The sequence below is a fragment of the Haemaphysalis longicornis genome, unplaced genomic scaffold, assembly GCF_048455015.1.
Source record: "Haemaphysalis longicornis isolate Haplotype H1 unplaced genomic scaffold, Haemaphysalis longicornis Haplotype H1 scaffold_37, whole genome shotgun sequence".
NCBI lineage: Eukaryota > Metazoa > Arthropoda > Arachnida > Ixodida > Ixodidae > Haemaphysalis > Haemaphysalis longicornis.
In genome coordinates, this window is record NW_027526355.1 from 584197 (window position 1) to 656285 (window position 72089).

A 72089-nucleotide genomic window follows, 5' to 3' on the forward strand; every position below is an offset into this window, starting at 1 on the left:
CAGAGGTATGGTACTGAGGGCGATTTCCAATAAGGTACAAAGTTGAACGATGACTGAGAAGAGAGTGTACAAACCCGGAACAGCAATCATCACTAGCAAAAAAGAGCTAGTTGTGAGGAACAAGTTCGGGTAAAAGAGGAAAAGGACGCAGAATTGCGTCCTTAAAAGCGCGTAGACGCCCGTAATCAGAAACAGCAGTGAGAGTATTCTCGCGATTTGTACGTTGGGCACACGATTTTGGAAGACGAATGTGGAGCATTGTGGAAGCCTTGCGACATATTGTTGTTTGGATCCGACTTCGCAAAATCACAGTTAAACCCCCCAGAAGAGGTAGGTCAAGCAATGACAGATACTTTCGATTATAGTCAATGTCTAAAGGCTCCCCGGGGGGTAGCACAATTTCTCGCCTCTCTCACAGCAACTGGTTTCACTACCCACGGTGTCCTGCGCGCCCCCGCCCCCCCACGTCCCCCCCCCTATTGATCGAAATCGCCGAGAAAATCAGGTCTGCAGCAGAACGGAAAGTTGAATTACATTTCAGCATTCGTGCACGCGTGACCGTTTACCACTTTGTTTTGGTATAGGCCCATTTTGTGGAGACCTCGAGAACAACTGACTGGGGTAAAAAAATTACTCGGCGCTAAATGTTTTAGCATAATGTACCAACTCGCCACATCACGCATTTGTTACTTCAAATGACTGGGGAATTCATAGACGACTTACAAATTACAAAGAGGAGGGAAGGGTGCGTTAGCGCTCCCTCAATGTTTGTAACAGACGAACTGTACGCCCATTCGAGTCACACGCAGTACAAGTATTTTTTGCGTTTTTGTTTTCGTGGACTTTTTAATCCACACCCGTTTTGTTTGCTCTTGCGCCCCTAAACGCCTGCCTCACTTTTTATTAGTTGCTTTTCTTTGGCTTTTGAGAGCTTACGCATATCATTACAATATATAATTAGGCCCCATGTTATCAGATTCTTTCTTCGTTTGTGGTCTTGAGTGCTTTTACAGCCAGATGAACCGACTCTCCTCAGATATTCTTCAAGTATTTACCTCAAGTGAGGCAAGACACACAGTTGAGGATCGTGGGCCATAGGGAATGGAACATTCCCAGTCGAGACGTTCACTTCACTAGAGAAAAATTCTTGGACAACCAGAGCAGATACTTCCGCGTTGTGTAGAAAACTCCCAGAAGAGTTCCTTCGGGAGTTTTTATCGTGATAGTAAGGTATGTGAAAACAGAAAGGTAATTTGCAAAACTCCCAGGGACTTTTTGTTATCCTGATATTATGTTATTTTCAAACAGAAAGATATGTTTGGGTACACCCACGACTGCCAGAAATCCCAAATCCCGCACAATTGTTTTTTGGATGCATGAGTGAAACGAAATACCTTCGGCAACAATCATGATCAATGCAACTAAGAATACCCGTTAGTGCAACTATTCTACGCTCCAGACATAAAAATGTAATATACATTCTTTATTCAAGGCAAACTCTCTCAAGAAAGAAGTATTGAAAAAAATTTACGGAAACTAAAAAAGTCGGTTACCATGGATAAATTTGGACGGAACAAGTTCACGCGCAAGCGTGAAGCTATTTCCGCTTTTGCAAGCAGGGGAAGTATTTCTTTCAAAAGTAATAAACAACAGCAACTACACAAACTATAAACAAAATTTTCTTCTTTAAAGGAGAACCGATAACTATTTCGGTTGAACAAAAAAAAAACTTCAGTCTTTTACAGCAGTTTAAATTTAGTGGTGTTATATTCCGTTTTTATTACAATACGCAAGAACATTTCACACTCAATGCCTCCAATGAACAATGACAAATATATATTACACGCTGGCAGACACACTCGGAAAGCGGAACCTACGTCTTCGTAGTCACGTTATTGTCTTGCCCACTTCGAGTGTTTGTGCCTCAACATAAGCGTTCTGCAGCCTTCTATGTAACACTATGGCTGCGTTGTCGGCCATTTTGCTGAGAATTGGTCTGGTCATATTTCTGAGACCTCGCAAGCCTTGCCATGAAGTGCCTAATGGATGGAAGGTAGGTGACTGACCATTCAAGTTCAAGAGATTTCTTGTTCTTTGATTGAACGAAAACGAATTTCAGTCCATTTATTCTTACCGTAAGCGTTGGTACATGAAGCGTTCGTAAACGTAAACTTGTCTACTCAGAGCCGCACAAAATTGTGTGCAGCAACGTTTATTATTTATAGTTGTGAATCAACAGGAAAGGCTAGTAAAACTTGAAGTTTATGTGTAAGGCCACACCAGCGACGATAACAATATTGTAGTAGCATCAATCGTGGTGGCTGGGCTGCCTTTATGTTCGTAACGTTTATTCAGTGATGAAAATGTCTATAACTGTGCAGGAACTGGGCACACTAAATATTTTAACAGAAGTAAATCTGTATACAAGAAACTCCCGTTCTTATGGCTGACGCTAAAACATGCAATGCTATAAGTCATACTAGACTTGGAGCTTACAGGCCCGCAGGATGCGGTGTTTGCTTCGCGACTTACGACCATTAAATAAGGAACAACGTAAGGCACACACGGCAAGCGTTATCTTACCGGTGCTCTGGATGTGTGAATTTAATAGTAGTTTTTTTCGAGAATCAGTTCTAATACAAAGTATGTAAACATGGGTCAACCAGGGCCCGCTAAATGAATGAGACGGAGTTATTTTCAGAGCACGAGTAAGCGGGACACTATACTTAGACTATAAATTACGCGCCCTCTTCGGGAATTTCTCTTGGTGACTCGCCGATAAGGGACGGCATCTAACAGTTTTCGTGTGGTCAAAAAAGGCGGCGCACGTGACCGTGATGTTGAATGGCACGAGGTGGCTGCGCCGTGCCCCACACGTGTACGTGATGCTCAGTATGCACGCGCGTGCAATCTCGTGGCTACGATGTGGGATGTAGTTAATAAGCTGGGAATTTTACGTGGGTATGTCTCCTAACCGTTCTTCTTTGCCCCTAGTCCGATCTACATCTGCCCCCTCGAGGCTAGGGCAGCGGGTCAAAGCTGGGCACGGACTTTTGCAGAGTACAGCTCACACGGCAATATCGATGATGCCGCGAAGGCGTGCCGACGATCCCTATCAAATCCTCCAATCCTGCAATCCTCCTGCAATCCTGCAGTCTTGTGCCGGCAATCCTCCTACCAAGAAAGGCGTACTCTACTGTTTAGTACCTGGGCTCTTTTAGGAAATGGGCCCACTAAGAAACCAGTGCTGACAAACGGCATTGAAAGCTAACAATAGTGTCTATTTCATAACGGCAGCTCTCTGAAAACTTGAAATACGTGCAATATGCACAACCATCAAACCACCGGTTCGGCTGCGGTTCAGGTTTGGGAGAATGCATTTTGTTCCGGTCAGTTTAAGTTAGACTAAAACAACTACCGAACTGCTTCGCAAATACTTTCGCAAGCTCAGCGCCGGTAGGCGAACCGGTTAAATTTCGGGGTCTCTTTCGCTCTTTGTAGTGGGTGCGTTATTATCCCTGTGAATATTCATTTATAAATATATGGAGGAAAAAAGCAGCTGTTTTACACCTGTTTCGATCTGAACTGTTCGTTAAAAATCGAGTGCGTCCTGGTGTTAGAGAAGACACCCTGATTATTCCTGCGAAAGATTGTAGGAGTCTTTAAAAAACCAAGTGTCGACCCGCCGGTTTCTTCAAACCCTAAAATTTAAAAGCCAGAAGAAAATTGTTTTTTGGTTATTCACCCTCTATTTATAATTGATCCCAAAATATTTGCTCGACAAGGAGTATTGCATCAATTTGCTTACATGGTCCTACATTTTACGTATGCAACGCGGCTAGTGTCTTGCACTTCGTTTCCGTTTAAGTGCATGCTTAAACATTTTGGCGCAGCGTTTACATCTGGTGCAAGGCTGGAAAAATAGCAGAGCTGGTAGCTCTTTCCCTCCGTCGGAGACCGGGCTATTGCACCTCACATGGATTTCCGACCTTGTTGCTGAGACGTCTCTGTAACTGGCTGGTCGGGACCGTGTTGTCCGTACACAATAAACGTTTTTACACCCGTTTTGGCCAAAAGGCGTATAATAGAACTATAAAAAGGGCATTGGGAGGCCATTAAACCCTTTTTCTTGAAGCTAAACACCGTTTTCATAGCTGTACACCCTTTTTGTGTTGAATAAAGGGTGTTTACTAACTTGTACACCCTTGGTTTTTGTGGGGTGTTGAAAGGGTGTGGTAAACGTGTTCAGCTTTTGACTGATTACCGCCATGCATGCATGTATAATTACACTGTGAAGTCGAGAGATACCCTCATACCATACTCTCCACCTCGTAAAAAATGGTCAAAAGCAAAGAAACATTGTTCGCGGGCAATGATCGCTCGTATCATGTACAGGGGCGATTAAAAGAAATGCGAACAACGGAGCGCACAGCCTCCGCCACATGCTGCACCATCTGGCTGCAAAGTCAGTAAACTGCGCGCATGCGCACTTCTTCAAGAGCGTTTAAGAGTGTGGCCTACGTTTAATGGAAATGCTTCACCAAGAAGAGACGCCGGTAGTTTATATTGAGGCGCCTTTTCCCGCTGCGTCGCCACTGAGCAGGACGATCGTTGAAGGGCATCATGCTAGCTGCAATCGGTCTGCTGCGCGCTTGGCTGCCGAATGTAGTAGAAGACAGAACACTGAGTGGCGACAGAGAATAAAGGGACGCTTAAAAATAAATAACCCACGTCGCTTCTTTATCAAGCATTTCCCCTAACAGTAGGCAGCACTCTCAAACGCTCGGAAAGAACTACGCATGCGCGGACTTTACTAACAGTGCAGCTAGACGGTGCGGCATGCGACGGAGGCTGTGTGCTCCGTTGTTCGTATTTCTTTTAATCCCCCCTGTACGTTGAGCCTCATTGCCCAAGTTTAGCTCTGTCGAGTCAAACATCAATTTCAACTGTTAAAATTAAAAAGACTATATTTCTGCGACGAAAAGGGTGTTGCCCGACTGCAACACGCTTGGATTTCTGTACGGTGTTGAAAGGGTGTGAAATAAGTGTTCAGTTGCGAAAAAATTGTGGTTAATTCCTCTGTCGTAGGAATGGGTAAAAAGTCCCCCGCGTTTCCCCGAGGGGGAGAATGTGAAAGTGCGAATGCACGGTTGTCGGCCCGCTTGCGGCGCTTGCGCTCGGCACCCGCAGCCCACCGCCTCTTCCATCTCTTCCATCGGGTTTGTAGTATCAAGTGTACACCACGCAGTTATCAAGCCGCTATTACGCCGCTGAGTCGCCAAGGCAACGCCGCTGACGACGTAGTTTGAATGCGTTAAAGATATAAGGAGCGTTCCTAACTCTGAAATTAGCGTGGCTTCCGTGGCTTCCCCCCATAACAAGGTCACAGCAAATAAAACGCCTAGCATCATCTATACTACAGGAGAGACTGGAAAACTCAACTTTCTTGCTAATAACCAAAAAACATCCACCAGACAAGCCTGCAGAGGGACTAACACATACGTTGTAATGTTCTAAAAAGGGTTCTAATGCAGCCGCCGTGTCCTCATCACTGCAGAGCTTTGTCTCCTAGATGGCCGCAATGTCCACGCCCATCCGTTTAAGGAGGCGTAAAAGCTGGTATTGCCTTCTCCTGTTTCTTAGACCTCTCACGTTAAGTGTGGCCGCGTGAAATGCTATGACACTTGCCATTTTGTTGCCCGTCTTGACCGCATATACATTTCAGCAGAAGAGATGCCTAGCATTTCTGACTATATTGTACGCCCGATCTTCTTCACATACCACTGCATGGTATCTGTTTGCTTAGGACGTTCAAGACCGCGTAGCGTGCTGCCTCAATGGGATCTGTGGAAGCTTAATACCTCTTTATTGGCCGATGGAATATTTTGTAAACGTATATCCGATTGCTTGACTAGTATTCTTGAAATACACAGTCTTTCCTTATATCAGAAATGGGATTTATTCAAACAGGAGGTAAGGGATTGCGCAATAGAAGAGTCCGCACGCCTTTCGTTTTTAAAACGTTTTTATGTACGGGAACTAACTCGTACATTGGTAGGGCTTCATGAACTCGAAGCGGTCAGTCCGGGATCGGGTGTAGAGGAAATTGGCATTGTTAAGGCACAACTTCAGCAATATGTTACCAAAAAATACCATGGCGCTCTAATTCGGTCGAGAACTGAAAAATTCTTTGATAGTTACCCCACTCGTCGTTCAATAAATGATGAGCGGGAGTCAGCACTTGCGAAGGAGGTAATCGAAATTCAACATAACGGTATTAAGTACACTGAAGCAGCTGGAATTGCTAGTGCTTTCCATGACCACTACAGCACGCTATTTGCGGGGTCAAGTCTATTAGCTCGGGGGCAAGAATTTAGTTCTCTCATTGATTTACTGCCAAAGCTGACAGACGATGAGTGCGCTCTGGTTTCTGGGCCTATTACACTCGAAGAAGTTAAGGCTGCCATCTCTGACCTCAAGACAAACAAGACCCCGGGGCCCGATGGTTTGAGCGGAGAGTTTTATCAAAAGTTCTCTGCTATCCTTGCTCCCGTTCTGTTAGACATATTCACAGCAGCATACGACCATGATGTTTTGCCGCCAACCTTTTAATTAGGACACACAGTTTTAATTCCGAAAACGCAAGATGAACAAAAGCTGAAATCGGTTGACGGCTATCGGCCAATATCTCTCTGCAATGTAGATTATAAAATTTTCGCAAAAATTTTATCTAGGCGCCTTCAACTTGTCATCACTAGTTTAGTAGGACCTCATCAAACTTGCGGTATTAGAGGTAGGAGCATTCAAACAAACATACATGTTGCCCGTTCAATATTGGAGTGTGTGTCTGATTCGGCAGAGCAGGTGGCCCTTATCCAAATTGACCTTTCAAAGGCATTTGATCGCGTTTCTCATGATTTTCTATTCGCACTATTGGCAGCGGTAAATTTAGGGGATGTGTTGTTAAAAGGCATTCAGCTTTGTTACAAACAGTGCACCACACAACTGGTCGTCAACCGCGTTCTGTCTAAGCCAGTTTCGATTAAGTCGTCTGTTAGACAGGGCTGCCCCCTTTCACCCTTGTTGTTTGCCATATATCTCGAACCTCTGTGCCTTAGTATTCAGCAGAGTGAAAGAGTACGGGGCTTTTCATCGCTATCCTGTGAGGTTAAGGTCCTTGCTTACGCGGATGACATTGCCTATTTTTGTTCTGATAAAAAAAGCGTTCAAGAAGCCCTTAATCTCACCAGGCAGTTTTGTGACGTGTCTGGAGCAGCTGTGAATATGGAAAAAACAAAGGGATTTTGGCTTGGTGAATGGGGTGCCAAACCGTCCTTATTTGGTGGCATTACTTGGGATAAGGACGCACTTCAATACTTAGGTGTACCTTTGCACCAAATACGAAACACCGGGCCTCATTGGTCATTGGCACTCCAAAAAGTCAAGCGAGCCTCGCAGGCATGGATGGGGCGAGAACTTTCTGTGTTTGCGCGTGCGCACGTTTGTAATGTCTTCCTTGTCGCAAAGCTTGTTTATGTGCTGCAAGCACTCCACTGTGCGCGTTCTAAAGTACAAGCTCTACATAGAGTTTTTGCGACATTTGTGTGGGGGTCCCAATGGGAACCTATGCGTAGGGACAATTTGTTTCTTCCATTAGTGTCTGGGGGTGCTGGGCTGATACATTTGTTTGTACACCAGCTTGTATCTCGGTTTTTCTTCTATAAGGTGACGCATCATCCACTTCTGCTCAACGTTATTCAACAGCGCATAAGTTTTCATTTACCGTTTTTGCTTGTCTCCACTGGTGAAGTCAGTACGAAGCCGCCATAGGGGTTTTTAAAGGAGGTGGTCGACACCTTCAATTTCCTTACTGCGAGGTTTTCCCTGCAATATCTGTTTACCCTTTCCAGGAAGGCTTTGACAAACACTTTATTAGAGAGTCTGTTCCCAGTGCCGGTTTATCGCCAGCCTTACATTGGCCACCATAAGGACAGTGTTTTGAAGCGGGTCACACGTATGTGTCTTCCTCCAAATGCAAAAACGTTTTTCTTTAAGCTGCATACATCAACACTACCAGTGAAAACATGGTTGCGCGAGAAAGGAATGTCTATTCCTTGGTCTGACAATTGCCGTTTATGCAATCAACCTGAAACCATTGATCATTGTTTTGTTTTGTGCCGGGATGCGGTGTTTTTCTGGGATGTGTTGCAACGAACTCTTAAAAAGGACATAGACATTACCCCTTATACAATTCGGTTCTTGCCTTTTAGAGATGTTACTGGAGTGCCCTATGATATATTTGTTGTGATCGGATTGTATAGCTTGTGGAAGTGCCGCATGACGGACAGGCACGCGGAACCCCCTCGCCCAACGAAGTCCATTTTTCGGGAGCAAACTGCGTTGGTGCGGAGCATTTATGCGGCGCAAAGTGACCCACCAGAATGGCTGCATCTGTTGGACGCGTGCGTCTGCCTGCCAGAGTTTTAACGAACGGCTAATTTTAGCTGCTGTGATATGCATCTTCTTGGATGACTCATAACTTTTGTAGGCTGTATTAAGGGTAGTTTTCCATGCAGTAAAGAAAAAAAAAAGTGGCTTCCGTGGCTTAGTCGGTAGAGCGTCGCGCTGCGGCCGCTACGTCCTCGGTTCGAAACCGGGCGCCGGATGCTGTTATTTTTTTATATGGTGTAGTGGCCTGGCTGGCGCGCCGAGAGAGGGTGTTGCGAGCTGGAGAGTAGGCGAGGGGGGAGAGGAGGCGCTACGCGAGCGCCCTCACGCGTCGGAAATCCGGCGCCGCTGCTAGGCACGCTAGCTAGCTCCGTTGCTAGGCTGCGGACGGACGGTGGACGCGTGATTCAGGGTCGCTTAAGAAGTGCATTCGCACTTAAGAATTACACCATCTTCCCGTGGGGAACCCTGATGAGGATGCGAAGCATCATGGGGGTTCCGTGTGATTCCATTGTGTTGCCGTTATGTTGAGTGACTTAGTAGCGCCAGATGGAACTCCGCGTCCGGGTCCACACCGGTGGCAAAGGCACGCAAGTACTGTTGTGTTACGGTGAGTAGGTGGTGGTTGTCGGGGCGCCGAAACTCGTACATCATGGTCTTGTCGATGTTGTTGTCTCTGCGGTAGAATCGGTAATCTTCGTCAGCGTTGGTGAGGTAAAGGTTGTTGACATTGGTGCACCGGCTGAGAGCAACATACACGCCCTCCTCTTCACAGCTTTGTGTTCTTCTCATTCTTCTTCTTCAGCGGTTCCCCTACGGGACGATGATGACGGTGGTTGAGCGCGTAGCTATCTCGTGATGGGTTCTTTGGTTGGCCAATCCCTAGGGGAATTTTGCCGCAATGATCAGAAGCGCTGCGGACGGGGCGAGAGCAACGTACACGCCCTCCTCTTCGCAGATTTGTCTTCTTCTCCTTCTTCTTCTTCAGCGGTTCCCCTACGGAAAGAAGACGACGGTGCTTGAACGCTAAGCTATCTCGTGATGGATTTTTTTGGTTGGCCAATCCCTAGGGGCATCCTGCCAAAATCATTATCAGAGGCGCTGCGGACGGGGCACGGACGCGGGACATCCCCTCGAGCAAGAGATGTTTCGCATCTAAAACACGAAAGTGAAATGTGCAGTGAAATCTCCAGCTGAGCTTGATTTGCGGGTCGGCGGCTTTCTTGTGGGTGTGCTTAGAGAGCGACGTCCTGCTCGTAGGTCGCTTCGGCAAAGGTGTACTGGCGTCATTTCCGTGATGGATATGACGTCAGTAAATTCTCGGTGTATCCCGGCATAAAATGCTTTCGTGTTTCATTCAGTCATTCATTCATTAACTGTGTTAATTAACCTGTGTTAACCGTAATCGAAATTGTTGCCTAATTGAAGAGTGGGAAGGGTTTCCTCGTTATGAAAATCCTTCTTTTGTCACATCATCCGGTGTAGTTGTAAAGAAAAAATAGGCTTCACCATTATTACAAAAGTTTTTGTGGGTGGTATTTCAAGAATTCTCTCGGACGTCATATAAAGAAAAAATTATTTTTTTGTCAAGTTTATAAGCTCACAATCACGCTCTCGACTAGTCAACTGTGACGCCAGAAAAAATGTTTCTTGAAAACATGACACAAAAATGTAATAGTAATATAAGAAATGTAAATTGTGGTTTATGAGCAACCTCTAGCTCAGTTCATTCGAAGCGGGTCGGGTCCGCTTTTTTCGCACCAATAACAGATGACGCGAAAGTAGCATACAAGACCAGGGCTGGGTCGGCCGATACGCCTCTACTAATTTCACCAGAACGTGCTACACGATTCGTCCACAGCCACCTGGTTCATAATTGTTCTCTGATCGAGCTGGCTGCCGTTGAGGGGCGGTTCTTTGGGAGAGCCGCTCTGCCAAAGAACCGCCGGTAGGCGAGGACCACCGCAGTACTGAGTGGCTGAGAAGATCCGGCTAGTTTCTGACTCGGACTATAGCTGAGCGCTCAGATGTAACTGTGGTGAATCATATAGGTGACATGAGTCCATTTTCTTATTACTTTCAAAATGCAGACGAGCTTCGTTCACTGCTGCTATTGCGGCCTCCCGATTTGTCATTTACCGCCGCCGCCGCCGCTGCGGTCTCTCAACCGCCGTTGGCAAAAAGGGGCTCAGAAGATCCGGCTCCGAGAAGAACGGCTCTCGAAAAGAGCGGGTCAGGGGATCCGAAGAATGGCTAAAAAGATCCGGCTCTCCTTACTCGCACTGTCTGCTCACACGACAGGAGGCGCTGGAGGAATTTGGAAAATTAGACCCACCTAGCCCGGCAGGGCAGTTCCTTTCTCGCGCCCATAATAGATGGCGCGAAAGTCGCCCAAAAGACCCGGCTCACGTGACCCGGCTCTTCGGCTCTTCCGCTAAGTTACTGAGCGGAAGATCCGAAGAACGGCTCAAAAGATCCGACTTTCCTGACTCGGATTGTTGCTCCCACGACGGAAGGCGCTGGAGGAATTTGGAAAATTAGCCCCACCTAGCTCGTCAGGGCAGGTGGCGCGAATTCTCGCGCCGATGGTAAATGGCGCGAAACACGCACCAAAAAGCAGGCTTATTTGACACGGCTCTTCGGCTAAGTTGGCTCTTCTTCCTACATGGTTGGTTCTGCTGTGGCTCGCCCCCTTTGACACGGATCACTGAGCAAGCGAGAAGGTGATCCCTCTCTCCAAAAGAACCGCCCCTCACTTTTACTGAGACATGGCTCACCCGCACTTCAAAATGAGCGGCTCAAAAGATCCGGATCGCTCCTGATCGACGCATCTCTACATGTATTTCTTAGTGAGTATGCACTTGCTGTATCCATTTATCCTGTTGGTTTTCTTGCTCAATTAATTTATGTTATCAATGGTGACTTGTTCGTGTTGAATGTGCCTGTATGGCATGCTGCGCGCTCCACCGATCCCCATTTGCACGCATCGCTGCGCTGCCAACACCCTTACTTTAGGGTGTTAAGCAACCTTACACCATTTTTGGGTTGTTAACACGAATACCCTTTTTTCATGCTTGCACCCTTTTTTAGCGAAAACACCTCTGAAAGGTGTACGCCATGGCACAAGATTTGTACACCCTTTTCGACCAAAATGATGTAAGAAATTTTAGTGTGTAGACTTTCACATCTCTCCGAAGGTTGACCACGTTAGAGCGTGCTAGAACCCACAGCAACCGGCTTCGTGAACTCGGCGTCAATAGCGCGGACGCGGCGTCCGTGCTCGCCATTTCAGGCGCGAATGTACGAGAACTGGCGAGGAGAGCAGAATACGAGAGATCACGCCACGAACGCCGTGCAGGGTGTTCTGGAAGGTAGAGCTCGCCCACGCCGGGTGGTCCTCACAGGGCGCGGGCTCCCGTGCGGTCGGTATTTTTTCTTGGTACTTTTATTCGAGCTCCTCACGTGGTACAAGCTCACACGCAAGCCTGCATGACGCCGGGCGCTCCTCACGAGGCGCAAGCTCACGTGCGCTCGCCTGTGTTGATTTTTCTGGTAGCGCTCCACAACGGAACCAAAAGCTTAAAAAGCTCTGCTGTTAAAAGGCTGTTGCCCGCGGTGGCAAAAGTTCAGTCTTGGAAACAACATATAGCTGCAGGCCTACACATTTCACCCCTAACAATAGTCTGCGGGTACGTTTCAAACCAGTACAGGTAATTTTCATAGAACAAGGTAAAACAAATTTGCCGGTAAACGTACTAAAAAGATGCTCGAAGTTTATGTTGTATGGGTTTAGTAAAATATGCGTGTAATGATAATACTGCCTAGAATAACGCTCGTTAAAAACCAAAGGTGATATTTCCGTAATGCGTGTTATATAACAGTGTAGTAGATATTAAACTAGATATAGAAATAACGTACGAGGTTGTTTTTTCTCTTGAGAGTCACAAATATGCCGGGAGTGTGCATGGTGATTTCCAAATTGTAAGTGAAAGAAACAAACGATTTCTTTGCGCTGCTGAGCACGAGGTCACGGGTTCGATTCCCGCCCGCGGCAGCCGCTTTTCTGATGGAGGCAAAAAGCAGAAACGCCCGTGTGTACGAGATTTCGCCGTACGATAAAGATACCCAGAAACGACCGAAATTAATCCGGAGCCCTCCACTACGGCGCGCCTTATCGCCTGCGTTGCGTCGCTGCGTTAAACACTACAATCAATCAAGCAATCAACAAACGATTCCTTTGTATTACAGCTCTTTTGCGCGAAAAAATTTAAAAATTTGAAAAACATTGTGTATTTGCTTTGTTTCTACGTGGTTTTAGTATACAAATTTACTCGAGCATATTCGCCGATGGTTACCGTGATGTACAATGGCACAACAAATATCCAGAATTCTTTTTATCCCGTCAGAATGGTTTTGGTGTAAAACGTATTGGGTTTTTTGGTTTATACATACAGGAAGGATCCAGTGGTTGCTGCAACGACGCCACGTGTATTTTCAATTGAAGTCCTGCACGAAATCTACATGTGGCAATGGTGTTTACTCAAAAACGGGGATATTTTTTGTACGTGAACCAAAATGCCCTTCGGTTTTTCTATCATTGCTTTGAACTTCATTCTCCTTCGTTATACACGCGATTTAAAACAACCGCTGCCTTGCCTAACTACACCCTTCACATACAGCTAACATACAACGACATCCATTGTCTAGTTTTTGCAGGCTGGAAATACTATTCAGCAGCTAATTCGAAACTACGATATCAGCGAAAGGATTACTCCCTGCCTTAGCGCTACCACAATCGTCAAAAACAACGAGACCCATCAGGTGACGGAAGCAATGAAGTATTTTAATGGTACATCGAAGACGTGGTATGTTGCCTCATATTACTCGTTGTTTTCTTACCGTATTTTGAATGAAAATAATTTGAAATAAAGGTTCATGATTTCGGTACATCTGATAGCTGCTAACGTGAAAAAACTATTTTTGTTAGCTGGGTACCTTGGCGAAGGTAGAATTGAATTTTCACCCTGCAAAACAATTACGCGAAGACTCATCATGTTTATCAAGCGTGGGTATTTTGAATTGTTAGGTAATTTCGGTTTCCCTGGTATCAGCGCCCATTACTTGTATATACTGAGTTTGGTTGAGGAATTGAGTGCATTGCTAATAATTTGCGTCGTTTTCTTTCTAGGATGTCTTTTAACTGGACATTTCAGTTTTATGAAGAGACCAGGCGAGGACATTCAAGATACAATTTTATGAACAAGACTGCCGGAAGTGGTATGCATGCACAGAGATGCTCAGTATTGAACAATATGTAAATGGCAGGTACTTCAGTATGTAAAAGTAGCTGACAAATATTGATGGCAGGTTGCACGTAGTTTTAGTGGAGTGGCTGTCATTACCCTAACGGCAGTCTTTTGAACGTTCACATGAAAACAAACTCTTGAGATGGGAATGTGAATAAGGATATGACACAGAACTAAAAGTTTCTACTAAGAAATATTTATTGGAGCTTGCTTTCCTGTTTCAAGTTTTGTTGCGAGCTTTTGAAGCAGTGTCACGAGTGCAGATTTTTAGTTAAGAGGTTTACCCCATGGCTATTCGGGGGTACGCGTAATACATCATTATTCAGTGATACCTCCAACATCTTGCCAGGCCCCTTTTCACGTGCATCTTGGCGACAAGTTCACTAATTACAACTGCGTTATGCCGACCTTTAATTTATACGGTACGATACGATATACGATAATGATGTTCGCAGAAATGCGTGTTGCGGAATCACGAGAACAGCGAGCGCCAATTATTCGCTCCCACTGCCACACATTTAGGGCGCGGACCCATGTCGTTCGAATATTAGGATCGGACTCTTAAACATTCTAGTTACGTTACTTGTCCAAGTTTAGGAATAAACTAAAAAAAGGTGGCTTTACTCTCGTTACAGCTGCAAAACATTTGCCTAACATCAAAACATCATACTACCAAATCAAGTTTGAATCACTCTCACTCTAGAAGTGTTTTTGGCTGTGCAACGGAAAGCTAGAAACAAGGTTCGGAAGCTCTGGCCCACTCAATACACATTCAAAGACAGTTTGCAAGCTACAGATACGTCAATTTACTATTGCAGCACATATATTTACATTCTAGCAAAATGTAACTATATATCGGCGCCGGTTGTGGTTTGCAACAAGTGCGCCCGCATGCATAGTCACTCTTTACGGGCCCCTTAACGACACAGGGTGCGCGACGCTATAAAAAGCAGCCGACGATGCATTTGCATTTTTGGAGAGGCACCGTGCCTTCCACGCGCGATTCCATGCCAATGTAATAGTATACGTGACTCGGCGACATAACTAATTTGCATTGTTCTCCTTGGTGCTTTTTTTGTTTCGTGCTGGGTTTTTCAGCGCTGTGCTACACATGGCAAACTGTGATGTTTACCTGCAGAATAACCGTACTGCTAAACCCAGAAACTCCAGGCTGACCGTACTATGTTAACGTGCGGATCGAATTTAGTAAGCCAGGAACAGCAGCCACGCTAAGCCATTCCGCATGTCTCTGAGTAGTAATTAATCAAACCAACCTAATACTCACCTGAACGCAACACCAATTTCATGATCATGGTGTACATTTTATTCCCTGATTTAGTTCCTGGTTATAGTCCGGTAAAAGTTTGACCATTTGTTTACGACTTGCAGTTTTAATACGCATTCTAATTCTTTGCAGGAAGTCCCAAAGCGGCCTACCGTTTCCTTTACACTGATGATAACTGCACTGTCTTGCAACTAGTAAACCTTGTCTACAGTAAACCAGGTAACGGAGATGGCGCTGTTCGAGTGTCGTGTTCTTTTGAACCTGCGCTCCTAATGTTATAGTGGGTACTTTTTTTATTATTAGAGCATAAGCGGTCGTCTTTGTATCTCCAAGAGGAGCTGAGAGGCAACAATTGCCAGCTGTGTTGTCCTTAAACTATACTAATAATTCCTTCTTATCTCTAAAGAAAACTCACTCTTGGTACTCATGTCACCGCAGTAAAGTGCATAATCGACTTAGTCAAACCTTCAGCGGCGCAGTTCTAAATAGGGATTTTATACATGACGCATTCTGTCCTGCCCATCCCCGGGTCTGGTGGCTTCGCGGTAGTAAGTTCTTCCTTCATTCTATTCCTTCTTCCACACCCACCCCTCTTCCATCCGCATTTTATGCTTTTTCACAAACTTTTTCGACGCTGTGTATTATTCAGCACTCCTTTTCCCTTTCTCCTTTCTTTTGAAAATCCTGCCTTCTTTTTCTCTGTTGTCTTTTTTTCTCCTACGTTTTTAAGCTACTTAGTCAGGTGGTACCGGTGGGCGTCTATTGCCCTGTACTTAATGTCAATGCAGTGTGTATGACAATCTACACATCAGATTTAGAGCTTTGCTCATGGGTAAACCCAGTCTGTAGAAAGAAGAAGCAACGATGTGCGAGTGCAAAAATAGCAGAAAATAACATTTTCTTCACCATTGTTTCCTTTCCGACTTTATATTTTCTTACCTGGATGAGTATTATTTGTATAGTCTTACCTGACTTGTAAATGTCTTGGATATTTTGATAGTCTTTATTTAGGCATGAACTGTATGTAAAAGTATTTTAAAAAAGTGGTCAGCTCGGAAATAAATACTCGATATCAACGTATTAGTCAATTGATTGATTGTAGGGCTTCATGCGGCGACGCAACGCAGGCGATGAAGCGCGCCGTAGTGTAGAGCTCCGGATTAATTTTGCCCACCTAGGGATCTTTATCGTACGCCGAAATCTCATGCACGCGGGCGCTCTTCTTTCTAGCCTCCATCATAAAAGCGGCAGCCGCGGCCGGGAATCGAACCGGCGTCGTCAACGCCTTAGCCACTGAGCCACCCGGGCGGGTATGAACATATTCGTTTTCACAATAGGATAATAATCGGAGGAGAAGCATTTGAATTTGTATACACACATACATTGGTAAACTAACATTATCACTGTCAACAGCCTATTTAGGTCCACTGCAGGACGAAGGCCTTCCCCACTGAATTCCACCCACTTCTGTCCCGTGAATCCGGAGTCCATTATTTGCCTTCAAATTTTCTTATTTCGTTTCTCAATAGAGTTAATGGCCTTCGCCTTCTCCTGATTCCGTCTCACGGTGTCCATTCTGTTGCCGTTGTGGTCACCGGTTGTCAGTTAATTGCGCTACATGGCCAGCCCAAGTCTGTTTCCTTTTCTGAACTTGAACTATAATATCTTCTATTCGAGTTTGCTCACTGTTCCAGGTTACTCGTTTTCTGTCCTCAACCTTTACGCCTAACATTATGCGCTCTATGGCACGTTGGGCGGACTTAACTTTGCCTTGTGTTGTTTAATAAGGTGCAAAGTTTCCGCTCCGTATGTCATCACCGGCAGCATGCACTGGTTGGATACCTTTCTTGTTAGAGATAGAGGTAGCTTACTTTTCATTAGTTGCTAGTGCTTGCCGAAAGCACCCCAACCCATTCCTATTCGGTTCCGGATTTCTTTTTCGTGGTTCGGATGTGCATTGACCGTCTGGCCACGGTAGTTCTATTCTCCTACTTGTTCCAGTATATCGTCATCTATGCTGAAAAAGGCGCGTTCAACCGGTTTATTTGTCATTACCTTAGTTTTATTAATTTTTATCTTTAGCCTTACAGCGAAAAACCTTGATTGTAGTTCTTTAATCATTATTTGGAGTTCCTCTACAGATTCACTGAGCAAGAGTATGTGGTCTGCGAACCTCAAATGACGCAATTATTGACTGATTGATTGACTCATTTGTTTGTTGACTGATTGATTGATTGATTGATTGATTGTGGGGTTGAAGGCGCTCACGCTACACAGGTGATGAGGCGTGCCGTAGCGGAGATCTCCAGATTTATTTTGACCACCTCGGGATCTGTAACATGCGCAGAAATCTTAAACCTACGGCCGTTTCCGCTTTTCGCCTGCACCAGAAAAGCGGCCACCGTGACTGGAAATCTAACCCGGGTCGTTGGGCTGAGCAGCACAACTACTAGCCACTGTGCCACCGTTTGTTAAACCACAGCGCAAACGATTAGACAAAAGACAATAGCAAGAGAACACACAGCGCTTCGTGTGCCCTCTTGCTATCGTCCTTGCTATCGTCTAGTCGTTTGCGCTGTGGTTCAACACGCATCACCAACTCGCCCACGTTTTCACGCTGTTTAGTCACCGCAGCGGGGTAATAGTTTCTGCAGGCTTCTTGTGTCATATGGTGATGTTTACAAGACGCGTTTAGTCAATGACACGGTTTACTACTTATAAGCCAATCGCCTTGCTCGCCGAGGATGCATAGCAGATGATAAATTTTTGCACGCGCTCATATATTTGTAGTAGGTGTATGCAAGAGTTTGAGCATGCAGTCACGTACGTGCTGTCCTGTGCTGGTCGTGTGCTGCTGTGCTCTGTGCTGATGGTACTACCGAGTTTGAAAGAACAACAGTAATCTTTAAGAGCAAAAACCAAACCACGAGGGGACTTGTTGAAGCTGCAAGGGTTGCAAGAGCTGGTGATAACTGTGTCAGCGTACCTTCCATAGCTATTACCAAAAGGAAATCGCAGTTTTGACGCCAGGGAGAAAACTGATGTGGTGATAACTTCGGTGATGTCATAATGGGTTGACAGGTTAGGCAATCTTCTCCTCTCTTCTGTACCCGCTTGTTGTTCTTTACATTAGGTGCTATTTATTTTCCGCAACTTGTAATGAAGATATAAATTGACAGCCAGCGCTCGTGGTATGTGTTTCTATCCGCCCTTCTTCAAAATGTGCACTGTTGCTTCCTTTGTATTTCACCACCAACTAGCCCAACATGTGCCATTTCTGATTACTCTCGTAGCCTAGCCGTGATTCCCCGTCGCCAGCATTTTGACCGTCATCTGACCGCAGCTGCGCCGTAGCCTTGTCAACGCAGCACGCCACGCGCAGCGCCACGCTCCGCCTCCGCCGCGTGCGCTAGCCGCCTCCGCTGGCTTGGAACATGACGTTTCCGCAGCTGGGTAGCCGCCTCACTACATGATCGCCGCGTGCATGACTAAGAGGAGCACCGCACTCGCGTAGTCAGTACTATCTTGGCCATGGATAAGAACGAGGCCGCACCGTCTTATATGAGCTCTGCACGTGAGCGAAAGACTGAGCCGTAGCCGTCCATCAGTGTCCGCAAACCCCGCGGATATCGCCTGGCGAAATGCTTCACAGAAAAAGGTCCGGAATGCCCATTTCGCGAAGCAAGCGTTAGAGACTGAGAAAGAGTGAGCTGTTCGGCTCGCAAACCACCATAAGCGGTGCAGGCTTAAATAAATTTTCGCTGTGCATACCCAGAGTTAGCTGATCTAAGCCGCGGGCGTTGTCTTGTTCGACGATACAGCGTTTATTATTCTGTGTGGTTTCTTTTCACATGCAAGCCATTCCGTCAGCCTCTCGCTGCAGTTGCGTGCTGATTGCATAGCTTCGGTTCGCGCATGCATCCACGCCGTCAAATTGTGGATTGAGTTCCTGGTTGTTGTTTTCCCGTGCCTGTCACTGAAACAGCTTTGCGTAACTGTAGAATACGATGACAGTGCCAAAGCGACATCGCAAAAAAAAAAAAACATGCTTTGTTTTGTTGTGCAAAAGAGCTTACCGGCCAAACCAGTAGGCTGCTTCCATGTTTGGTTTTTGCTGCACCTTGTGATGCTAGGGAGCTTGCAGGGAACGAAGCATCAAAAGAAAATACAGCGGGCTGATCCCGGCTACAGTGATTGGGAAAACAATTTTGAGAGCAGTTTTATCGAACGCATGTACGTTTATGCATATTCGGTATTACTGTGAAGGGTGCGCATTGCAACTTGCAAGTCCGCGCGATGCTATACCTACGTTATTGAAATATTATTTAGAACACATAGTGTCGGCAATGTCAGCAAAGAGGAAAACTAGAAATCTTCGTCAGGAAAAGCCTCCAGCAAAGCGTCCCAAGCGGAATGGTGAGCCTGGAAGGATTTGCTGCTGTCAGCCGAGCTCCTAGATTTGAAAAGTGCAGTACACATTCTGGATCTCAAGCAGCAAACGCTAGTGAATCGAAAACGGTGCTGCACAGCGACTCCCAACCGCCGGGCTCCTCAGAATAATAAACACGCCCACTATTTAGCAGCTTGGAATAAGTGAAATGCCGAATAAGCTTTTATTCTTATTTAGAAATAAACTTGAATCGACTGTCAGCTCCTGGTTGTCCTCCTTCCCGTGTACTCTTCTCTATAGCAATGTTCAAAATGCCATCTTACTAAACTAGCCCGGCTGTCCTTGCTCCTCTACAATAACAGAGCTAGTGTGAAGTGCAGCACACGCCGGATGACGGTGGTAGGGAAGGAAGTGTGAGGAGGACAGCGGGAGGAAATACAATAGAAGCAAAATTAAGGAAAGTAGAGGGGGCGATTAGTGACCCTGAGAAGAGAGCATTAAATGATCGGAGGTCGGTGGTGGGTAATGGCGCCCGAGTAGCGCACCTTTATTCGTTCGCTTAGTTGGGGTCTGCTTGTGGCGAGTGGTATACAGTGCACTCCAAATTATCCCAAAAAGCCCCTTTCTGTTACCCAGGCAACCGCGACACACTTAGCCGCTTGGGACATGGTGTAAAACACTGCTAGCGCCAGGCACGGGGCGACCGCGTTCGCAATGTTGCAAACAGTGATACATAAAAAAATAATATTCCGTCCTCTTTTTTGGGCCCCTCGTGCCCCTCATTGGGCCCCTCGAATTGTTTGCGTCGAGATATTCCGAAATAAACAAAAGTCGTATGTAGGAGGTCTGGGCCGTTGCATCAAGGTATTTTAATCGTAGGTGAGTGTTTATTCTTAATCCCTCATCGCTGCACGTTACAGTTGAAATAAAAAAGTCTAGGATATAAAATGTTCCTTGTTAAGCGATTTGTTTAAAACTTTTGCTTCATAAGAACCCAGCAGTGGTCACTTCTTGTGCACATTTATTGTAATATATGCGTACATTATTATGTTCCGCAATCACTCGTAGTCGAACTTGCGGGTGAAGAGATAAAGATTAAACAATCGGAGATATTGTATATCAATTGCACCTAAGCTTTAGCTCAGTCTAAGTATCTTTGAAAACGCTGACCGGAACAGAGCTTCCTGCTTTTTTGCGCCAGAGTATGCAGTGGTAGACTGTTTCTCGCCTTGTATGTTTATAATACATCGAGTTTGATGTTTTCTTGAAGACACAGATAATATTTCAGGTTTTTTCCAAAAATGCAATAGAGGAACTGTCCGTTTTGCCTCACAAAATATATGGCATGAATGGAGTTTTACGGAAGCATCACTTAATGGTGTTAACCATACATTTCACAATGCTGTCTTTGTTTTAGAAAGGGGAAAGCATATATTGCTAGTAAAAAACTGCGCGTTCGCTTTATTCCAGAGCGTCACTGCAAGTGGCACTTTTTCATGCAGTCCTCCCACCACACTAATTGCCGTACACAGTTAAAAAAACTTTCAAATGCACTTCGGGGAGTTACATTTGTAACATGAAAGCTGAAGTGCCAATATAGCTTCTGAGTGAAGCGTTTGATGACGCATCGACACTACTAGCTTTGGTTTTCCTCAATCGTGTGTGTGTGGAGCCCGCGGGATGAAATGATGTAACTTTGAGTATTTATAACTCAAAACCACACAAACGGACTGTAACGTACCTAAAGCAACAAGATGTCGTGTGTTCTAAGCAAGTGTTGATATGGTACAAAGCAAAATGTACCGCAGGAGTATATACTAGGGAGCGATGTAGGTGTTAGCTGTTCTACATGCGTGATTCACTGATGTTTCTTCGATTGTGTATAACAAATCATTGTTGTTTACCTTTCCAGCGCTGACTAAAGGTAAAGGAGTGGTTGCTGAAAGGTTGGACTCAGACACACTCCTATGTGGTGTGTGGGTAAGAGAGGAAGCTATTGGGACGGAATCTCCTAGGTGCAACAAGACTTTCTATGATAAGTGCCGCCCGACCAAAATATATAAAGTTTATTCAAGCGAAGAGTGCCAAACAAAGAAAAGCACCGGATGACTTTTTGTTTTTTTTTGTAGAAAACCTCAACCGTAATGAAATAAATGCAGATTCAGTTCCCTGCAGAAACAGAAATCCAGCAAATTGACATGGGTTGCATGGAACAGGCACAGCCTTCTAGGTAAATGCCGTCGTGTTGAATATACAAAAATGGTATGATGAAATAAATTGAGCCAACTACCATTTTTGCAGAAAAGTATTTAAATAGAATATTTCAGTCAGTCTGCAAGGCATTTGCACATTTTTCACTAGAGAGTGGATAGTTGGTAACATTTCAGTTGCCCTAAAACTGATCTCTCTCAAATGGCCGCGTTTACGTATTTGCAAATTAGCGCCAAGTAAAAGCGTGTTATTCAAAAATAAATTCAAAAATGAGATTAAATCTAAAATACAAAATGTCAGCATTACTGAAGCTGAACTTTTTCCCACAAAAAATTCTTTAAACATTTTGGAAACGCAACATGCGAAGCTAATTCACATCCCTTTAAACAAGACGAGTAGGTAGTGCTTCATTGCAAACCTGTCCCTAATAAAGTAAAGAGACATACGAAAGATCTCCTTAACGCTGCAATAAGGAAACTTCAATTTTAAAAATTTGCCCAATTTTGTGCCGGTTCACCCTGTGAATTAGGAGGACCAATAAAACTGGGCTCAGCCGAAGAATTTAATAAAAACGTTGGTTGTTTGTGAAAAAGTTACTTCGGAGTTAATTTGCTGAAGGAAACTTGGGGAACTTGAAATTTGTTATTATAAGCGAAGGTGGTGCTGTCGGTTTTTCTCCAATAGAAGCGTACGCGTACTCTGGACATGGGAATACCACAGTATTACAGCCTCACGGTAAAATGCGTAATTACATAAAATAGTTTAACTGCGGCGTAATGTTAAAGTCATCTCATTGCTAAAGGATGCTACGATTTTTTTTGATGTAGTATCAGTAAAATAGCAGTTACAGCCGTTCTCCCTAACCACATTTGCGCCGTAGACGGCTATTGATCGGCAGCAGCCGGGAATTCAGTAATGTTTATTACTTAACCGTGAACTAAGTAATTTTTGCAAGCAAATAGCTATTTTGGCCCTATTTTGTTCTAGGTAAACTTAAACTTATATTAACAACTGAGGCGAACTGGGCAAGTTCGTGAATCTTCATGAGCGCATAAAAGACGAAGACGCAAAGGGAAACACAAAGCAGCGCCCTATTGTTTGTTTTTTATTCTGTGTCTTCGTTTTTATGTGCTTTTTTCACCATCAAACTTGCATTAGATTAAACAATTTTCACCGTTTCTTTTTGGGTGCGCTCATATAAGATGTGGGTAGTCGACTCAAGCGAGCAAACAACCCCACCGAAACTACAGGGCACAGGCGACGAAGGGGGTGGCCATCTGATGTGCGGCTTTCGCCGACCAGAGCGGTATGAATGAGTCAGAGCCGTGAACGAACAACAACAGAGACTTACATTTGGACAGGGAAAACACGGTACAAGCACGAATACATGTAACATTAACGAAAGGTAACTTTGAACGAATACAAATGCGGGAAAGAGTTCAAATACAAAAGGTACAACAGGGAGCTTTGACCAGGAATATTAGGAGGTAGAAGTAGTAACTAAACGAAAGACAGTTCAATGCATATGAGAGACAGAGTCCCACAAAATTCACCGACCGGGCCGTACGATGCACCGCTGTCGGAGGCGATTCGGCTACCTGTGAAACGTGGCTTCGTCGTAGGCCAGGCTATCCGAGACGATCACGGTGATTCGAGACCCCGGAATACGTTAAAGTCCTCCAGGGTGCGGGTCGCCGATGGTGTGGCGCAAAAACTGGCAGAAGCCGTTGTCACATCACGACTTCCAAATGTAGCTAATTTGCTTCAACGCAGATTTTCTTTTTATAACTGCGCTGGCGGGGAGAGAGAGGGCACAACACACAATGCGCCCGCCGCCGTCGACGCACAACTTCCCTCTTTCAGTGTTCTGAAAGCATCGGCGCGCCTTACACTGGCAAAGCTACATTCGCCCCCTCGAAAGAACTCGAAGCTTCGTTGAAAGCTGAGCGGCGGAGCTTTTATTTTGGTATGTTCTTGACGGCGAGCTGGCGAGTGGTCGGAGTTACCGCTGCTTCGTTCGAGAGAGTTCCAGGGTTTTCCTGGGGCTAATAGAACTGAAACTGAATTAATCGGACGACTGTAACAAGAATTAGGCGCTGTTCAATAATATGAAAAAAACTTTACGGTACTTTTAGACGTCATAAGCTCGAGTTTGTGCGACAGCCCCTTAGTTTCAGAATATTATGCAATGATATTCCCAAAACTCACAAAGTCATGCGTACGCGTCCTTCCCACGTAGTGAACAAAATATGCAGTGCGTGTTAACACAAAATGAAGTACAGTACAATTGTTCTAAGTATTAAATAATGACGCGCACATATTTTGCATACAGCCCAAGCGTTTGGCACAGATTCCTCCTACATTCACAGCCTACGTACAAATGAGAAGTGCAAGAAGAATACGGTCTTTCTGAGACAACTGAAAACGCAGAACAAACTAGTCATCATGACCCAGTTACGGGCAAAAAGCACTGCAAGTGCGAAACGTGTGTAAAATACAAAGTGCAATGTAGTGCAAAAGTCTCGTAGGCTAACATACAAGGAGTGCGAGTGAGTACCTAGTAACACAAACAATGTACTGGTGCAATAAAACTAATAATGAACATAATATGCTGTTCACAACAATATAAAGAGTACAATAAGATGCAAGCGGAAAGTTCAAGAATGTCGCAACTAGTACGCCAATAATACACACTAAAGTTACTGTACCAAAGTAATGAAAAAGTTCACGCAATACGCAACTAGTACGTGAATACCCATCGTATACAATGTATAACGCAGCGCTCACGAACTCTTACCGCCGTCGCCTCGGTCTAGCTGCAAACCCCTATTGCGATAATTGTGGATTACCCGAAACAGTAGAGCACGTCCTTCTAGAGTGTCCGGCATACATCCAAGAAAGAATTCACCTCGCAGAAAAGATTGAGTGCCTCAATAACGCATCTATATCTTTGAAAGGTCTCCTTGGACCCTGACCCTCTCCATCGTCCCAGAGAAAAGTGTTGCTTGCTTTATTTGACTATTTACACGGAATCGGCCTCGCAGAGACAATTTAGAACTTTACGTGTGAGATCATGTGGACTTTTAAGTCACCACGCAAAGCTTCGTGTTCACTTTTTCCTTTAATCTCTCCTTTTCCCCTCGTTCTTCTGCCCTACTTCTTTTAGGGCCTTTGCTCCCTTCTCCCCATCCCCGCAGAGTAGCATGCAGGCGGGAACATGCCGGCAAACCTCTCTGCTTTCATCTAATAAAGAGCTCTCTCTCTCTCTCTCTCTCTCTCACAGCCAGAGTGATAAAATAAGTACAAGCTTCGTGTACAGTACGACAGAGACAAATAAAGAATTCAATGTTCGAGTATACAGCACACGACGTAAAGATACAATTCGGTAATAAAATTTTACTCCTACAACACATGGATACTTGAATTCGCATTCTTCATGTTTAGCTCGTGTCTATCGGGCGCTTGCGTAGCTGCACCTGCGGAATTCTCTTTCGAGAAGTTCCTTTCCAAATGTCGCGCGAAGCGGCAAACTCTTTCGTGTCTGCCGTGATACTGGGCCCACAAAATTTCTCCGGTGTCAGGGCCTTTATCTGGCGAACGACGAAGCGTCTGGCAACTTGGCCTTCCCTCACCTTCCCGTGTGTAGTAACTGACCGGTGTTTCTTTACACCTGTCTGATTTGGGCAATGTCGGCACACACGTTTGCTCTTGCGCTCGAGATCAACTGTGCGCTCATTCTTACGGCCGTTCATTTGCTTGCCGAACTTTGCATGGCCGGTTTTCCATGAATTATTCTTTACACACCCTTCGACACTCCTCTGCCTTCGAGGCGGCACCGTCGCAAGAGCCGCAGATTTTGAGTGCCGGAAACGTGCTGGCTTCGCTTTTGCCGGAGCTCGTGTTACTACGGGCACGGCTTCACCTCTATCCGAGGCATCGTAACGGGGTTCCTCAATAACCGGCTGCTCTTCTTTCGAAGCGGCGGCTGGTTTCTCTTCCAGCGCTGAAGTCAGTGGATCGTCGCAGGCGCAGATGTGCAGCGAGCCCTCTATGTGGAAGTGTGGCCCCGCTTCGCACGGAGATCTCAACTTTTACCGTAGTGTCGGTCTCTTTGATCCTCGAGCTGTCAGCTACGCACACGGCGCTAGTCTGCCCAGCGAGTTCGCAGTCCCGAACTGCACTTCCTGCACAATAAGCGTGCTTCTACCCATGTCTTTAGGAAAGAACACGGTTTCCTCAAGCACTCGCCCCGAAATATCGGGTCCACTCTCGTCTAGGGCGTTCGGCTCCAATGTCATGACGGTATTCACAACCGGGATGCTATCGCCATCCCCAAGCCCTGCGTCACGATCCGTAGGATCATCGTCCTTCGATATCTGAAGTGGTGCGCTTTCGCACAACTCTGGAGGTGTTTACTCCTTGCTGGTTGCGGATATTCACGCCTCTTCGTTTTTGGAGCTGTCCTGGCGTTTCTTTGCCTTCTCAAGTTTAGTACTTCGGCCACTGTTCTCTTCTCTCGCGTTTGCCTCATCTGATGAGGATTCTGCCTTCAACCATCGTATCTCGGGTCGCCTTTTTAGAATCTCGAGTTCAGCTCTGCGTGCTTTCTCCTCTCGTTCCGCTTTCGCTTGCTCCCTTTCAGCCTCTGCCTGGCGGGCTTTCTCTTCTCGCTCCGCTTTCTCTCGCTCCCTTTCGGCCTCTGTCTGGCGGGCTTTGTCTTCTCGCTCCTCTTTCTCTCGCTCCAACTGAAGTCGTATCTGAAATTCTTTCTCTCTTTCTCTTCCAGCCCTCTCAACCTCTTCTCGTGCTACCTGTCTTGCTTTCACAGCCTCTTCACGAGCTTTCTCAGCTTTCTCGTTTTCGTATCTTTCTTTCGGCGCCACCCACTTTCGTAGTTCGGCCCCTGACAAGCGCAGCTGGCAGCCCAACGATAGAATTTTCTCTAGATCCATGATTGAAAATTTACCGCAATTTAGACACAATACTCTAGCTTACAGTTAGGTATATATTCCTTGAGAAAGTTAGCCAGAACACCAACTTATAAAGGCAGTAGCAACCTATGCCGCAAAAGTTCCAGCCTCTTTCTTTCCTTACTGCTCACATCAGACGTCCTGTCGCGGACGCCAGAAATTGTCACCGTTTCCTTAATGAGTGCGCTGATAGAAGGTGTGGGGAGTTGACTCAAGCGAGTAAACAACCCCACCGAATCTACAGGGCACAGGTGACAAAGAGGGTGGTCGTCTGATGTGCGGCTTTCCCAGACCAGAGCGGTAAGAATGAATCACAGCTGTGAACGAACTACCAGAGAGACTTATATTTGGACAGGCAAAACCTGGTACAAGCACGAAGACATGTTACGTTAACGCGAGGTAACTTTGAATGAATACAAATGCGGGAAACAATTCAAATACAAAAGGTGCAACAGGGAGCTTTGACCAGGAATATTACGAGGTAAAAGAAGTAACTAAAAGAAAGACAGTTAGATGCATATGAGAGACAGAGTCTCAGAATATTCACCGACCGGGCCGGACGATGCACCGCTGTCGGAGGCGATTCGGCGACCTGTGAAGCGTGACTTCGTCGTAAGCCGGGCCATCCGAAACGATTACGGTGATTCGAGACTCGGGAGTAAGTTGAACTCCTCCAGGGCGCGGATCGCCGATGGTGTGGTGCACAAACTGGCAGAAGCCGTTGTTACATCACGACGTCCAAACGTAGCTAATTTGCCTCGGCGCGGATTCTCTTTTTATAACTGCGCCGGCGCGGAGAGCGAGGGCACAACACACAATGCGCCCGCCGCAGTCGAGCGCACAATTTCCCTCTCACTGCCTTCTGGAATCATTGGCACGCCTTAGCACTAGCAAAGCTACGGTCGCCCCCTCGAAAGAACTCGAAGGTTTGTTGAAAACTGAGCGGCGAAGATGTTATTTTGGTATTTTCTTTCCGCCGAGCCGGCGAGTGGTCGGAGTTACCGCCGCTTCGTTCGAGAGAGTTCCAGGGTTTTCCTGGGGTGAATAGAACCGAAACTGAACGAATCGGACGACTGTAACAAGAATTATGCGCGGTTCAATGATATGAAAAAACTATACGGTACTTTTAGACGTCGTACGCTCGAGTTTCTGACAACAATACATACAGAAAATTCACCCGAAGGTACGCTGTGCCACAAGATTTAGAGCTCAATTTTTAGAGCACGACTTTTTAGAACGCGGCTTTTTAGACGAGACTCTTTAGAGCGCCACTGGTTTCCTGTCATCACTCGATGTAACCGATCGAGGGAAGAGGACACCGGAGATATGCCAGATAGAGCAAGCAGGAAAGCGGTGGAAAAATTATGGCCAAAAGTGTGATGAGAAGGGCAGTATACCAAGGCCTCACAAGACACGTGTGTGAAAACTGCGCCTTGGCGTCTAGTGGGGCCCCAGAAAAGAGTCACAAAAGTAGGCGTCATGGAAAGCAAGCGTCTTGCTCTTTCAACTTCACAAAAAAGCACGGAAGCCCAGCACGCGCTCCGTGCTGCGCTTATATCGGTGTTTCGTCGTCTTCTTGGTTGCCTGGATCATCCTAAACAGGTGACCTTTCCGGAGTAGGATCAAACACGGTTGGCAACAAAATGCTCGGCGGCGGCGACGCGCAGCGACATGACGCAAGGCTGGAGAGCGCCGACATGCGTTCGCTGGTGACACGACACGCAGGAGCTATGTGCCGTGGCCTAGAAGACAGCATGATTAAAAAATAGAGCGCGACTTATACAGCTACAGTAAAGAACGACGACGGGACAAGCGCTCACTTGCAACAAACATTTATTGAAGCATCGTCTCATATTTATACATCTATCATTAGGAGCATGCGCCCTAGGGTACACTAAATGGAAGGCCTCAAACAGATGACATGATCAAAGTGACGTTTTCAAAAACTCAAACTCGCTGACACTTAAAAGCACAGATGTATCGCGGACGCCTTTGTCCCCTTTCTGCTTAATATAAACTGCTTCCAAGAGCATCCTGGCCACTGTATTATCACTCCTGTCGAGAATTCTAACCTGCTCAAAGATTGGTTGATTGGGGGGTTTAACACGCCGACGCAACGCAGGTGATGAGGCGCGCCGGAGTGGAGGGCTCTGGATTAATTTTGACCACCTGGGGATCTTTAACGTGTGTGGAAATTTCGTAGACATGGGCGTTCTTGCTTTTCGCCTACATCAGAAAAGCGGCTGCCGTGACTGGGAATCGAACCCACGACCTCGTGCTCAGCAGCGCAACCTGCTCAAAGAAAGGTCTGCATTTTTCGAAAGGACTGACAGCCCTGCAATCTTCACAATGTGCGGGTAAATGCACGCGCGTATTACTGTTAAGAGAAGAACTATACTCGCGTGCCCGGTCATTCACACATCTGCCCGTCTGGCCGATGTAGGCCTCCACGCATGAAAGCGGTATCTCGTAAACTACTCGACGTCACAGGGCACAAATCGATTGGCTTGCTTCTTTTCGCACGTTTTCGGTTTGAGCTTTCCGGAAATTAGCTCACAGAGGCGGCCAATTTTTTGTGGAGCAGAAAACACCACCGGCACCTTGTACCGTTCCGCCAGTTTTTTTCAGGTTGTGCGTGACTCTATGTATATAGGGCAGAACAACAGGCTTCGACTTAGGTTGTTCTGGCCGCTTCGCACCTACTTGGCCTTTGGCTTTTTGCAGCAAGGCTTCGGCAACACCCACAGTAAAAATAATTGTATTTCGTTTCCCCGAAGTCCAGTGCCCATCAGGAACCCAATCGCCCGGGGTCCAGTTGATTTGGCAGGAGGCTCGCAGGGCACTGGTGTTGAAGTTTTCCTAGATGGTGGCCGAATTTATGAACTCGAGGTGTTTGGATTTGATGTAACGCAACGAAGAATTTATATACAGCTATTTACAGTAGGAGAACTGGGTACTTGACTAATAAAAGGGGAAACTTCAAACTCCAGTTAGACGCTAGCTACAAGTCACTCTACACTGTACTCTGCCAGCTACAAGTGCGTACAAGTCACCCGAGCTTCTCAACTCCGTCTAGCTCGCCTATGCTCGGAGCGTACGCAAACCGCTCGAGAAACGACGGCCGGGACTCTGTTCCCGATGCAGGATCCGTCTAGTTGCCCCGTACGCGTGAAATGAAATGCCCGGACGCTCGCTCACGAAAGGGTGAAAAGGAGGAGTGCGAGTGGAAAAGGCGAAGGACACTTGGCTTTTCCGCCGTTGTGCACACTCCCCGCGCTCTGGGACCGACCTGCCGGCGTTGAATATCGCCGGAGAAGTGTGCGCTCTGCCCTAGCCTCTGCTCGTGCACATACGTGAAGCGACAAGTGCATCAATCCGCGTATATTATTTCGCTCTCTGCTACGGCCGCGCTGCGGATTGAACGCTTAATCCTTCGTATTCTAATGAAGTTATGAGTGCTTCAACCGTGCCTGTGTTGGATATTTCGCGTTCTCTTACGTGAAGCGGCAAGTGGTTGGATACGCAGTGGGCGCTCTACCGTATTCTCTCTTCATGCTCTTACGTGCAGTGCTTCAACCGGGCCTCTGTGCGCGATTTCGCGTTCTCGGGTGTTGCCCGACGCTGTAGATTTCGAAGTGCCGCAACCCTCTCAACTGTTCGTAAGTCGCCGCGTAGTTGGAACGGCTGTTTCTCAAACGTGGATCTACCGTTCCCCCTACGTGTGATCGGCTCAACCTTTGGCCCGGAAATTGCATTTTCTGCCCCGATTTTTTCTGTGATAGCGCAAATGACCATGTTGCTTTCGTTCTTTTTTTTTCTTCACTAGCGCTCCGTGCTGACGAAACGGCAGTTGTAACTCGCTAAAGTTTCGGCAGGCGCAATGAAAACTGGCTTGAGTCCTTCAATGATTTACTACTGCTCAGACGATTGCCTCAGTCAGACAGGATGACCCTTTGGTGTGCGCTTCCGTTGCTCAATATGTTGTTCCGGGGTTCAAATCTCTTCTGACCCCCCACCCCCCTTTTTCTTTGTCGTTGGTGACCGCTTAAGAGAGTGTCTGGTGTGCAAATTCAGTGTACAGCAGACCAATTGCAAAGCGTGAGTGTTATTAAGCTTGTCACAGAGCCTTTGAAGTGATGTATATTGCATTCCTAATGACCAGTTTCCCAAAAGACGCGAAGTAAGAAGTCCAGAAGTAAGCATCTTTAAGCAGTTCTGCTCTGACTGTGTGAATTGCAAAACGGGTGAAAACAATATGCTATGGTGGCTGTATTTGGCTTAAGAGTTAACTGTACATGCATGTGTTGCTGCGGACTAGCTTGCTTGCTTATTTATTTATTTATTTTATTATTTATTTATTTATTTATTTATTTATTTATTTATTTATTTATTTATTTATTTATTTATTTATTTATTTATTTATTTATTTATTTATTTATTTATTTATTTATTTATTTATTTATTTATTTATTTATTTATTTATTTATTTATTTATTTATTTATTTATTTATTTATTTATTTATTTATTTATTTATTTATTTATTTATTTATTTATTTATTTATTTATTTATTTATTTATTTATTTATTTATTTATTTATTTATTTATTTATTTATTTATTCATTACATACTGCAGGCCCCACACGGGGCTCAAGCAGGAGGGGCATAATCACTGTAATATAAACAAACCGACAACACCGGGTAAAATACAGTAACTTGTGAAAACATACTGCCTGATTTTTGTTGTGTTAAATCCCATCAATGTTGCAGACAACCGATGCAAGCAGATTATTCCAGTCGTGGGAAGAAGGAAAATTTGAAGACGTTTGTTCTGGCGCTGTAAGGAGCCAGAGATGCATTCTGTAAGTGTCGTGTACGCCGAGCAGTTAATGGTTGAATATACTGGTCAGGGTTTATGCCAAGTTTGTTGGTCTTAAGTTGGTAAGGAAATTTAGGCCTTTCTATTTTACGGCGTGCCTGCAATGTTTGGACCCCATGCTCTTTCATCAGATTAGTAGGCGAGTCTGTCAAACGATATTTTGAGTAGATAAAGCGAGCAGCCTTTCGCTGTATCATTTAAAGCACCTGAATAGTATCTTGCTCGACGGGCCCTAAACTGAGCATGCGTATCCGAGTTTCGGCCTTGTAATCGATGTGTATGCAAGAAGTTTAACACTTAGAGGCGCTAATTTCAGTTTGTGTCTGAGAAGGCAGAGCTTGCGAAAAGAGGACGCACAGACATTTTCCAATGTCTGTGCGTCCTCTTTTCGCAAGCTCTGCCTCCTCAGAGCGTGGTGATCCCAACTTAGTTTGTTTGTAATGGTCACACCAAGGTACTTGAAAGAGCTGACTTCACAAAGGGGCCGTGCAGGGAGCTCAGAGGAAAACGACGAGCTGTTTTTCTTCTTAGTAATTTTCCTGAAGACTGATTTTTGGGCATTTAGCTTCATTTTCCACTTTTTGGACCTTGTCTGCATGCTAGAAAGGTTAGAATTTAATTGAATTTGGTCCTCGGGGCAAGTTATTTCGTTAAAAAGAATGCAGTCGTCCGCAAGCAGTCTAACTTGTAGTGGGCTGGTAATTACATCAAAAATATCATTGATATATATCAGAAACAACAGAGGGCCCAGTACACTACCTTTCGGCACGCCAGAAGTGACGGGTAAAGATACGGAACATTTATCATCAATACTAACATATTGCGTGCGGTCAGATAGATAAGAAGAAATCCAGTTTGTTATGAAGGCAAGAAGCCAAAATAACTGTAGTTTCTGCATGAGTTTCAAGTGTCGAACAAGGTCAAAAGCCTTTCGAAAATCTAGGAAAATTACGTCGACCTGGCCAGACTTATCAATGACGCCAGCAAAAGTGTTGACAATACAGGTTAATTGGGTGACAGTAGAAAATCGTTTTCTGAAACCATAGTGGAAGCAGGATAATAAACCGTTATCGTTTACAAACTTTGAAATGTAGCTAGCTGTAATGTGTTCTAGATTTCTACAACAAGGTGAAGTTAATGAAATAGGACGACAATTACCAGGAACCATGACATCCCCTTTTTCGAAGTCATTATTTTATTCATCAAACTACCTGTTTTTCTTTAACTTTTTGGCAACATTTCAGGGCACGTCGCGAGGCATTCAGAGCAAGCCAAGCCCCCCTAACTGTCCTCATCGTCCTGGAAACTTCTTCTGAGTTCTTTTCCCTTTCATTACATTCCGTCGGAAGCGCTCTACCTAATGCTGGCTTGGTGTGGTGGCATACAGCAAAGTTGGCCACCACGCGAAGTGCAGGTCAGGACACCCAACCCGACTGGTAATTCCAGTAGGCTTGCTGGGAATCGCTGACTACCCTCCGAACCCCTGGTTGAGTGAGAGCCAAGGTGATGGCTGCCTCTTCTGCTGCCGTCATTTCTTGGGCCCTAAGCGAGGTACACCCAAGGAAGTTGGTTCTAGAGGTAGCCACGATGATGGCGTATTGCTGCCCTCGATGTTTGGAGGCGTCTGTGTAGATAACTGCATGATTCCCACCGAGGGTGGTGTTTAGCGCTTGAGCGCATGCTTTTCGGTGACCCTCGTCATGTGAGGGGTTCATATTTCTAAGCAAAGGGAGCATCTTTAGTTTTAGTCGCCAAGAGTCTGGGAGTACGTCAAGCGTAGTGACATTCTGGGCTTCCCAGCCAATCTAGTGAAGCATGCGGTTACCCACCGCAGTTCTGAGTCGGACATTCTGGTTAGAAAGATGGCCGTCTATCAGCTCTTCCACCATGTTGTGGAGCCCCGTGCTAAGCAGCCTCTGTGTGGACGCACTCATGAGAAGGCTAATGGCCTGCTCGACCGCTTTTCTAATCATTATATAAATCATCTCTATGTCTTCCTTGTCGAAAAGAAGACAGGGGGTTGACGTAAGTGACTCTCGAGAGGACAAAAGCTTCAATTAATCGAGAGGTGCCGGTTTCCATTAGGCCTCGCTTCTTGGTGGCAACTCGCCTGATCATGAGTATGATTTGATTATTGCCGTTTTTGAGGCGCTGCAAGGAGACGTCACTCTTGGTGTTAGCCTCGAGATGTAGGCCCAGGATCTTGATGCTGGGGCTTGGAGTGATGGCCTGGCCATCAAGGAGTATTTGAATGCATTCCTTGATATGGCGTGAGGGCGGACGACAAGGAGCTGTGATTTTTTACGTGAACACTGCAGGCCAGAGGCTTTAGCACATTGACGTACTAGAAGTGAGATGCCATGCATTGGTGTGAGCTTCCTTTAATTTTTGTAACTCTTAGCACATGAGCAAGGTGCGCACAGGGCAGCTAGACGGGCGTGAGTGGTCGCGTGACGCTTTCACGTGGCATTCAGCGAGAACGCATGGGGTAAACCCGTAGATGTGCTTGGTGAGTATACACCACCTGTCTTCCTCATCTTCGCGTGGGTTCGTAGCTAACTCGGTAAGACAACGGGCTCTCGCTTTGTTAGTTCATTAGTTCCGGGTTCGATTCCCGGCGGTGGAGGGGGTGTCCAGCTCATCTGGACACCCCCTCACGCTTCAATGGAGGGAAACAAATACGCCCACCCAACAAGCCTGCGCTTTTACCTCCCGTGCTATGGAGCTGCACGAGGACAGTCACCCGCTTGTCACGTTCAGGGAGATAAGCCAGCATTATCGCCTTCTAAAACAGACCGTACCTTCGCCTTACCCTGACCTTTCCAGAGAACAACAAACTACCCTACGGCTCATACAATCCGGGCTCCTTCCCACAGCCTACGCGTCTTCACTTAATGTATCCGAATCGCTACGACGCTAAATGTACATTTTGCTCAGAAGTAGGAACACTCCACCCCGTAATCAGGGTGTGCGACTTTAGCCCTGAGCACCCTCCTCTCTTTCCGTCAACTACCCAACAAGAGCAATGGGAGCGGCTGCTGTCCAGGCCCTCTCTACCTACCCAGCTTCAGCGGGTGGACAGAACACAGGCCGCGCAGACTGCATATGCGCCACACAGAAGAAGGAATCATTCCCCAGGACTGCACTTTGGGCCGTTCAGAAATCTGAACAGAAGTATTTCTTCCTTCTCCTCCTTCTCTGCCGCAAATCTCGCCGCCTCCATCCGCGGCGCAGAGACGAGGAGACACATCGTCTAACCCCGGGTTGGAGCTTACTTTAATTTTATAAAAAAAGTTTCCACTCTTGTGATACACCAATACAACTCAACCAAACACGGTTCATGTTTCATGCATTGATTTAAACATAACAAGAATATCTCTTTTAAGCAGTAAATTGTGTGGTTAAGTGCATTTCACTTTTCTCTGGTTTTGCTATTTGTAGAGCCATGTGAGTGAATTTAAGTGACGTCGCATGGGTAATCCTTATGGGTGCCGTTTACAGCTTTGCTTTCCAACCACATTCACGGGGTGGATTGGCGCGCTTTTTTTTATTTGTTCGCTGGAGTTTTCTGGTGACACCAACGGTCGCGAAAGAACCCTTGGGGGGTAGAGGTGAAAAGCTTTGCTTTAAAATATCGGTCGAATCTTTGTCGACGTGGCTGCACCTAATTTTATATACATATGTCGCGATTGCTTCCACCCAGAACCTCTGCGTAATTGATTGATTGTGGGGTTTAACGCGCCGACGCAACGCAGGCGATGAGGCGCGCCGTAGTGGAGGGCTCCGGATTAATTTTGACCACCTGGGGATCTTTATCGAGCGCCGAAATCTCGTACACACGGGCGTTTTTGCTTTTCGCCTCCATCAGAAAAGCGGCCGCCGCGGCCGGGAATCGAACCCGCGACCTCGTGCTCAGCAGCGCAACGCCTTAGCCACTGAGCCACCGCGGCGGGTCACCTCTGCGTAATTGCTCACCGTCATTGGGAGCTTAGGTAGACGACAGTCATACGTTCAACACACCAGAACACTGTTGCCAGAGCACCTCACCGTCTCTCGCACTCCCCAAGAAGCGCGCAGCATGCCTGGGTGGCTCGGTAAAGCCAGTGCCTCGTCCCGCACGCCGTCACCATATCAAATATTGTTGCAGCTTTGGGTGGAAAAATTTTCCTAACTCGAGACACGGTCCTTTGAAGCAACCCAAAAATAAGAAAATCAATGCATGGGGATCACATGGAGATAGTGCAAGGCGGACTACGTTATCAGCCCCTGTCCAACGGTTAGACAGGTGCGGACAGCGGTGCAGAGAGCACTGCGCAATGTTTCAAGCATGTGACAAAGTGTGAGGTGAAAGCTTCAAGGCCCGTCGTTTCCACTTGAAACGAAACGGGTGCAACAGATTCAGTACTGATTAGTCCCATTATCGATAACTTCATTGTAAATTCGTCGCATGAAGGCGGACTGTCGTCAAGCGCTGCTCTATCCTTGGCTCCGAAGCAGCAAAAAAAAAAAAAAAAAGAGAGCGACACGCTTGCTTTTGCCATGCGGCCTTCTTCGGATCTTCGGTTGTAGCAAGCGTGCACAGCGCAGTCTGGAATTTCAACGCAAAAACAATGCTGACTACTACTTGTAACAAGGAATTCACAAACCCACAAATCGCTCGAAAAAAAAACGCTGTCCACTTGAACGTTCTTGCCAACACCACACTGCGAACCACATTTCACATCAGGAACGCCGCGGCCCATGCAGCAAAATGCAACCGTGCAGATGGCATCGGGGCAGCTAAGCAAATAGCACCACCACGCATTCGAAAGCACATTGCATACGCCGATAGACTGACTAAATCGGAGGTCAGGTTCAGTCCACTTTCAAAGTTGTTGAAATATTTCGGTGAGTTACTGTGCGATGAGGCGTCAAAAACCACCTGAAGCTTGGGAGAGTAACGTGCAACAGCCTAGTGCAGCATGTAGTAAACGGCATCAGCTTCACTCGTACTGTCCGTAAGTTTTGCTATCCCTAGCTGGTCGTAGTTTCTGATCACAGCGTCGGTAGTCCTGACACAATTCTGGGGAGTTTAGAAAGTGCCTTATCAAGTGGTATAGTGACATTGGCTTCCAAGGAAGCGCCTTCTCCTAATGTCCATCCATTTGTTTGATGGTCCCGCCAAACACAGAAAAGTACAATAGAGGCGTGGAAATTTCTGAAATTTCAAACACTTTGCGAATGCTGTTTGCTATTCGATTTGCAGCGCACTTTTATCATTGAAAGTGCTGAATGTTTTCGAGTATTGAAAATTCGGGAATAATTGAGCAGTAAAAGTTGGCTTTGCCGCATGACATTCAAGTTTTCTAGCTTCACTGCATGGCATGCCCTCTTTCGTTGACTTTTTGCATGACGCTGAAGTTGTGCAGAAAAGCTTAACACGCGGTCATACTATCACACTTAAAAATAAATGAACAACTGTATACCAACTGGTAGAGGTTTCAGAAGTGTCAAAGGCGGTGGCGGTCAAGTCCATCGCTAATGACATCAAGATTTTCTTGGCTTTAACACACCATTTGCTCACTTCTCATTTTTCTTCCACTCAGTTTTTATGTGTTCCAACTTTCAGCCTTTTGTCCACCTGCCTGAGGGTCTAGCTTCATTCAACAGCAGAAGATCAGAAAATAAACTAAAAAAATCACTCCACAAAGTGAACACCCTCTTTCAAAACACTTATGCAGAGGCTGGACGGTCTGCAGAATGCAGAACGCCCTTACTCTATGAAAGAGAACATGTGTCATCTCTTGTGCTACTGCACGCAGCATGCAACCCAACACGAAACAGCGAAAATAACTCTTGTGCGATTGCTACGAAAAAACTTTTCAGAACTGAATCACTTTTGTGAACAGTAGCAGTCATGCTGACACTGCGCTACGGACAGAGGCTCTAGATTGGTCGACGTTCTATAACTTGAGATCCTGAGTTCTGTTATCCAACTACTGCCGTTTTTTCAAATGTTCCTGATTTATTTCATTCTCCCTCTTATTCAATGTTTCTACGTACTCTTTCCACATTTTTTTTTTCATTTACTGTGTTCACCCTATCTGACGCAGCAAGCAACGCCATTTGTGGAGCTAATGTCTTCAGTATTCATTTCCCAAATAATTTATCTAACATCACTATCATCATCTGGAAGGCTCCCGCGCAATTACAGCTTTCAGCCCCATTTCATGCAGCAATGGCCTCGGTCTGCCTTGCGTGGTTCTTCCACTACACCATCCCTGTTGCACTAAAGCTCATGTGCTTGCGCTTTGTGCATAAAGTAACCGACAGGTGTCCTGAGCTCGAGAATGCCTAGATTGGGCTGTGTGTCGACCTGCCATTCCAGGTGCAGAAGCACAAATGAACGGGTGTAGCACTTTTGTCTTCTGTCTGGCGCCAAGCGTAGGGCGAAGTGGAAAAGGGCACTAGAACGGTCGGAAGCTGACTGTTTTAGCTGTGATTGTAAATTCGACTATGAGGCGCGCCGTATTAAAGTACTCTCGATTAATTTTGACCTCCTGAAGATCTTTAAAATATGCCAAAATCTCGACATGAGCATTTTTGCTTTTTGCTTTTATGGTTGGGTCCCAGTCAGGCTGCACGTGCAATCAAAGCTCTTTTGAAGTTTTGTGATTGAAAATTTTGGCCGCATCAAATGACACCTTTTCGTCTTCACGTTTTTTTTTCTTTTTGTTTTTCTTGTCTCATTTAGCGTAGCAAGCCAGCCCGACGGCTCGGCTAACATCGCTGGTCTCCATTAAAGTTATTCTCTCTCTCTCTAAGCCATTGTATTGGTGTTGAGTGCATAGAATTTTTACTGATTGCAAGAACATAGTATATGTGATGATGCTCAAGTATGAATTTATATTTAAGGAACCCAGGAGAAGAAAAATATGAATGGTGCAAAATGAAAGGGTTCAACATGCATGGGACTACTTGATCATTACGAGTTGTGTGCATATCGATGAAATGTCAATATACCGTGCTGCAGTTTAGCGTCATCTAGTGCTGATCTTTTTTTTCCAAGTCTGCATAAACTTAACTTATTGTTGTATGTAGTGTTGTTCACTTAACCTTGTGTGTTTCAAGTCTGTAATACTTAGTACATTTGGTAGCATTAAACAAAGGAACTCTTTTTGCTGTGCCTTTACTTGCCTAACTTTGGCCGAAAAAGGCTTCATTTCAAAACAGAAGACCGCGTTATAAGTCGAAATTACGGAAATGAAAAGGGATCTTGGTAACTCATTGAGGCATCACTGCTCTTAACAAAACGTAGCGAGCTTTGTTTATAACTAAGACTTATTAATTCATGTATCTATAAATCTCTCGTGCCTATCTGTTTTTGTGCATAGCTGTCTTGTTTTGAAATAAAATTTGATCGGCGAGTTTTTTTTTGTGTGGGGTATACACGTCGTGTTCTGCCGTGAGTCTTCTGCAATTTGTGTGGTGCCAATTTTCCTTGAGCACCTCGAGCTGCCCTTGTCACTAATTTTTTTAATTTTTATTGAAGTGCATACTGCGAACCAGAGGCCCAAGAAGGAGGGGCATAAAGGTGTGAACAAGATCAGAGATACCAGCAGTTCAGGATACTACACGTGGCAGCAATGAGAAAGAACAAAAGGTTAAAATAAACATTTGCTTCTATTTATTCAAATTAACCAAGACATATGTTCAGGTGTATTTTTCCAGTCGATAGTACATGTGGGAAAAAAAATTTCAACCGGTGTGTAGAACGGGTGAAAGAATGAAAATGGTAATGATTAATATTATTTTGAAGTATGTCGTGGTCTTTTATCTAGGCCAAGTTTGTAGCAAAACAACAGCAAAAAATTTAAGGCATTAAGACTTCTTTTTTCCCTAGTGCTTCAATCGCACCAGTTTACATGAGCTTATTAAGAGAATCCGTGCGACCATAGTTAGAATTCTGAACAGTGAAGAAACGTAAGATGCAAAAACTTTCTCGTTGACTAATGTTCGAATCCAATAAGCTTGCATGATCTCACAAAGAGAATTTGTGCGATTATATTTAGAATAAATAAAGTCAACAGCCTTTCTTAGAGCCTTTTCAACCAATTCGATATTATTTCCTCTATAGGGGTCTGAGACTGTGCAGGCATACTTGTTTCTATCAAATTAAAGTAGGGTACAAAAAATAATCTAACTTTTGCTGGAGTATCGGTGAGTTTATGCTTTATAAAACCGACTTCACGACAAGATGAGGAAACATTGTTTTTTATATGACTTCAGCTCAAGTTGCTAGTTTATACAATAGCTAGACGAGTACATTTCTGAGCTTCGGGCAAGTTTTCCTGAAAAAGGGTAAAAAAGTGTGAGTGGATTTTTTTTGTTGATGATATGAAGGGAGACTGCAGTCATCCGGTTTTAACCCCGTAACCCACACATGACTCCAGGAGGGGATATTATAAGAAATAGGGAAATTGCTAGTATATAGCGAAATCTGTCCAGGTTCATTTACAATGGAAATAATTCATTACAGAAAATTTAAAGGAAAGACCAAGGGCACTACCATGGGGACCATTAGAAGTAGGGGGAAAATGTCAGCTATCCACTCCAATCCGATGAACAAGCAGTAAATCAGGCTGCAAGAAAGGAGAGGGGAGGGTGGAAAGCAGTATGTGAATTAATTTTTTGAAATTAAATTGGCCAGACGGCTGTTACCCCCCAGTAAGTGCAGGTGGTGGGACTGGCCTGCTCCTGTGAGGGATAAAAAAAAAACTTCCATTCTGCTGTATGAATCGCTCATGCGTTCTGTATGGCCGCCATATGCAGACGTGTATGGACGCCTGTTTTTACAAACCCCGGACCAGGCTCTAACCCTGTGCTAATTTGCAAACAAAATCTGTAGTGTCCGAATCAGCATAATTAACTGTAAACAAATGTACTTGAAACATGCAGCAAAGCGTTAAATGTGCCTAAATGTGTTTTCTGTGGAAGTTATTTAGTAAGAAAAACTGTTGACCTGGATGGGAGCCTTCGTACAGTCGTCCAGAAAAGGTAATCTCGTTGTAGAACACAAAGATCAAAGCCGGCATCGCCATTAAAAAAACTAAGAAAAGAAAACACCGCGGCGCCGGTCGGTGGAACTATTCCGGTTTTTGCGAGTTACTAAATGCGATCGCTGGCTGCTGTAGTTCCACAGGCGCGTAATCGCAAAATGAGTACGTAAATATGTGTTTAAGAGATGCGGACACCATGTTAAGGTAATAACTATGCTGCCGATATTCCTATACCAAAATTTTGTACCCTGCGTTGCAGAATTTAAAATACCAGCGCTCATTGCAGTTGACGAAAGAAGCGCTAAGATTTGCCGCAAGGACACAAATAGACAGCCCGTGCGCACCGTATCAGAATGCGATGCGCTGAACGATCGAGAGCTTGTTTCTGCGTAATCATAGAGCGCTGCTACGTACGTGGACGCATGTTACATCGCTGGGAGAGCGGTTATGCTTCAAAGAACAGTCTTGCCGCATGATATTCGGAAAAACGGGAAGAATATATTTTTCGCCGTCGCCGCTTCATAACCCGAGCCACAGTGACCCTGCCCGAGCCAAGCTGCAGCATCGCCGGGCATGCACCGGTTTATGGGAAGCTCTCCATTGCGCTTGCGTCTACATAAACGTTACGGCTGCTGGCTGATTAAGTATAGCGAGATCAACATATGCGCCATGCTGAGGGAAATAAACTCAAACTTTCTCAAATTACCACAATAGCTGTTTGAGCGTAAACAAAAAGTACTATAAGGTCGGACGAAGCAATCACAATATTCGATTCAAGTGACGTGTTTGGCCCGATACTGCTGTCGGGGTTGAAAAGTCCACTCGGTTGAAAAGTCCACTCACCGGCGAGTTGGTTATGTCTCGAATCGGCTCGCCCTAAGAAGAACCGCAGGAGCCCATGACGTCAACGCGGGAGCCCATGCATCGCATGACTACTCCGCTCAGCCCCGTTCTGGGAGTCCTCCGGTGGTTGGAAAGCAAAGCTTTAATCGACACCAACAACAATTGCCCATGCGAGGTCACTTGAATTCACACACGCGGCTCTACAAAGAGTGAAACCGAGTGATTCTTCCCCCCGTTACCTAGAAACCCAGGGGCAGCGTCCCGTACGCAGCAGCATTGGCCACGGTAATGCAACATCGGTGGACGCCGGCGCCGCAGCCCGGCCGTTCGTCGGCAGAAAGAAAACGGAGAGGGGTAGCTTTCCAAGCGAGAAACAGCGGAACCTAGCCATGCTGATGTGCTAGCTCGGGGCTACACCAGCGCGCGACACAGGCGCAGACACCGAAACAATTTGGCATGAGAGCTTATAGTGATTCTCATTTACACCGATTTAAACTATTTAGTTCCAGTAAGTTTGAGGACTGTGAGAAAGCTGAGGGAACTTTTATAATTGCTATTGGTCAGGACCAGTTGCTCTTTTAGCCTTTTGCAATGCATAATAAATCACAAACGATTGGTATTCGCCGATTTAGAAAACGGAGCCCCATTTGTGGCAATCAGGGCGCAAGATGTAGCGTTTTTATAGCGGCGAGATGTCAGCATGGGGGCTCTACATTTTGTTTTCCCTCCCTTGACTTGAAACCAATCGCTAACGTATCTATGCCGAACGACCACTTGATTCCGTCGGGTCCCGGTTACTCAGGACGTTCTGTCGAACAAGTTAATCAATCCGTGCGAAGGAAGCCAGCATAGGACACGAAGCTGCGCCAAAACAGGTCCATAACAAGCGTCGCTAAAGTAGACGACAAAGGCGTGCCGGCGACGCACCGGCCGGTGAGCAGGGACCTCCGCGCGGGGAATGCTGGGTAAATTCACCATGCCATCTACAGTGTGCTCCGCGAGTGAAACCCTCCCCGCCTCCCGTCTCCGCCACCGCCTGCGCAGCGTTGGGAGTTTATTGTCCCGCACGCCGCGAAAGAACCGCTGTCTGGTATAGGTAGAAAGGTTTGCTTTAAAATGTACGCCCTAGATAGTAAATTTTTCTATAGGCATGGTCGCCACCCCAAACCTAATACGCTGACAGAACAGGGCCAGGCCGAAAGACAGACATTGCACAATCAAATCATCCTAATGCTCATCTCGTCTGCCCCAGTTCTTGTTTAGAAATAAGTTAGTGCCTGTATCAAACAAGTATGTTTATTTGATAAACATAAGGCAAAGATGTCGTCACTCTACTTCGAATGACCTCTTAGCGAATACCTATTCACGCACCGCTATCTACCCATCCTTCATACTTTGGACAGCATACATGATGGTTTCCGTCTTATCAAACTGCTGGGAGTTGTGCACTTAAGTGTACGCCTCACTTTTTATTAGATGAAACGCTGACAGCATCTCTTGTCGGCGGCCCTGTCCTTCCTGAGTGCGTCCGTTGTTGACTGCGTGCGTCCGTTGTTGTTGTCCGCAGCCACTCTGCCCCTCTCCTCTCCGATAGCGAACACTCTCTCGTGAGGGGCATTGGATTGGATTCCATTGGATTGGCTTGGCTTGGATTGGATTGGATTGGATTTGGATTGGATTGCATTAAAGTGGATTGTGTTGGATTGTGTTGCGTCATAGCCGCGGCACTCTCTGTCTCCGTGGTCTCCTCTCCTTCGGGCGCGCTGCGCATATAACCGGTGTGCCGCTCTCCGGCGGCCTTTTGGTCGACGGTTGCTCTCCGCTTTCGCTTGAAGCCCCCTCAGTGTCGCATCACAGCAGGGTTCCCGCGAGGGGAGGTGGGCGTAATTTTTTAGTCTTGTTTTAGTTTTGTTTTGCTTTAGTTTTCTTTCACTTTCTAAAAGCATTTTGTGTATTTTTAGTGCTCTTTGTTTCACTAGCACTGCGCTTCAACTGCAAGCATGGCCCTCTAGCAAAAGAATGAAAGAGAAGAAGTGAGTCAGCATCCATTTTTATTTCCAGTAGGAATAATTTCCTCCCAGGTTATTGTGTTGTGGTCCTATTTAATTTTGAAGGTGGTTTACAGCCTAATTATTGCAAAATTAAGTGCGGGACGGAGAAGGGATATAGAGTATGCGGGACACTGTGCTACAAACAACTCTATTTCTAACGCGATCTGGCCGACTTCATACATGTGTGAATTCAGACAATGAACGAAAAACGAAAGCACAAGCAACATAAAATCTAGAAAGTTGAGAGTGAAGATGGGTGTCACGAAACGGCCGTGGTAAAAAGGTGCTCGTGCATAGTGAGACCTAGAAATCGGATAAGAACTGCAGTTCGTTCTGTGTTAATGATATGCAAGGAGTGCTAAAGCATTTGTTATTGAAAAAAAACTATATGGTGGGCCTCAACGGTTTGTCTAGTGAACTGATCACTGTGTTAAGGTACAACAGTGGTTATACTGAAGTGCAGCTTACATGCGCAGACCTTGCAACAAATGAAAAATGCCTGCAATGTACAACATAAAAATAATGGTATTTTTGTTGCACCATGAAAAAAAATAATTAGTGCATATTTGTCTTATTTTGCAACGGGTACCCAGACGTTCATGAGTTAGTTCTTTACAGGCAAAATGCAGTTCATAAATATTAGGGCTCTCATTGCAGATGCTGTGCATGTAAGCTACCTTTCAATAAGACCAACGTCGTAGCTTGATGTAGAGATCAGACGACTAGTAAAAACCATAAAGGCCTACCAAATTGTTTCTTTGAATGACAAATGCATTAGCAGCGCTTATATTCATTACACATAACGAATTGCAATTTTTCTCCAATCACTACGTTTCAGCAAGGACGGGCCCCTTTTTGCTGTCGCATTTCATATCACCCACTTTTACAATCAACTTTCTAGATTATATTGTTTAAATTTTTACTTTCATTTGCTGTGTTCACACCTGTATAGAATCGACTAACTCTCAGTGAAAATAGAGTTGTTAGTATCGCAGTCTCCTGTCTACTCTGTATGCCCTCGTCCCCTGTGCTTAAGTTTTGCTATGATTGACCACTTCCCATTAGAGAGTACGCCTATCATTAATTCAGTTGCAACCGGTAGTGTAAGCACAATTTCATTCAGGGAAGGGGAAGGGAAGAGCTAAAAAATAGGAAAGGATTAAAAATGTTTTTAGAATTCACACAACGAAAACGCCACTTCAAACAAGGAATGGATTGAAATTTAAAAATTTAGGATGGTGTGGGCACATGTTACATCATGGCGTTCCAATTGGTTAGTGAATTCGTTTTCGTTCAGTGGCATTGGAAACTGACTGGCGATCACAGTGAAGCTAGACATTAAAGGCGAAAGCTGAGTGCTAAGGCCCAGCCACTCGGTACTAAAATCACGCGTCGCGTGAGTGTCGGCGACATTCGGCGGCAATGCACTGACAAGGAGGAAGGTGAAGTAACCGCTTGAGGCCAGCGAAGTCACTTGTAAGCCGCTGCGTCGACTTGCGTGGCTGGTTACATTTGTATGTACTCTGATATCCTTTTAAAGTTAATTTTGATTGTTTATAATTAGTAACTTTCTATTGTTTAACTGCAGTTATACAAGCCTTAGCTTCACCATTAAAAAGCACTTGCCTGTCTCCATGCATTGTAAAAAATATTTGCAGGCGAAATTTGAAATGCTGCGAAATTTATTTCAAGCCATCACCACCAAATAACAAGACAGCAAGCATGATAAAAATACGCACTCTGAACAACTTTTTCCTTCGGTACTTGATTTCGTAGCTTGATGATATGTGCACTCTGCGTTATGAATTCAAAGCATGAACTAAACCAATCTTCAGCGTTGCCTTGCTACTGAGGTTAGAGTTGAAAGTCACTCTCAGATTTAAAGGGAAGGAGAAGGCACATACCGCGTTAAAAAGCATATGGGACCCTCCTCGAAAAAACAAAACAGAGAGAAAATAAAGTAGAGGTAAGCTTTCTAAAGATTTGAACCATGGTCCTTCGAAACAGAAGCTAAACATTCACCCCTTGGCCATTCCCGCAAACCAAGTATGGCGTGACAGAATTCTGCATGCAAACCTAGGTCGCCAATAAACATTCTCGGAAAACACCGCACAGAGCATCTAAGCATTCACATTGCCACCTTGTGTCGCTTGCATTTTTCCCCACTTGGTTGTTTATTTCAGTATTAGTACATAATTAAAATTTTTATAATGTAGACACAAAACAATTGCCACCTTGTGTCGCTTGCATTTTTCCCCACTTGGTTGTTTATTTCAGAAAACAGTATTAGTACATAATTAAAATTTTTACAATGTAGTCACAAAACAATTGCCACCTTGTGTCGCTTGCATTTTCCCCACTTCGTTGTTTATTTCAGAAAACAGTATTAGTACATAATTAAAATTTTTATAATGTAGACACAAAACAATTGCCACCTTGTGTCGCTTGCGTTTTTCCCCACTTGGTTGTTTATTTCAGAAAACAGTATTAGTACATAATTAAAATTTTTATAATGTAGACACAAAACAATTGCCACCTTGTGTCGCTTGCATTTTTCCCCACTTGGTTGTTTATTTCAGAAAACAGTATTAGTACATAATTAAAATTTTTATAATGTAGACACAAAACAATTGCCACCTTGTGTCGCTTGCGTTTTTCCCCACTTGGTTGTTTATTTCAGAAAACAGTATTAGTACATAATTAAAATTTTTATAATGTAGTCACAAAACAATTGCCACCTTGTGTCGCTTGCATTTTCCCCACTTCGTTGTTTATTTCAGAAAACAGTATTAGTACATAATTAAAATTTTTATAATGTAGTCACAAAACAATTGCCACCTTGTGTCGCTTGCGTTTTTCCCCACTTGGTTGTTTATTTCAGAAAACAGTATTAGTACATAATTAAAATTTTTATAATGTAGTCACAAAACAATTGCCACCTTGTGTCGCTTGCATTTTTCCCCACTTGGTTGTTTATTTCAGAAAACAGTATTAGTACATAATTAAAATTTTTATAATGTAGTCACAAAACAATTGCCACCTTGTGTCGCTTGCATTTTCCCCACTTCGTTGTTTATTTCAGAAAACAGTATTAGTACATAATTAAAATTTTTATAATGTAGACACAAAACAATTGCCACCTTGTGTCGCTTGCATTTTTCCCCACTTGGTTGTTTATTTCAGAAAACAGTATTAGTACATAATTAAAATTTTTATAATGTAGTCACAAAACAATTGCCACCTTGTGTCGCTTGCATTTTCCCCACTTCGTTGTTTATTTCAGAAAACAGTATTAGTACATAATTAAAATTTTTATAATGTAGACACAAAACAATTGCCACCTTGTGTCGCTTGCATTTTTCCCCACTTGGTTGTTTATTTCAGAAAACAGTATTAGTACATAATTAAAATTTTTATAATGTAGTCACAAAACAATTGCCACCTTGTGTCGCTTGCATTTTCCCTACTTCGTTGTTTATTTCAGAAAACAGTATTAGTACATAATTAAAATTTTTATAATGTAGTCACAAAACAATTGCCACCTTGTGTCGCTTGCATTTTCCCCACTTCGTTGTTTATTTCAGAAAACAGTATTAGTACATAATTAAAATTTTTATAATGTAGTCACAAAACAATTGCCACCTTGTGTCGCTTGCGTTTTTCCCCACTTCGTTGTTTATTTCAGAAAACAGTATTAGTACATAATTAAAATTTTTATAATGTAGTCACAAAACAATTGCCACCTTGTGTCGCTTGCATTTTTCCCCACTTGGTTGTTTATTTCAGAAAACAGTATTAGTACATAATTAAAATTTTTATAATGTAGTCACAAAACAATTGCCACCTTGTGTCGCTTGCATTTTCCCCACTTCGTTGTTTATTTCAGAAAACAGTATTAGTACATAATTAAAATTTTTATAATGTAGACACAAAACAATTGCCACCTTGTGTCGCTTGCGTTTTTCCCCACTTGGTTGTTTATTTCAGAAAACAGTATTAGTACATAATTAAAATTTTTATAATGTAGACACAAAACAATTGCCACCTTGTGTCGCTTGCATTTTTCCCCACTTGGTTGTTTATTTCAGAAAACAGTATTAGTACATAATTAAAATTTTTATAATGTAGACACAAAACAATTGCCACCTTGTGTCGCTTGCGTTTTTCCCCACTTGGTTGTTTATTTCAGAAAACAGTATTAGTACATAATTAAAATTTTTATAATGTAGTCACAAAACAATTGCCACCTTGTGTCGCTTGCATTTTCCCCACTTCGTTGTTTATTTCAGAAAACAGTATTAGTACATAATAAAAATTTTTATAATGTAGACACAAAACAATTGCCACCTTGTGTCGCTTGCGTTTTTCCCCACTTGGTTGTTTATTTCAGAAAACAGTATTAGTACATAATTAAAATTTTTATAATGTAGACACAAAACAATTGCCACCTTGTGTCGCTTGCATTTTTCCCCACTTCATTGTTTATTTCAGAAAACAGTATTAGTACATAATTAAATTTTTATAATGTAGACACCAAACAATTGCCACCTTGTGTCGCTTGCATTTTTCCCCACTTCGTTGTTTATTTCAGAAAACAGTATTAGTACATAATAAAAATTTTTATAATGTAGACACAAAACAATTGCCATTTTGTGTCGCTTGCATTTTTCCCCACTTCGTTGTTTATTTCAGAAAACAGTATTAGTACATAATTAAAAGTTTTATAATGTAGACACAAAACAATTGCCACCTTGTGTCGCTTGCATTTTTCCCCACTTCGTTGTTTATTTCAGAAAACAGTATTAGTACATAATTAAAATTTTAATGTAGACACAAAAAGAACATTGCTTGACGTTATTCGTCTTTCTGAAGCAAAGATTTCTAGCCCTACCTGCCAACGGTTCTTTCCTTGCGTGCGGGACAAACTCCTACGCGGCAGAGGCGGTGGCGGGGGGAGGCAAGGGAGGGGTCGCGGAGAGTTTCACTCACGGAGCACACTGTACAGGGCGCAGTGAATTTATACTAGTGTTCCCCGCGCGGTGGCGCCTCTTCGCTGGAGTCGGTGGTACGGCTTTGTCATCTGCTTTAGCGACGGCCGTTTTGGGCATGTTATGGCGCTACTTCACCTTCGTTGCGCGATTAGCTGGTTTGACAGCACCTCCAGGGTAACCCGCACCCGACGGAATTAAGTGGTCGTTCGGCCAACATACGTTAAAGACTGCTTTGAAGGGCGGGAAAACGAAATGTACAAACCACATACAGACATCTGGCCGCTACAGAAACGCTACCTTTTGCACACTACTTGCCACGAATGGGACACCGTTTTCTAAAATCGTGAATACCAATTCTGTTTTTAAAGAAGTATTACAAATGCGAAAGCAGCAACTGGATCTGATAAACAACGATTATAAAAGTTCCCTCAGCTTTCTCGCAATTCTCTAAATTACCAAAATAACTAGTTCAAATTGGTATAAATGGGGATCGCTAAGCTCACATGCCGAATTGTTTCGGTGTCTGCGGTTCTGTCGCACAATGGCGTAGCCCTGAGCTAGCACACAAGGATGGCTAGGTTCCGCTGTGTCACCCTTCGAAGGACGCTTCTCTTTGTTTTATTTTTGCGGATGCATGGCCGGGGGACAGCGGCGTCGTCCGCCGCTCTAGGCCTGGCGTGGATGACGCTGCTGCTGTGTTCGGGACGCCGCCCCCGCGAATTCTAGGTAACGGCTGGCAGAACCTCTGGCTTCACTGTTTATAGAGCCACGCTTTTGAATTCAAGTGATGTCGCATGAGCAATTGTTGTTGGTGTCGTTTAAAGCTTTGCTTTCCAACCACCTTCACAGCGTGGCTTGGAGCCCATTTTTTTCTGTATGCATAATTTCCATCTTGACTGTTTGGTTTGACCGGAAAAGGGAAAGCAGGGCTGTCATAGCAAATTGTACAAGTCCCTCCAGCGGGGGGCTAATCTGTTGTGCATTATCTTCAAAAATTGCTTTTACCCATTGCCCTGGTGCAAAGTACTTCCTTGGAGACGAATGCAGATCTATCTGAAAGGTAGGAAAAGAATTCATCGCTTCAACGCAAAGGAACACTGAAGTGTAGAATTAGATTGGATTCTCGACAGTAGCCATGGGTGAAAGAAGCCGTACTTTTAATGTGCATTTAATGCCTGTATTAATAACGTATTTATTTTGAATTACTTTCTCCACATTCTATATGCATTTTCAGTACATTGGAAATGTATTCCAAATGAATTGCCCAAATACATTAAAAGTGCAGCGAAAATATACATTCAGTGCATTTTAAATTCATTAAAAATCCACAGAGAATGTCATTATAAAGGCGTACAAAATGCACTAGTAACGCATCTTAAATACATAGAAAATGCCACTTTAAACACATACAAAATGCGCTAGTAATACATTTAAAGAGACCAAAAATACTGCTTTCAATATGCTCAAAATGTGCGGCTAGTGTATAATAAGAAAAACCCTAAATGCATAGAGAGATGTCATTGCAATGTGTCGTAGTGGATTTTGTTAACTTTCAAGCTAGAATTTTTTTTTTAGGTTTTGAAAACTTTAATAGGCTCTAGCCTCAAGATAAGCTCGATTGTCAAAAGCTAAACCGGCCATGCCCTGAATGGGGGCCAGCAAATGACCGAAAAGTACAGAACGTACGCACACAGGTTGGCATTTTGAAATTTGTTTATCGTACATTTCAACTGAGGGACCAATTTCGCAATTACTAAGCAGCATAGAATGAATGCGTTTCAGCCCCCCCTGTATGGGCAAAGATGCAGCGTTGTGCATCAAAGTCCTCGTACTTGGAGTTCCCCAAGTCGGGGAATTTCGCCTGCACCTGCAGTGAAAAGAAAACAAGAAAAACTGTTAGTGCAACACTGCTTTTTAGAGCCAAATGCGTAATAAATCACTCCGGCCTTTCCGCTATTCTTGCTCTTCACCACACATCAAGGGTAATTTTATAGTTTTTACTGTCCACAGAAAACTCAATCATTTAATTAAGGACAAAAGCGGAAAATAATTGTAAATGCTGGCGTCTTTAACACACAGAAAAAATATAATATAGTACAGTAAGCGTCAGGTACCAACAAGTAAAAAGTAGTGGCTTCATTATTACTCCAGACTGCTAAAAGAAATATTAAGTAACAAAAGCCTGATCAGGGCTACTTGGTTGAACATACTGAATAATTTGAGGCGCTAAACAGCGGGGACCAGAAGAAGCACCTGTCTGTGTCTACGTGTTTCTTCTGGTCGCCGTTGTTTAGCGCCTCAAATTATTTGGTATATAAAAGAAACTTGTTTAAATACAGCTGAGACGCAAATGAGCAGTTGCGGCTGCTAAACACACACAACCCGCCAAGCAGCCCACGCGTGCACGCTCACTTACAGTTATGCCTTGCCTTTGGGCACATTTTTGTAATTTTCACTTGATCACAAGTGTCCGAAGGGCCTCTCGAAACGCGAACACGTGTTAGTCGTGATTGCACTACGAAAATAATTCAGCAAAGAAGGAACGAGCTGCTAAGAAACACAAAAGAGGAAGGGTGCAAGGTCCTGACGTGTCAGGAAGTTTTGGTGGAGCCATTGAATAAACAAAGAGAGACGAACGCGGCTGTAGGGGCACCCGTAGCGGGAACCGCTGGGCTTCGTGCACGGAACTGGGTGGGGTCCCCCCCCCCTCCTTCTTCCTTCGTTATTTGCTGGTTCTTGGTTCTCTGTGGCGGTACGAACGGCAACTGTGAGAAAATACTGCAGCAACGTACCAGCGACTCTTGTACAGTTTGTCTTAGATCGATAAATCATTATAAGTCCCTCGACACAAACCACTTATTCCCAAATTCATAAATACTATATCTTCTTCTCAACTTAATCCCAGCTTAACTTGAGGCCGTCTAAGTCAGCTTCCCTCATTTCATAGACCCAACGCGCTCATCGATCGTACTTCAATCGTACTTCGACTGACCTTTGTCGGTCAAAATTCAAGTCTGTTTCGTAGCTACCTTGAAGGCAACTTCGTCACTTCATAATTCCAACACGGCGGCTCGGCACAGGCAGCGCCGCGACGTTGTGCGACGGATCGCCGGCGTCGAGGCAGTCTGTCGTGCCACTGATGTTTTGTTATGGCGACGCGTATACGACAAGATGCCGAAAATACCGCGGTAATTGATAAGCGGCCAACAAAGCCGGTGTACGATGATCGCCAGGGACTGCTACTGGCTACAATGCAGCAGCGGATGCTGGCCCTCCGGTTTTACGGCGCTGGCTCCTTTCAAGCAGCGACAGAACACTGGTGAATTCTACTGTGTGCCACACCCTAAGGATGGTGATAAAGCTGATCGGAAAAAGCCACTGTTTGAGCGGCCTTTTCACTTCCCGGACGCGTCGAGGTAGTGCTGCAAGTGCAATTATTGCCATTCACGGCACTGCGATGACTGATATTAGCGAACTTGATTTTGCGCTTCGATGTCGCTTGAACTTGTCACCGAGTATACCTTGTCTCATCCCGCGGGAAAGTGTCTTCACGTGATTAGTTTGAACATTTCATGTTTTTTTCTTTTTGATGCAACATTGTGTGATTGTTAAGTGTTTTTAGATGCTACGCATCTCTTGCTCTGAGGCATGTCCCTCCTGCGTCGGCGTCGGTGGCGTCCGCACGCCACCTGCGCATGCGCGACTCTCCTCCGCTCTTCTCTCCGACAGCTGTGCGCAACACTCCCACTCCATCTCATTATCATAAACAACAGCTGCGTGCGCGCGCTTCGCTCGCTTCGCTCCGCTACCGCCGCGCAAGTGCGCGCATGCGCGACTCTCCCCCTCTGTCTCCTCTCCTTCAGGCGCTGTCATTATAAAGCGGGTAGCGCGCTGCGGCGGTTCAGTCAGCACTCGCTCTCGTTCCACTTCGCGTCACTTTGCTTGACGACTGCGTGCTTGACTTGATTCTTCCGATGAAGACGTGATGGAAGCGACGGTCCCTTCAGCGAGTGGTGTGACACAATCCAATACCAGCGTCACTCCAAACGAACCCCCCGATGCGTCGCTTCACACCAGGGTTCCCTGGCGGGAAGATGGGCGTAATTTTGGTCTGTCACAGTAAATCCAGAGAAAAAGGAATGTTGTGCAGGTTAGAGTGCGCACAAGTTTTTCCTTGAGAGGGACCATAAATACAGCATACATCTTTGTTTTGCTTTAACCGACTGTCCTTCAGTTACACCCAGCTCTATTCTGGCCCCAAAGGTGGTCTCACATACACAAAGAGTTATTGCAGCTCAAAATTTTTTACTTTATGGTGTAATCATTGAGGTCATTTGTGAGGGTACCAAACAGCGTAGTCAGTGTGTTAACTGCATGCTAGCATTCAGGCAGCACAATTGAATGGATTCTAGAGCCCAATACAAGTACACAGTCATGTTTATTATAAATGGCTTTTGTCGACCTTGTGCTACACCACTAGTCCCGTCCCAGTGACGACACAGGGGCAGTACGAGTTGCTGGCTAGTCTCTACTCCGTCATCTGTGTGTGCCAACCCACACTTACCAGGTCCGACGTGCTCGCTAAAATTTTTACTGACATTAAACCCGTTATAACAAAGCTATAGGATATCTATTTAAACACTCTGTGGTGTTCTGGGCTATTTGATGTGTTATGCCACATGTTGCACCAGTGTGACAACAGCGCAAGTCGAATGTGCTACAAGTGCACTTTATTGCGAGGGCATCCCATAGCAGATTTCGGTAAAGTTCGCGTTGATTGTGGATTTATTTCTGGTTTGTATGTCTGAAGCTTTCAGAAGCACATGTAAAAGGAATTTGGGGGGCTGGCAGGTGATGTTGTAATGCATTTGTGATAAACATGCAGATCTCATTTTGGCATTCTTTTTTGCCGAGATGCTTTGTGCGCAGGAGCAATTTGATGCGCAAACAGACAAAACAGCTGACCTATAATGGAATATAGGACTGGTACAGTATGCTATGAGGCAGAAGTCCCATTGGAATCCTTTGCTTTACAGAGGCTGCTGAGAATGCACCAGTTTTCCTAATAAATCCACCTGCAATGCAATCTAAAGCTTTGATAAATGGGTGGTAATTTCTTTAACAGTTATCATGCAAAGCCTGGCACTGCACACGGTTTTGTGGAGACCGCACTGAAGTGCCACTTTTTAAGCAAGCAAAAAAGATTCCAGGGAATGCTCCGGTGTCACTTTTTTTTCTTTTGCCGCCTGACCAGCTGTCACATCAAGACTCAGGAACACTTGATCTTCCGGGCTACAACAGCAGTGATTGTTCTTGGCTTTCTGACCTAAAGAGGCCACCCACATTTATTTGATTTTAATCGGCTCAAATAGATGTTTCGTAACAACCGGATTGGCCGACCGCAAACTCCATCACTGATATCGTGTGATTTTCACAAGTTCCTCAAACCGATATTTTCTTGTGAATTCCATTATCATGCTATAGTATTCTTGTGGGGTTTGTTAGCTTGACGAGTGATAAAAGTAGACATTGATGACTCAAGCTGGACAGTGACTCCTACGTAGATTCAATTTTGTTAACTGGCGGGGCACATATTCGCAAAGAGGTACATTCCACAACACCATGATGCCTAAAACGCTGATGTTGTTCAAGCGGTAAACATCACTGCAACGTGCCTATATGAACATCCACGTTTTAATACGAATCAAGCAAGAGTTTTCCTGTTCACTAAGTACTTCTGTATTTTATTTTAAATTGCTGGACATTCTGTTGCCCTTATAGCAAAAAGGGGCCACAGCAGCGTGCAAGAAAAAATACCATACCAGTAACAAAATGCCTGTAATCTGGCATTTGTTTTTGTTCAAGTAAATCTCCTAAACCTCTAGTAGCCACATTTGTAAAATAAATGCAGCAGCCTGAAATCACAGAGCTTACACATACCTTTATTATTTCTGTTGCAGAGCCTCGGCCATAAAAATAAACACTGGCCCAACAAGAGATGTAAACCTTTTCAAAGACAAACAAGATGTTTGGGTATAAGAGGAAAGACTCCAAACCTCCTCTAGTAAAGCCAAAATGCAAAGTTCTTTGGCCGGTATCCAACGCACTCCAGAAAGGACAAGGCCCCGACAACATTTTCCTGCTCTCAGTACAATAAATTCTCTCTCCCTTCATTTTGACCACACGGGCTCCTGTCGAATTCTGGCTCCAAAGCCTGGGCGAGCAAAGTTTGCTCACGCTTTATGTTATACTCAGGAGCTTTTCCTCAAGGTCTTTTATCAGCTGGTCCTCTAGCTTTATTTTCTCAGGCGCACCTCCTTATCAGCATAGGATGCCGGTTGTGCTCATCCTGCAGGAGCTCCACCCTCGTGTTATCGTCAGCTCCGCGCTTTCACTCAAGGAGGGCCATATTACCGTTTGGGTGCCGTGCGGCATTCGTAGCGGGCGCTGTTGCATCACTGCCATCGCTACTGCCAGCTGCCGAAGCTGTAGCTGCCGCCACCGGACTTGCCTCCGAAAGAGACTCTCATGGCAGCGAAAGAGACTCTGGTGCTGTCGCCGCCCCCGTTTCCCCTGGGGATGAGTCTGCCTTGAATGAGTCATCTGAAATGAACAAGCAAATCATATCTGTTGAATGGAAAAGCTTGTGCGATATGTTAGTGCACCGAAGGGTAGTTGGAGGGGATCTTCCTTTCCAGGCAAGGGTGATGCCACTGCCTATTCCACGATACAGAAATGGGCTGCCGTTCTCCTTACACAGCCATTTGAGTATGTACGGGGAATTAAAGGGGCCGAGTGAGAAACGTCTATTACAGAGAAGTATGCCACACGTGAGGTGGTTGTGCAGGTCACGTCATTCCATCATTACACCGAAGTGCAACTGAGATGATTACGAGATGCACCGTAGTGGATAGCTAAGAAGTTAGGCCCCCTTGGGGTCCTCAAAGGGGCCATGGAGACAAAATACACGTTTGTTCTGTGTTTATGTATTCACTTGTAACTTCTATTGTTTACCTAGCACTTGTTACTGCTTTAAAAAGAATGTTCCCTAAATGTAAATGCAGATATCGTGTTCTGCAAGCTTTATAATTGGCGTTGGATTTTTTTTGACTCAGCGAATTGCAACGAGCTGCCAATAGTACGTCGTCAATTAAGTGTGTAAAAGTAGCTAGGGTATTGCATGCCCATTCTCTGTTTTCCTCATTATGTCATTTATTTGAGTGAAGTCTGTGTTAATATTGGTGCAGTGTTATTCAAACGAGGAAATCTTTCCAGTCAACCAAACTTTAATTTTGTCTTCATGGCCCCCTCAACGTGGGCTGACCTTTCGTTTTCCAGCCTCTACCAGAAAACAGGCTGCAGCGGACTGCATTAAACCTGCGTGCTACATAATGCGGATGACCGTTATTTTTGCCTTCTTTTGAGGCAAAATGCATTCACACGGGATTAGGCCCCTGTTAAAAAACGAAAGCTAATTAGCTAATTAATTAAACCATGAACCCTCACTGCACTGAAGCTCCGAGATGAACAGTTTTTTCCCCTAAAGATAGAAAATTTGCACCTACCTGTGGCATAAACACTGTTTTTTGTCCTTGGTGCCGTCCACCATTGTCTGCACCAACTATAGGACCAGTTGACTCTGCACAGGCAGCAGGCGGCATGTTCCGACAAAGTAATTCTTGTTTTCAGGCCGTGTAACCTGCTACTATGCCAACCATCTCCATGGTCGGCGACATCGGTCGAGGTAGTGGTCGTCCCCCTAGAAAGCAATGCGTAACGCACCGTCAGTGAAAAAAAGGCTGGAGTGAATGTGAGCATTGAAATGGCTCTAACAGCAGCATTCCAGCGAAAATAGTCACACGCAAACACACATATACCTGTGCTTCAGTGATCACATTTTGACTTCTCTTTCGAACTACAGTAGTCGAAATGTGAAAATGAATGCTTCACTTCAAGGCTGTTGGGTTGTAGCTAGGGCAGGCCTCCATGTACTGCAGTATGCTGGGGTTTCACGGTACTGCCGACAAGGTCTCAGTACTTGGGTGTGGACAGAATATCTGCCAGGGTTGAGATACATATTACTGAATCTGCCTGCACCGCATTTCATTTAGTGCACATGATGTGTTGTGTTTAAGAGGTTCGGTTACTAAATTTTATATACCCTTATTGAGTCGAGGTTTTGTATCTTGAAAGGCTTGAAATTAAAAATATACAATACGGCTATGTCGAAACAAATTATTATATTCAAGAGCGAAACAGAAGTGACATAACGTCCGCGGCCCTTAAGAACCGGCCACGTTTTTTGAGCACAGGAAAAAAATCGCAGCAGGGCACGTGAACGAAACACGAAGTTTTGGAACATAAGGCACGATGGCAGTAACATCTATCGGTAGCGCATGCTAGGGTCGTGTAATGAAATTGCGAACGTGTTACTTACCGGCCTTCAATTCGTCTTGATTTCCGCGAAAACTTTCCTCGTTCCACTTTGGCTTCGTGTTGTTCCAGCATTGTTCAGTCGTGCCGGGTCGCCTTTCGTGACACCAAAGACGTAGTTAAAATTTCGTAGCAACTTTTCGCCACTGAGCAGCTTTCACGGCAACGGAAAATACGTCGTCCTTGCGCTATAATTTGCTTCGCCGCATCTTTAAAACCAACACAAAAGTCTTTTCACCTTCTGTGAATTTTTTGTGAAAGGTAAATTGGGCTTACCTTGGCTAAACGGCATTCCTCAGAAAAGCGCCGCTGCAACGCGCCGTCCAAGCAGAGACTGCGTCCGCACGACGACCGCACGTTGAGGAATTCGCAAACTTGTGACACCACGGGACAGGCCAGGGAAACGTAGCGAGGGCAGACCGCGGGTTCTTACACCGTGGGGCAGACAAAACATCAGGTTCGGTTGCGCTGCGCCATCTCGTGCCGCAGGTACCCGGCACTGAGGGTGAGGCATGGCCTCCGAGATTCCCGCGAGCAAAACGCGTGCGGGGTGATCTCGGAGGCTATGGACGAGGTAGTCAGCGGCAGTGAGAGGCGCCAACCTGCTCGCATTGTCGTTCTTAGGCCAAGCGTTGTCGTTCTTAGGCCAATATTTTGTCGAAAAAGAAAATTTTCAATGCCTCTACAGCGATGCTGTCCTAACAGCGCTTGCGCTGTGCAAGTTTCTTCATACATATATAGGTATAGTCGTTCCGACAAAGTTTTTACTTTTTACTTTGCCGATGTTTTTACTTTGCCGATTGCGCTGAACGACCGCCGCTTATATTATTGTACGCTGAGTTTCCCTCTAACACGCAGTCTTTATTTGTAAGCTCACCTTAAAGAGCGCAGTAAGCGAATGTATCTCCATCAGTTTCTTCTATTACATATGTAACAACATTGAGAAAAAAAAATTTGCATTGCGTTTATTTATTTCAAATCTATTTTATCCGGCCCTTAAGATATGCTTTACGTGAATCTTAAAATTTTAAGATTCAGCAACTGAAGCAGCGCCTGTAGTGCATTTGAAATGTATTTTGGCAAAGCTTTTTAATGCATTTAAAATTACGTTCAATATGTAGCGAAGACTGCGGGACATTCCCTGACAGCGCCATTGCCGTGCATTATCGTGGATCACCATCACTGCCGTGTTTTTGGCACACCTCATCTATCATCATCAGAAGGAGCTTGTGAAGAAGAGGTTCAGCTGGCTCGGCATCACCCCTTGTGTACTGACTGCTTCCTCGGTGTTCCTGAGCACCAATAAACCCCTTAACAGTTTGGTGGAGAGTGCGGAGTCCTTGTCCCCACCCTGGAACTTCGCAGTCGGACCATCCCTACGGACATGCCTGACCCGCCCGTGGTTCCTGCGGCCCAAACCATCATCTGCTCTGGCGCCACCCGGCAACGGGATCCTGTCAAGTTCAGCGGAGCGGAAGACCAGGCTGTCGAGGACTGGTTGTCGGCGTACGAACGCGTGAGCAAGTACAGCAGGTGGGATGATGTGATGAAATTCAACAACGTGGGCTTCTACTTAACTTTACTCGCCGAGACGTGGTTTAATAACAACGTCGCGGGCATAGACACCTGGGCCGACTTCAAGACGCGCTTCTTGAGAGCTTTTGGCCATCCCGCCGTGCGCAAACTGCTCGCAGAGCAAAGCTTGCGCACCCGTGCGCAGAAAACTGGTGAAACGTTTACCAGTTACATCGAGGACGTTCTGGACCTATGCATGCGTGTCGATCCATCCATGGCCGAAGCTGATAAAATCAAGCACGTCATGAAAGGTATAGACAACGATGCCTTTCAGATGCTCTTGGCGAGGGACCCACGTTCAATTGCTGACGTAGTAAACCTCTGCCAGGGTTTCGAGGAGCGAAGCCTCACGCGGCGGCCTTCAGCTCCTGACGACATTTTAGCAAGTTTGATTGGTCACCCCGAAAGCCCTTCCGTGTTGTCGCGCATAAAGGAACTTGTCTGTGAGGAAGTCGCTCGTCAGCTTTCTCTGCTGCCTTGCGTTGCCGAGACTCCGTCCCCTGTTGTGCCGACACTCAGGAGGGTGATTCAGGAGCAATAAGCTGAAGCCCTGCCGCGTACTGCCGTTGTGGATCCTCATCACATGACTGCGTTAACCGCGCCGATGACGTATGCAGAAACTGTCGCCCGGTCGGCCCCGGCGCCGATTATGACGTGTGCTGACACCATGGGAGTCCCTCCACGTCAGGCCGCACCATCTTATCAGCGCCCGGTACCACCGATGACCCGATTTCCTCCAGTTCGGCCTCCTGCCCAGCTTAACAATGGCTGGCGAACGTGGGACAACGAGCCCAATTTGTGTCATTTGCCGTTATGCCGGGAATGTCGCGAAATATTGCCGCCGCATACCGCCAGCCACTGCTGTTCTCCGACCGCCGACTTATGGTTTGTGCAACAGGCCGCCAATCCCCAACGACGTCTCCGATGGATATCACATCAGTCCCTCACCTGCTGACCACCGCGCTTCTGGGAATCGTCGCTCGTCGTCTCCGCGTCGCCGCTCTATTTCTCCGATGCGCCGACGGCAACCCGCTTCCGAAGAGGAAAACTAGCAACCGCAGTTCCTGAGGCAAGAACTGCGTTACGGTCGAACTCTTAAGGCCTCGTTTTTCTCCCCTGAACGTTACCGACGTATTAGTAGAAGGCAGACCAACACAGGTGTTAGTCGATACAGGCGCTGCTGTGTCAGTGATTAGTGAAGACTTTTGTCGGATGATCAGAAAAGTGATGACGCCGTTGGGTGGCTTCTCGCTGCGTACCGCGAGCGCGCAACACATCCAAGCCTTGGCGGCGTGCACAGCTCGTGTCACCATCCAAGGCCTCTTGTACATAATCGAACTTATCGTGCTGCCTTCGTGTTCCATGACGTTATTCTGGGCTGGGACTTCCTCGCTCGCCACAATGCCGTCATTGACTGTGCGCGTGCAGAGGTTGAGTTTACTTCACAGTGTGAGGTGTACAGTGACAAAGCGAACGCCGCTAAACTTGCCGTCAGCGAGGACACTACCATTCCGCCGCAGTGCTCTGTTTCCGTGCTTCTGGGCTGTGCCTCTTATACTGACGCCACTGTGCTCTTTACGCCATCTGTGGTATTCAACCGCCGCAGGCGTTTTCCGCTGCCGTCCGCTCTCTTTGTTGCGAAAAGGAAGAGGATCGATTGCCAATGTACAGATCATCATCATTAGATAGTAAAGAGAAGGAGGATTAAAGAGGTGTTCTCAGCAGAGCCATGGCGTGGGTCTAGTTCCTCAATATTTTTGGTGCCGTGAAACCCGAGAGGAACGGCCCAGTGGACACAAGATGACGGCGCACAGCGACTTCGAGGCACGCGAGGCCCGGGAAACCCGTTTGATGTCCTGATCCCGTGGGCCTTGCCCTCGAACGGCGCCCCCCATGGCTAACTGCTCGACGCACCGCACCGCACCGACCGCTGGGAACCCGGTAGTGTCCAGCAGCAGCACCGTATACAGAAGACCCTCCCTGCGGACCGTCAGCCTACTGAGCACAGGGAGGGCGTGCGTGAACTGAAAGAGCTGAGGGAAACTCTCCGTGCGAGGATAACCGAACTCGTCAGAACAACGGACAACCTTGTGGAATCACCGACACCGAGGATAAGTACGCTTAATATCCTCCTCGAATCTTTACCCGAAGTGCTGGACGACATAAATATTCTTGACAGACAGGTACGGGATCTCCTAGATATCGAAGACTACGAAAAGGATTATGAAGAATCTGACAAATACTTGTATATGATTTTCCGCGCGAAGTGGCTGCTTAGTGAGAAGATATCCAAGATGAGTTTGATCCCGAAAGAGATAACCACGCAGCATGTCGCGAAGAACAGTCTTCCACAGAGGCCATCGGCAACCACTCAAGTCACACCCGTCCAACCATCATGGAGCTCGTTGATTACGTCTACAGCTGCCCGTGATAAGGTATCTGAGTGCGCAGACCTATTACTCATAACGAATACGACAAGAACGGAAACCATCCCCCTGCCAGCAGACGACTTGAGCGCTTCCACGCATGCTACGCCGTGGTCACGGATAGACTGCGCTAAGAGTGAAGAACTCTCAGCAGAACCTACAGAGTACGTGCACAATCATCAAAAGCCCGTTGTTTCGACGCATCTGATCACGAACAGTGATGCCATGAACACCAACATGGACCGGCGCAAGAGGCGAAGACTTCGGGACAAGCCTAGCAAACAGAACAGGACTGCCAAGCTAAAGACGAGACGCAGAGTTTGTGGACATTCGCCTAAGGTACGACCCAATTCTGTCAGGCGGGGGGCAACTAGTTCCTCCACATTTACAAGGCGTGTTCAGACCCGGGTGGTTCGGTCGAGACAAGTGCGATCCCGACAAAGACAATGCGAGAGACGACGCAAGACAGCCCGAACTTTCTTCGCTACAACACAACAGAGTGCTTCGCTACCTTCAACGCCGATCCTAACGAAGACCGTCATTAGAAAACAGCATCAGTCGTCAAAGCACCGATGGAAAATTAAGCTGCTGACGAACGGTTACCGAACGGCTAGAAGGATTCGAACCAGGCTACTGAACTGACTAGAATTGTATTTTCTGGCACGTTTTTTCTCCTCAAGTCTTTTTTAATTCGTACATGCATCACTGTCGCGGGCGGGAGGATGTTGCGAAAAGGAAGAGGATCGATTGCCAATGTACAGATCATCATCATTAGATAGTAAAGAGAAGGAGGATTAAAGAGGTGTTCTCAGCAGAGCCATGGCGCGGGTCTAGTTCCTCAATACTCTTATCGACCCACGCTGGTGCTAGCCGCATGCTGGTTACAAATTTGTACTCCCATCCGTTATCTTTGCTGCTGCAAGGTGAAATGCTCGGCTGGATTGAACCTGTCGATCATAATGCTGTAGTTGACGTGCTCGATGATCCACCTCACCTTGATATTCTGGAGTTGAGCCCAGTGTCAGCAGAAGACGCACCTAACTCTGACGTATTAAGTAAGGCCATCGACAACGACCTCGCCCCAACTCAACGAGCCAAGCTGCTGGCACTTCTTCAACGATTTCGATCGTCTTTTGACTGCGTGAAAGCCTCGCTCAGCCGAACATCAGCAGTGGAACACAACATAGACACTGGCTCGCACCCACCGCTACGACAACGACCCTATCGTGTTTCTCCGAAAGAGCATCGCATTATTGATGTCCACGTGGATGAAATGCTCCAACGCGACGTTATTCGGCCCTCAAACAGTCCCTGGGCGTCACCAGTCGTTCTAGTGACGAAGAAGGATGGATCTATACGCTTTTGCGTCGACTATCGCCGCCTCAACAAGATCACCAGGAAGGACGTCTACCCTCTACCGCGTATTGACGACGCACTTGAGTGCCCACAGGGAGCTGAGTACTTCTCGGCGCTTGATTTGCGTTCGGGATACTGGCAGGTGCCTATGGCAGAGGCTGATCGCGCAAAGACGGCATTTATAACACCCGACGGACTCTACGAGTTTAACGTCATGCCGTTCGGCCTTTGCAATGCGCCTGCCACTTTCGAGCACATGATGTACAACATTTTGCGGGGACTAAAATGGAAGATATGTCTCTGCTATTTGGACGACGTCGTAATTTTTTCCCCAGATTTTGACACTCATTTACGGCGCCTGGAGCAAGTTCTGACCTGTCTTGCCGACGCAAAGCTACAACTAAACCTAAAAAAATGCCACTTGTCTGCACGGCAGTTAACCATACCGGGTCACGTTGTCTCGAAGGACGGTGTTCTGCCCGACGCGTCTAAGCTCAAGGCTGTTGGTGAGTTCCCCAAGCCGACCTCTATGAAGGCACTGCGAAGCTTCCTAGGCCTTTGCTCCTACTTTCGACGATTCGTCCGCAACTTTGCCACCGTTGTGTCGCCATTGACGCAGCTACTCAGTAATGCTTCCACCGATCTCTCTGCGCGGACCCCTAAATGTGAAAAGGCATTCGCGACGTTGCGGCGACTTCTTACGTCCCCTCCTATTCTCCGACATTTTGACCCTGACGCGCCTACGGAGGTCCACAGTGGTGCCAGCGGGGTCGGCCTTGGCGCTGTACTGGCCCAGCGAAAGTCAGGCTTTGATGAATACGTCGTTGCCTACGCCAGCCGCACCCTGACCCGAGCCGAATCCAACTATTCCGGTACGGAGAAGGAGTGCTTGGCCATTGTTTGGGCGCTGGACAAGTTTCGGCCCTATTTGTACGGTCGCCCTTTCTACGTGGTCACAGACCACCACGCACTTTGTTGGCTGTCCACACTAAAAGATCCGTCAGGGCGGCTCGCATGGTGGGCTCTGCGGCTCCAGGAGTACGACATAAGGGTTGTATATCGATTTGGCCGCAAACACTCCGATGCGGATGCCCTCTCCCGTTCTCCAATGTCAGTGTTCCACGACTCCGCGTGCCTCCGTGCTGACGACGCTGACATGTCACCACTTTTTCCGACATCTGAACAGAGCAGCGAAAAGACCCCTGGGTTGTTTCCCTCATCTCTTTGCTTTCTGGCACGTCACCCGCTCACGGATCTCGGGCTCTGCGCAGGCAAGCTTCGCACTTCACGATTCGCGACGAGTTGCTGTATCGCCGCAACTACGACAACGAAGGACGGAAGTGGCTGCTTGCCATTCCTCGTCATCTGCGCATCGACATTTGTGACACTCTTCATGCCGATCCCACCTGTGACCATGCAGGGGTGCTCAAAACATACCACCGTATCCGCCTGCGCTATTATTGGCGAGGCATGTATAACTTTGTGCGCAGTACATCCGATCATGTGCTACCTGCCAACGCCGCAAGTCACCGACGTCACGTTCTAATGGTCCGCTGCAGCCCCTTCCTTGCCCGGCGAAACCATTTGACCATGTAGGCATTGACCTGTACGGGCCTTTGCCCTACACAGCCGCCGGGAATCGATGGGTCATTGTTGCGGTCGACCATCTCACGCGCTACGCTGAAACCGCTGCACTGCCTACCGCCACAGCACGAGACGTCGCCTCCTTTCTATTACGTCGCTTCATATTGCGCCACAGAGCGCCTCGAGAACTCCGAAGTGACCGAGGGCGCGTCTTCTTATCCGCTGTTGTCGCGAAGCTCCTCACTGAGTGCCGTATTATCCACCGCACAACAACTGCGTACCACCCGCAGACTAATGGCCTCACTGAGCGTTTTAATCGAACTCTTGGAGACATGCTGTCCATGTACGTCTCCTGCGACCACGATGACTGGGACCTTGTGCTCCCCTATGTGACGTACGCATACAATACGGCCAGACAGGCTACAACCGGCTTCTCCCCTTTCTACCTACTCTACGGACGAGAACCATCGTGCACTCTCGACACCGTGCTTCCTTATCGTCCGGATGTCTCGGAGTGCACCCCAGCATCAGAAGCCGCCAAACACGCGGAAGAGTGCCGACAACTCGCGAAAACCTTCACAGCTAAAGACCAGTGGCGGCAAAAATCTCGCCACGACGAAACAGCTGTGGCACCGACTTATTCGCCGGGGTAATTGGTTTGGCTATGGATTCCCTCGACCACTCCGGGATTGTCTACGACGTTTCTCGCCAAGTAGCATGGCCCCTACCGCATTTTGGAGCGTACGTCACCCGTAAACTCTCTACGGACCTCCGCCGCCGTGGGCGTGAGACTGTCCACGTGCAGCGCCTAAAACCCTATCACGAGCCTCTGGTTTCGTCTGCTCCGTAATTCGCCGCCAGGATGGCGTCTTCTTCCACGGGGGGCAATTGTAGCGAAGACTACGGGACATTCCCTGACAGCGCCATTGCCGCACATTATCGTGGATCATCATCACTGCCGTGCTTTTGGCACACCTCATCTATCATCATCAGAAGGAGCTTGTGAAGAAGAGGTTCAGCTGGCTCGGCATCACCCCTTGTCTACTGACTGCTTCCTCGGTGTTCCTGAGCACCAATAAACCCCTCAACAAATATATATTTTGTTGTATTCATGGCGTATTTCTACAATGTCCGTTCCACAAATATAAAAGCATTTGAAATACAGTAATCCCTCGTGGTAGGGAAGTCAGCGGGACGGCGAAAGATTTTGTTGTAAGCGGTATTTCGATATAAGTGTCCACTCAAGAAAAACTAAAGCAGTTGAACATTAATTGCACCACAACTGCGAGAAATAAAAACATAATGTATTCCGAGAAGCAAAACATTATTTCGAGATAAAAAAAAAAAACGAGTGAGGTTTGAGTGTTTTAAGTTCTTGCCGGGCGCGAGCAACTCCTGCTCCAATACCACTACGCCTTAAATGAGGCTGTGGTCGCCGTGATTGGGCGCCGTGAACAGCTGTGACTGGCGTCCGAACACGTCGAAAGCAAATGAGGAGAAAAGAAAGTGGCAACATATGTAGGGGCACACGGGCGTCACGGAACTATACGAGATTTTCGTTTTGGAAACGGCCGCAGATGCCGTGGCTTCAGTCTAAGTGGGTGGCCGCAAAATACTTCCCAGGGTGACGCCCGCGGGCCGCAGGTGCCACTACTGGTACGCATGGTTACTGTGTACGTAGAAATAGAGAAAGGAAGCTGTAAACAGCTATGAAACACGTGAACAGGAATTTAGAGATGGCCTCCAGTTGGAACAGCGCTTTAAGAATCTGTAAAGGCCATCTTTCGCGACTAAGTCATCTATGAAGTTTGGAAAACAATATGTAATCGTCCAATACATCCTCATTCACAGCTACACTAAAAAATAATTGCACAATTTGGCCATAAGGCCGCTGCGGCGCTTGCAGATGCGCCCCAGCCCTATGAAGGCCAAGGTGAGAAGCGCGTTCTTAAAGGTCAGTAATGGCGAGTGATGTCCCATTGCCCAACATGGCTGCCCCCAGGCCACCACTCTGTAAACCATTTACAGACGTTACGTAAAAACTGGCACCATCTTGTGGTGACCACGCGCGTGTCCGCCATGTTCGGTTATGTGTGAACACCGCCATACAAATACAGCCCGCGGTTGGCGACTAGCAACAACGGAAACAAGGCAAGGGTGCAATCAACATACACGTTTTTGCCAACAATGGTGCTAACAAGGGTGCTAACAATGTACACTTTTTGCTAGTGAGCGGCCGCGGAGGCTCATTGGCAAAAGATGCGCTGTGCGGCACAATGGCACGGGTGTGATACCGGCCGTGAGGCTGCCTATCTGATGATGGTAGAGAAAAGCTAAAACTCCCGTCGAGGTTTTTTCGTGAGTGTTACCAGCAGAGGTATGATTTTTTCGTCTTCTTGTCGGCGTCGCGTTGCGCACGACGTATTTAAATCCCACAAGGCTGTCCGGTGACACTGGTGAACCGCGCTATCCACCGCCATCACAGGACTCGTGCAGATCACAACGTCGCTGCTCTACCACTTCTGCGCCCACGACCCTGCACATCACGGATCTGCAACTGGTGATGGTGTCCTTAGGTTTCTCGGGGAGACTCCTCCCCCTATGCCTCAGAAGCGACCTGATGTCAACGCGTCGTGTTTAAAGAATGCAGAAACAATCACATTCCTGCTAGCTTTAATGGCCAATTTGGTGCTCGCAGTTATTGTCGCAGGAACGCTACATCGGCCCAAAGTTCTCGACCAAGCTAGCAACAACTTTGCGAAGAAAACCTCCTTGATTGGGGAAGAACTACAAGTCACAAGAAAACGCGCATTGTGGTCTAGCTGGGTAGCAAGAGGAGCGTTCTACCTCCAGTACCGACGGCGACGGCGTACAACCAGTTGCGTCCGAGAGGCGTCAAATATTCACCTTACGGCAAGACCTTTCAAGGTATTTCCACGGGACATTATTCGTAAATCGGCCGTGTTTTACGTTTCTACTGACCCACATTCATTGCGTTTTGAAGAATCGTGTTTTAGTATGCCGAACAACAACCATACTTTATGAGGAATAATAACGCAACATACTGATTTCTTTCAATATGGTTATTCGGAGTATTACAATATTTTGTACTCTGTAAGGTCGAGGATTATAAAACAAAATGTAAATCACTCTTTGTAATAAATAAACACGCAAAAACGTCACAAACCATCTAAAAAATCTAATACTTTTTTACCTTAACATGTAGATTATTTGTGCGTGCAATGTAATTAGGATTGACTTCAGACCCGATTTAAGTCAGGGCTTAAATATTGGTGGTCATCATAGTACCTAAAAGAGTGAAGGGCTGATACCGGAGAATCCTTTGTTTTGGATTTGACAAATTGATATTCACCGCGTAATAGAGGTAGATGCTTAGCAGTACTTGGAAACTTTTTAAAATGAGTACATTAGCCAGAAAAAAAAACGCACATGAAAAAAAGAAAAACCACATGCCGATGGCGGACGCTTATTGTTCTCCTAATAAGGCATTTGTAACTTTCGCTTTCCGAACGTGGGTATTGTTAGAGAAATGAACATGACATTCAATGAGCCCGAATTAAACGACAGGAGACGCCTCCAATTAAGGTCAAAGGGCATTGAGTTGGTACGTCTTCGAGTGCTATGAAGGTTCTAATTAATGCTACCCCTTTAAGGTACGCGTTTATTGTAACAAAAAAAAAAATTCGCGGAAGCAAGCCTAGTGAATTGAGTACGTACTAAGCACGATACAGATCGTAGCCATGTGTTAAGGACCCACTCCTCCAAGTGGGTTCTTATAGGGCAAGGATGACAGTAATTCCGGTACTTTCATGAAATAAAAAATCGTAGACTTTACTTGAATATACTCACAAAGTGGTTAACCTTAGCGCTTTCTATATGCAAAGGACATGCACACTTTCCAAATTAACACATGCAATTGTTATTGTGGTTTAACTGTTAATTTTTTAGGGTGCTAGCAAAAGCTTTGTGCATATTAGTGCCGTCGCTATTTGGCGACTGGGGATATCACAGCTCACAAGCGCTCTGGGACCCGCATACATTGATGCAAGACTGCCTACATGGCCTTTGGTGGAACTTCCTCACAGAGAAACGTTTGTGACAAGCAGTAAAATCGACATAAAATGGTCGGTCTTTAGCAGAGCGTGAAAAAGAATGCTTACTTGTTAGTAAGGAGTTCTCAAAATTTCTTCACCATTTTTAATGCTATATCTTACCGTCCACATTACTGTAGACGGTCGGAATTGTTCAGTATACATCGTTTACGTGGGGGCACCATTATGAAACTTCGATTACTGTTCGGAAGAGTTGAAAACCGAAATACCGGCTTCAACATGTGGCATTATGATAGTGCAGCCAATTTCACTTAGTTTCGGCGATCTGCCGGAAACCCTACGAGAGCATTGTAAAATCGGGTTACCGCGCATAAGATTAATGACTGAAATGGCGAGGAATAACAAGTGAGCACAGCTTTCAACTTGTTATTCACCAGATAACCTAATGATCACACAGAAATTTGAGCATGCGGGAAATGCAACAAGGAGTCAGTCACCTTCGCATTACACCTTTGTACGCCATTTTTGGCTAAAAAGGCTGTAATAACCTTGTCCCATTGTAAACACTTTCAACAGGTGTTATGGATAAAAAAGGGTGTAAGGATGTAAAAAAAGTGTGCTTGTGAACACCCCGAAATAAAGGTGTAAAGTTTTTAACACCCTAAATTAGGAGTATGGCAGTGGGCTACTTGTGGCAATGTGGATCGGTTGAGCGCGCAGCATCACATACAGACACATTCAAGACGCACAAGTCGCAGTTGGACCACAAATGAATTGAGCAAGGAAACCAACGTGATTCATGCGAAGGGCGAGCTCATAATTACTTAAAACTACATTTTCTCTTCATACTTTCATAGCCAGCAGAGCAAAGTCCTCTGATAGAGTCGGTAGGCTCTTCGCAAACATCAGATACTTTGGTGGCAATTTTAAATTATGGGCTTTGATGTGAGCATATACAAGACAGCAAGTGGATTTGCAAAGCTATTTAATCGTGAGGTGAATATTATGCTCAATAAGCCACAGAATTTAATGGAATACCGAACAACTATACCACACCCTTTCAAAACTACCCAAGAAGGCTGTTCTTTATTTCAACACCCCTTTTCGCACATTATTGTAAAGCTACAAATTAAGGTGTTGGAAACTAAGAAAGGAAAGGGGAAACTAAGAAAGAAAAGACATCTAACTAAGAAGAAGGGTGTAAAAGACCTCCAAGTTTGGAAGCGTTTCCTGCCCGTTTTCTACCTGTTTGACACAGCTTGCACGAGAAATCGTCCCCATGGAATGCGGCAGATGCAAGAATGCATACTTTCTTTTTACACTGGTCGAATGGATTATTTCCTACAATCGGGAGATGTATTGTAGCTAACGACGTTTAAAACAATATGAATTGGCATAAATAATTAAAAGCGGAAATTCTCAATCTTGAGCGATGTTTCTTTGGCGTTACCAAAAGATATCAAGAAATAAAACTGCCCCGCCGATATAGGGTGTACCAGGGCAGAAAAGGTATTATAACTGTGAAGCAGGATTTCGCGCCTGTTCGAGTGTGAGCACAATTGGCACATACGTACGCGCACGTCCCACTATATCATTTCAAATGCGGTAGTCTTTTGGGGATACTAAAGCGCAAAAAAATTGGCGCATCTTGCTCTATAGTTGGTCTCAGAAGCTAGCTGCAGCACTGTGGAGGCTACATTGTTGTCCCCCTCAGGGCGCCTAACTCACCGCGAAGGAAGCGACAAAAGGCGCCTTGGCCGTGCGGTGCCACTTGCCGAGAGGGGAGAAGGGAGTGTCCTTTCAGGACCCCCTTCACGGCGGATTAGGCGCCCTCAGTGGGCGCACTATTGATAACAATGTAGCCTCCACAGTGCTGCAGCTAGCTTGTGAGATGAACTATAGTGGTTCAATGCTGGAAAAACAGCGGAGCTGGGGATTGACCTACTTTGTTTCCCCCTCGGATCCGCTGTGAGTGTGCGGGACACACTAGAACATCTTCGTAAAATCCGGTTAAACTTGACCTCGCTCCTGAGCGCTTAGCCTAGCCTATCAAGTACAGCCTCCCAAATTTTTAATAATATAGAGGGAGCGACGACCGATCGGCATGTCAGCGCCTTATCATGGTGTTCACCGGCAAAAAAGGCGGGGGTACGTGCTCGCGCATAGAACTTTCTGTTGTGTCCACGTTGTCTGCTCCGCTGTTCTTCTCAGGGCGAAACACCCCCTGTTTTTCGTATCTTCCAAGGCCGTTTCGTTACCCTCAGAGGTAGCTAAGCAGCGTGGGGCACAAAGTCATTCAGATGCAGTGACGGGGGGTGTGCCACTCTCAAGGAAACAGCGAAGCAGGCGACACTCATACAGCAGATGGCCCTGTGCGCGTGCGCGTACTCTCACCTACTTCGCTGCTGAACACCGTGATAAGGCGCTGACATGCCGGTCGGTCGTCGCTCCCGCTATATTATTAGAAATTTGGGAGGCTGTACATCGCAAAATTTGGCAAAACGTAGCAAAGTCATGCAAAACCTAGCGAAAAACAGCAATAACGGAAGAAGCTAGGTGGACACCCAGTTGCGCTGTAATTTTATTTCGACTGAACACCCACTTCTCACCATTGCAACACCCTGCAGAAAACCGAGCATCTTGCAGTCGATCAATGCCCTCTTTCCCACGCAAAAAGTGTGTAAAGCTACAAATTGGGGTGTTAGAATCTAAAAAAAGGCCGTAATGACTTCCGCACACCAATATTTCACTGATACTACACCTTTTTAGGCAATAAGGGTGTAAAAATGTTTAGTGTCTTTGGTCCAGATATTTTGTACTCTGACAATCTTAACAGATTTAATAATTTTATCTCGATGGTTGCGCTACCGCCTGTGTTCGGTCGCTTGCTTTTGTGGTACAACTGCATGAATTTACGCGCCGCGTGATTTATCTTTCCGCCCAAGATAAAAACCCCCTTTGCGGGAAAGTTGCTCACATTCGCTGCAAGCAAGTTCTATCAAGCTAACAAGAGAGCGCACTCTTCTGACATTTTATTTCTTCTCTTTGCACTATTTTGTTTATGTTTAGAGAATCGCAAATCCTCATTGTAGTGAAGTTCTTCGTACGGCAAGCTGGCATCGTTATAAGCGGTACTTGGATTCGGCTGCCAACCGTCTGAGAAATTAGCGGGCCACTAAATAAAGTCTTCTCTCTCTCTCTCTCTCTCTCTCTCTCTCTCTCTCTCTCTCTCTTTCTCCAACATCGGAGACAGATTGCTGTGATTACACTGAAATTTAGACCTCCAGAGCTTGTAACACAACTGCGCTTCCAGCTAAGCGATTTCCGTGTAGAAAAGACGTAGTGGATCATAAAATGCGTCTTCTATATGCCATCAGGGCACTCTATTAGTTAAATCTTTTGCGTTTTATAGCTAGTTGCCTTGTGTGGTGCCCTAAGTTGCCACTCATTTAGGTTAGATAACGGTTCTTTCAAATCATGCTTTCCTATCTCAAGTTTTTCCAATCATCCCATGTCCGCAACGCCGGAAGTTTCGACTCGTAAGGTACATACTTTCAAGCTTCGGTATATTTTATAATGTGTAAGGTCGATTAATATTTTAGCATTAGCTGCGCCTAAACTATGAGGTCCGGTATAGTCCTCAATCGGGAACATTGTAATTTCGAGACTCAGTCGAAAGCACTGCCGGCAATTCTTAGGCTTTCATTTTCCTGTAACAATTTTTTGTAGGCCCTTAGGATCTCAGTGAGAATCCTGGGTTCCATAAAAACGATGACTTGGCCAATTTTAAGCTCCATCGAGGGTGGACCTGCGTCGTTTTCTGCGCTGCAGTTGCTGTGTAATCACGATAAATTGCCGCAGTGTCTCGCGAAGAAATCGCTACCATAGGAAACACCACCCCAAGAAGAAAATACCTGAAATTCAACGAGAATATGACAAAGAAGACGACGCAAGCTCCGCGGCGCCAAGGTCATTGCCCCAGCTACGGCGGCACGCGCTCGAGACCACAGCCCGTGCTTGCGCCGGCCGAGGGCCAATATGAAGCGGCCAGCAATAGAGGTCGGGGGACTCACTCATGAGTCCACTCACTCAGACTCATTTGGACTCAAACTCACACTTGAGTTTGAGTTTAAGTGAGCGCGAGGCTAGTGTGGCATGGTGACTTTGAGACTGAGTGAGTTTGAGCCCCACCCAGTTTGAGTACACCTGATACCGAGTGAGTTTTGAGTCG

General features: G+C 45.8%; 1 protein-coding gene across 4 annotated transcripts; it reads left to right on the forward strand.

Moving 5' to 3' along the window:
- Positions 1 to 1857: 1857 nt before the first annotated feature.
- On the forward strand, positions 1858 to 54569 carry LOC144178006 (uncharacterized). 4 transcript variants are annotated; one of them, XR_013323913.1, is made up of 5 exons: positions 1858 to 2053; positions 13156 to 13313; positions 13637 to 13762; positions 15172 to 15258; positions 21342 to 22163. XR_013323913.1 is itself a non-coding variant. In XM_077705554.1 (5 exons), the coding sequence occupies exons 1-5, from the start codon at positions 1961 to 1963 to the stop codon at positions 21536 to 21538; spliced, it is 624 nt and encodes a 207-aa protein (XP_077561680.1). In that variant the 5' UTR covers positions 1859 to 1960; the 3' UTR covers positions 21539 to 22149. The 4 variants fall into 4 exon arrangements, 3 of the variants coding, with proteins under 3 accessions (XP_077561682.1, XP_077561680.1, XP_077561681.1); XM_077705554.1 differs by having other exon boundaries at positions 1859 to 2053; positions 13637 to 13725; positions 21342 to 22149; XM_077705555.1 differs by lacking the exon at positions 21342 to 22163 and adding an exon at positions 54372 to 54569 and having other exon boundaries at positions 1860 to 2053; positions 13637 to 13725.
- The last annotated feature ends 17520 nt before the right edge of the window (positions 54570 to 72089 follow it).

Bases quoted from the DNA above. Each gene is read 5' to 3' on its own strand.
- LOC144178006 (XM_077705554.1), top strand. From the start codon at position 1,961: ATGGCTGCGTTGTCGGCCATTTTGCTGAGAATTGGTCTGGTCATATTT. The intron at 13,726-15,171 runs GTATGCATGCAC...AATTCTTTGCAG, and splicing joins GAACAAGACTGCCGGAAGTG to GAAGTCCCAAAGCGGCCTAC. The intron at 15,259-21,341 runs GTAACGGAGATG...TTACCTTTCCAG, and splicing joins CCTTGTCTACAGTAAACCAG to CGCTGACTAAAGGTAAAGGA.